Genomic DNA, 72,089 nt, shown 5'->3' on the forward strand with positions numbered 1-72,089 from the left:
CTGGCAATCATTTCCGGATCCCACTAATAGTGAGACTGTGATGAAGGATCAAATTGTGGTTCCGGTTCTGGCTCCTCGGCTGGTGCAGGGTTCCGGTAGGCGTGAATAGCCGTCAACGGAACAAGGTACGTGCCTACAGTGAAATCAAACAAAGAAGGAGCAGGCAAGGTAATAGTCTCAGGATGATGTTTATTAAAGAACAATTGATATTTAAGCTCTCCTGCCCTATTCTTAACAATAAAAGCATGTGCTACCATACTTTTATAATCTAGATAAACACAGGACAGCACTTTCTCTTCCTTCTCAGCATGCCTAATAGGTATGTTAAAATGTGCAGCTAGGAGTGTAGCATAGATGCCTCCAAAGATGGGACCCTTAGTACGGTTCATACTTAACCGTCTAGCAATAATGCCGCCCATACTAAAAGAGTTATCACCGTATAAGCCGTGGTGCAAAATAATAATATCAGGGATACTCGGGTTTCCACAGTTTCCGCGACCAATTAAGCAACGACTAGCAAATAATGCAAAGTAGCATAAAACAGGAAAATGTATGCTAGTGATTCGTGCATCGGAAACCTTCCTTGTTTCCCCTACAGTGATAGTGTCAATAAATCCCTCCACATCATCACGATGTGGTTCTTCTGTCTTGCCCCCAAAAGGGACTAAACAAATCCGACAGAAATCTTAAAGTGACATCTCCTTATGCTCATCATATAAATGAAATTCCACCGTAGGTGGTGAGTTTTTAGAATGAAAATGAAACTTTTGCACAAAGGTATTTGTGAGCAAGAGATACTGATCACATTGGTCATGGAGGAAAGCGGTAAGGCTTGCAGTCTGAGCCAACTCATGAAAATCTTCATAAATCCCGGCTGCTCTTAAGAAATCCTCGGAAGGCCATTCACACGCCCGAACCTCCGCGGTGCGCGGCAAATTATACTTAGGCTTCGGTGCCTTTTCCTTCGAGCTTTGGCTCGATGAGCCCCTCAATAATCTCCTCATCATTTTCTGAGAAATTCCGAAATTTTTAGTAACTTCAAAATAAAAGTAAACCAAACTCAATAATATTGATAGCAACTACTCCTACAAGTGCCTAGGGCCTATATCATGCATCAAAACTACTTTTGACCATATAAATTTGACATGCAAGCTCAAGAACAGGGTCACCTAAGCAGCAAAAATTTGCAATGAATAAAGCACTAGAACAAAAACTAATTGGACCAATGGAGGAGTCACATACCAAGGAACAATCTCCCCAAGCAGTTTTGTGAGAGGTGCTTTGAGCAAGGAGATCGAAAATTACAGCAATAAGGGCTGGAACTCGTGCTTGAGTTGGTTTTTCGTGTTTGTGGGAGGAAGAAGAAAAGGATGGGTGCAGGAATAAGTGGAGGAGGGCCACCATGGGCCCACGAGGTAGGGGGCGCGCCCTCAACCCTCGTGGCAAGGTGGTTGGCCCCCTGGTGTGTTCTTTGTTCCATAAATCCTCAAATATTCTAGAAAAAATCATATTTAATTTTTAGGGCATTTGGAGAACTTCTATTTTCGAGGTATTTTTATATTGCACGGATAATCAGATAACAGACAGAAAAATACTATTTTTACTTTATTTCAACTAAATAACAGAAAGTATAGAGAGGGTACAGAAGGTTGTGCTTCTAGTTTCATCCATCTAATGCTCATCAAAAGGAATCCACTAACAAGGTTGATCAAGTCTTGTTAACAAACTCATTTCGATTAACATGAAACCAGAGAAATTTCGAATAACACTAGGTTACCTCAATGGGGATATGCACATCCCCAATAATAAGTATATCATATTTCTTCTTGCCAGTAGGAAGAGGAAATTCAAAACCTCCAAATATAATCGATGGAATTTTTCCTATAGAATTGATACTATGAACTTGAGGTTGTTTCCTCGGAAAGTGTACCATATGCTCATTACCATTAACATGAAAAGTGACATTGCCTTTGTTGCAATCAATAACAGCCCCTGCAGTATTAAGAAAAGGTCTTCCAAGAATAATAGACATACTATCGTCCTCGGGAATATCAAGAATAACAAAGTCCGTTAAAATAGTAACGTTTGCAACCACAACAGGCACATCCTCACAAATACCGACAGGTATAGCAGTTGATTTATCAGCCATTTGCAAAGATATTTCAGTAGGTGTCAACTTATTCAAGTCAAGTCTACGATATAAAGAGAGAGGCATAACACTAACACCGGCTCCAAGATCACATAAAGCAGTTTTAATATAATTTCTTTTAATGGAGCAAGGTATAGTAGGTACTCCGGGATCTCCAAGTTTCTTTGGTATTCCACCCTTAAAAGTATAATTACCAAGCATGGTGGAAATCTCAGCTTCCGGTATCTTTCTTTTATTAGTAATGATATCCTTCATATATTTAGCATAATGATTTGTTTTGAGCACATCAGTTAATCGCATATGCAAAAAGATAGGCCTAATCATGTCAGCAAAGCGCTCAAAATCCTCATCATCCTTTTTCTTGGATGGTTTTGGAGGAAATGGCATGGGTTTCTGAACCCAAGGTTCCCTTTCTTTACCATGTTTCCTAGCAACAAAGTCTCTTTTATCATAACGTTGATTCTTTGATTGTGGGTTATCAAGATCAACAGCAGGTTCAATTTCTACATCATTATCATTACTAGGTTGATGTTCATTGCCAGATTGTGTTTCGGCATCAGACATAGATATACCATTGGATTATCAGGTGGTTCAGCAATAGGTTCACTAGAAGTTTGCACAGTTCTATCATTTTTCTTTTTCTTCCTTTTAGAAGAACTAGGTGCATCAATATTATTTCTTTGAGAATCTTGCTCAATTCTCTTAGGGTGGCCTTCAGGATACAAAGGTTCCTGAGTCATTCTACCAGTTCTAGTAGCCACTTTAACAGCATAATCATTTTTCTTACTATTCATCTCATTGAGCAATTCCTTTTGAGCTTTAAGCACTTGTTCTACTTGAGTGGTAACCATAGAAACATGTTTGCTAACAAGTTTAAGTTCACCTCTAATATTAGCCATATAATCACCCAAATATTTCATCATATCGGCATATTGTTTTAATTGTCTACCAAAATAAGCATTGAAGTCTTCTTGCTTAAACATAAAATTATCAAACTCATCCAAGCATTGACTAGCAATTTTAGCAGGAGGGATTCCAGCTTTATCATATCTATAGAGAGAATTTACCTTTACTACCTGTGTCGGGTTATCGAGGTCTGGAGGTTCTTCAATAAATAAAGGATTAAGATCATATGTTTCTTCAATAGGCGGTAAATTAAGACCATGTATTTCTTTAATAGGAGGTAAATACTTAACATCTTCAGCTTTAATACCTTTTTCTTTCATAGATTTCTTTGCCTCTTGCATATCTTAGGGACTGAGAAATAGAACACCTCTCTTCTTCGAAGTTGGTTTAGGAATAGGATCATTAATTGGAGCAGGAGCTGGCTCCGGAGCTGGCTGAGGAGGTGCCCAATTATTTTCATTTATCAACATATTATTCAATAAGATTTCAGCTTCATCCGGTGTTCTTTCCCTGAAAAGAGAACCAGCACAACTATCCAGGTAATCTCTGAAAGCATCGGTTAGTCCATTATAAAAGATATCAAGTATTTCATTTTTCTTAAGAGGATGATCAGGAAAAGCATTAAGTAAATTGAGAAGCCTCCCCCAAGCTTGTGGGAGACTCTCTTCTCTAATTTGCACAAAGTTGTGTATTTCCTTTAAAGCAGCTTGTTTCTTATGAGCAGGGAAATATTTAGCAGAGACATAGTAAATCATATCCTGGGGACTACGCACACAACCAGGATCAAGAGAATTAAACCATATCTTAGCATCACCCTTTAATGAGAATGGAAATATTTTAAGGATATAAAAGTAGCGAGATCTCTCATCATTAGTGAACAGGGTGGCTATATCATTTAATTTAGTAAGATGTGCCACAACAGTTTCAGATTCATAGCCATAAAAAGGATCAGATTCAACTAAAGTAATTATATCAGGATCAACAGAGAATTCATAATCCTTATCAGTAACACGGATAGGTGAAGTAGCAAAAGCAGGGTCAGGTTTCATCCTAGCATTTAGAGATTGCTTATTCCATTTAGCTAATAACCTTTGGAGTTCATATCTATCTTTGCAAGCTAAAATAGCTAAAGAAGCTTCTTGATCAAATAAATAACCCTCGGGAATAACAAGTGATTCTTCATCATCACTTTCATCATCTTAATCAGATTCAATATTTTCAATCTCTCTAGCCCTAGCAAGTCGTACCTCGAGAAAATCACCAAGCGGCACAGTAGTATCAAGCATAGAAGTAGTTTCATCATAAGTATCATGTATAGCAGAAGTAGCATCATCAATAACATGCGACATATCAGAACGAATAGCAGAAGCAGGTTTAGGTCTCGCAAGCTTACTCATAACAGAAGGTGAATCAAGTGCAGAGCTAGATGACAGTTCCTCACCTCCCCTCGTAGTTCAGGGATAAATTGTTGTCTTAGTGTCTTTCAAATTCTTCATAGTGTCCAGCAGATATAAATCCCAAGTGACTCAAAGAATAGAGCTATGCTCCCCGGCAACGGCGCCAGAAATTAGTTTTGATGACCCACAAGTATAGGGGATCGCAACAGCTTTCGAGGGTAGAGTATTCAACCCAAATTAATTGATTGGACACAAGGGGAGCCAAAGAATATTCTCAAGTATTAGCAGTTGAGTTGTCAATTCAACCACACCTGGAAACTTAGTATCTGCAGCAAAGTGTTTAGTAGCAAAGTAATATGATAGTGATGGTAACGGTAACGAAAGAGTAACGAAAGCAAAGTAATGTTTTTGGTATTTTGTAGTGATTGTAACAATAGCAACGGGAAAGTAAATAAGCGTAAACCAGTATATGGAAAGCTCATAGGCATCGGATCAATGATGGATAATTATGCCGGATGCGGTTCATCATGTAACAGTCATAACATAGGGTGACACAGAACTAGCTCCAATTCATCAATGTAATGTAGGCATGTACTCTGAATATAGTCATACGTGCTTATGGAAAAGAACTTGCATGACATCTTTTGTCCTACCCTCCCGTGGCAGCGGGGTCCTAATGGAAACTAAGGGATATTAAGGCCTCCTTTTAATAGAGAACCGGAACAAAGCATTAGCACATAGTGAATACATGAACTCCTCAAACTACGGTCATCACCGGTAAGTATCCCGATTATTTACAATTCAGGGTTAACGGATCATAACACATAATAGGTGACTATAGACTTGCAAGATAGGATCAAGAACTCTCATATATTGATGAAAACATAATAGGTTCGGATCTGAAATCATGGCACTCGGGCCCTAGTGACAAGCATTCAGCATAGCAAAGTCATAGCAATATCAATCTCAGAACATAGTGGATACTAGGGATCAAACCCTAACAAAACTAACTCGATTACATGATAAATCTCATCCAACCCATCACCGTCCAGCAAGCCTACGATGGAATTTCTCACACATGGCGATGAGCATCATGAAATTGGTGATGGAGGATGGTTGATGATGACGACGGTGACGAATCCCCCTCTCCGGAGCCCGAACGGACTCCAGGTCAGCCCTCCCGATGGGTTTTAGGGCTTGGCGGCGGCTCCGTATCGTAAACGCGTTGAAATCTTCTCTCTTGTTTTTTTTTCTCCCCGAAAGCAGATATATAGAGTTGGAGCTGGAGTCGGGAGGTCTCCAGGGGGCCCACGAGGTAGGGGGCACCCCCCACCCTCGTGGAAAGGGTGTGGGCCCCCTGGTCTTCATCTTTGGCGAGGATTTTTTATTATTTATTGTAAGACATTTCGTGGAGTTTCAGGACATTCCGAGAACTTTTGTTTTCTGCACATAAAAAAACATCATGGCAATTCTGCTGAAAACAGCGTCAGTCCGGGTTAGTTCCATTCAAATCATACAAGTTAGAGTCCAAAACAAGCGCAAAAGTGTTTGGAAAAGTAGATATGACGGAGACGTATCATTGAGCTACTGTTATGATATATAATGACACTAGAAAAGGTGATTGAAATTACCATTGATCAAACTTGTGCAGCTGCTAGCATTCACACTTCATAAATTCTTTCGTTTATCATTTACCAACTCGAGGACGAGCAGGAATTAGGCTTGGGGATGCTGATACGTCTCCAACATATCTATAATTTATGAAGTATTCATGCTATTATATTATCTGTTTTGGATGTTTATGGGCTTTACTAAACACTTTTATATTGTTTTGGGACTAACCTATTAACTGGAGGCCCAGCCCAAATTGTTGTTTTCTTGCCTATTTCAGTGTTTCGAATAAAAGGAATATCAAACGGAGTCCAAACGGAATGAAACCTTCGGGAGAGTTATTTTTGGAACGGAAGCGATCCAGGAGACTTGGAGTAGACGTCAGGAAAGCTTCGAGGAAGCCACGAGGCAGGGAGGCGCGCCCCTCACCCTCATGGGCCCCTCGTGGCTCCCTTGACCGACTTCTTTCGCCTATATATGTCCATATACCCTAAAACATCGAGGAACAGAATAGATCGGGAGTTCCGCCGCCAGAAGCCTCCGTAGCCACCGAAAACCAATCTAGACCCATTCTGGCACCCTGTCGGAGGGGGGAATATCTCTCCGGTGGCCATCTTCATCATCCCGATGCTCTCCATGATGAGGAGGGAGTGGTCCACCCTCGAGGCTGAGGGTATGTACCAGTAGCTATGTGTTTGATCTCTCTCTCTCTCTTGTGTTCTTGAGATGGTACGATCTTGATGTATCGCGAGCTTTGCTATTATAGTTGGATCTTATGATGTTTCTCCCCCTCTACTCTCTTGTAATGGATTGAGTTTTCCCTTTGAAGTTATCTTATCGGATTGAGTCTTTAAGGATTTGAGAACACTTGATGTATGTCTTGCATGTGCTTATCTGTGGTGACAATGGGATATCACGTGATCCACTTGATGTATGTTTTGGTGATCAACTTGCGAGTTCCGTGAACTTATGCATAGGGGTTGGCACACGTTTTTGTCCTGACTCTCCGGTAGAAACTTTGGGGCACTCTTTGAAGTTCTTTGTGTTGGTTGAATAGATGAATCCGAGATTGTGTGATGCATATCGTATAATCATACCCACGAATACTTGAGGTGACATTGGAGTATCTAGGTGACATTAGGGTTTTGGTTGATTTGTGTCTTAAGGTGTTATTCTAGTACGAACTCTGTGATAGATTGAACAGAAAGAATAGCTTTGTGTTATTTTACTACGGACTCTTGAATAGATCGATCAGAAAGAATAACTTTGAGGTGGTTTCGTACCCTACCATAATATCTTTGTTTGTTCTCCACTATTAGTGACTTTGGAGCGACTCTTTGTTGCATATTGAGGGATAGTTATATGATCCAATTATGTTATTATTGTTGAGAGAACTTGCACTAGTGAAAGTATGAACCATAGGCCTTGTTTCCTAGCATTGCAATACCATTTGTGCTCACTTTTACCACTTGTTACCTTGCTGTTTTTATATTTTCAGATTACAAAATCCTTTATCTACCATCCATATTGCACTTTTATTGCCATCTCTTCGCCGAACAAGTGCACCTATACAATTTACCATTGTATTGGGTGTGTTCGGGACACAAGAGACTCTTTGCTATTTGGTTGCAGGGTTGTTTGAGAGAGACCATCTTCATCCTACGCCTCCCACGGATTGATAAACCTTAGGTCATCCACTTGAGGGAAATTTGCTACTGTCCTACAAACCTCTGCACTTGGAGGCCCAACAACATCTACAAGAAGAAGGTTGTGTAGTAGACATCAATAATTAGAGGGGTATTAATATGCATAATGGATCTAAACATATGATCTTCCACCAAGTAAACCAACTAGCATCAACTACAAGGAGTAATCAACACTACTAGCAACCCATAGGTACCAATCTGAGGCTTTGGGACAATGATTGGATACAAGAGATGAACTAGGGTTTGAGATGAGATGGTGCCGGTGAAGATGTTGATGGAGATTAACCCCCTCTTGATGAGAGGATCATTGGTGGTGACGATAGTGATGATTTCCCCCTCCCGGAGGGAAGTTTACCCGGCAGAACAGCTCCGCCGGAGCCCTGGATTGGTTCCGCCAAGGTTCCGCCTCGTGGCGGTGGAGTTTCGTCCCGTTAGCTTGCTTATGATTTTTCCTCGATGAAAGACTCCATATAGCCAAAGATGGGCATCAGAGGGCTGCCAGGGGGCCCATGAGGCAGGGGGCGCGCCCAGGCGGGTAGGGCGCGCCCCCCATCCTCGTGGATGGTGGGTGGCCCCCCTCTGGTACTTCTTTCGCCCAATATTTTTTATATCTTCTGAAACGTGCTCCCGTGAAGTTTCAGGGCTTTTGGAGATGTGCAGAATAGGTCTCTAATATTTGCTCCTTTTCCAGCCCAGAATTCCAGCTGCCGGCATCCCCCCTCTTCATGTAAACCTTGTAGAATAAGAGACAATAGGCATAAGTATTGTGACATAATGTGTAATAACAGCCCATAATGCAATAAATATCGATGTAAAAGCATGATGCATAATGGACGTATCAGTGCAAACTTCGCCAGTGCATCCAAACCCCGTGATATGATACGCTCTATCACACATAAGCCTCCTTATATCTTCCTCAAAACAGCCACCATACCTACCTATCATGGCGTTTCCATAGCCATTCCGAGATATATTGCCATGCAACTTCCATCATCTTCATATACATGAGTTGAGCATCATTGTCATATTGCTTTGCATGATCGTAAGATAGCTAGCATGATGTTTTCATGGCTTGTCCATTTTTTGATGCCATTGCTACGCTAGGTCATTGCACATCCCGGTACACCACCGGAGGCATTCATATAGAGTCATATCTTTGTTCTAGTATGAAGTTGTAATATTGAGTTGTAAGTAAATAAAAGTGTGATGATCATCATTATTAGAACTTTGTCCCATGTGAGGTTATCAAAATAAAAGTGGCCAAAGAAGCCCCCCCCCAAAAAAAAAGAGAGGCCAAAGAAGCCTACAAAAAAGAGAAAAAAGAGAAATTTTTTAAAATAATGAGAGAAAAGAGAGAAGGGACAATGTTACTATCCTTCTACCACACTTGTGCTTCAGAGTAGCACCATGTTCTTCATATAGAGTCTCTTGAGTTATCACTTTCATATACTAGTGGGAATTTTCATTATAGAACTTGGATTGTATATTCCAACGATGGGCTTCCTCAAATGCCCTAGGTCTTCATGAGAAAGCAAGTTGGATGCACACCCACTTAGTTTCAGTTTGAGCTTTCATACACTTATAGCTCTCAGTGCATCCGTTGCATGGCAATCCCTACTCCTCGCATTGACATCAATTGATGGGCATCTCCATAGCCCGTTGATTAGCCGCGTCGATGTGACACTTTCTCCCTTTTTTCTCTTCTCCACACAACCTCCATCATCATATTGTATTCCACCTATAATGCTATATCCATGGCTCACGCTCATGTATTGCGTGAAAGTTGAAAAGGTTTGAGAACATCAAAAGTATAAAACGATTGCTTGGCTTGTCATCGGGGTTGTGCATGATTTGAATATTTTGTGTGGTGAAGATGGAGCATAGCCAGACCATATGATTTTGTAGGGATAACTTTCTTTGGCCATGTTATTTTGAAAAGACATGATTGCTTTATTAGTATGCTTGAAGTATTATTGTCTTAATGTCAAATGATAGACTATTGCTTTGAATCACTCGTGTCTTAATATTCATGCCATGATTAGATTACATGATCAAGATTGTGCTAGGTAGCATTCCACATCAAAAAATATCTTTTTTATCATTTACCTACTCGAGGACGAGCAGGAATTAAGCTTGGGGATGCTGATACATCTCTGTCCTATCTATAATTTTTGATTGTTCCATGCCAATATTATACAACTTTCATATACTTTTGGCAACTTTTTATACTATTTTTGGGACTAACATATTGATCCAATGCCCGGTGCCAATTCTTGTTTGTTGCATGTTTTTTATTTCGCAGAAAATCCATATCAAACGGAGTCCAAACGGGATAAAAACTGAAGGAGATTTTTTTGGAATATATGTGATTTTTGGGAAGAAGAATCAACGCGAGACTATGCCCGAGGGGGCCACGAGGCAGGGGCGCGCCCTGGGCCCTCGTGGGGCGGTTGGTGCCCTTCTTTCACCGCAAGAAAGCCAATATCCGGATAGAAACTGTGTTAAAACTTCAGCCCAATTGGAGTTACGGATCTCCGGGAATATAAGAAACGGTGAAAGGCCAGAATCTGAAACGCAGAAACAAAGAGAGACAGATCCAATCTCAGAGGGGCTCTCGCCCCTCCGCCGCCATGGAGGCCATGGACCAGAGGGGAAACCCTTCTCCCATCTAGGGAGAAGGTCAAGGAAGAAGAAGACTAAGAAGAAGAAGGGGGGCTCTCTCCCCCCCTCTCCCGGTGGCGCAGGAATGCCGCCGGGGCCATTATCGTGTGACGACGATCTACACCAACACCTCTATCATCTTCACCAACATATCCATCACCTTCCCCCATCTATCTACAGTGGTCCACTCTCCCGCAACCTGCTGTACCCTCTAATTGAACATGGTGCTTTATGCTTCATATTATTATCCAATGATGTGTTGCCATCCTATGATGTCTGAGTAGATTTTCGTTGTCCTATCGGTAATTGGTGAATTGCTATGATTGGTTTAATTTGCTTGTGGTTATGTTGTTGTCCTTTGGTTCCCATCATATGAGCGTGCGCGTGGATCACACCATAGGGTTAGTTGTATGTTGATAGGACTATGTATTGGAGGGCAAGAGTGACAGAAACTTCAACCTAGCATAGAAATTGATGCATACAGGATTGAAGGGGGACCAATATATCTTAATGCTAGGGTTGGCTTTTACCTTAATGAACGTTAGTAGTTGCGGATGCTTGCTAATAGTTTCAATCATAAGTGCATAGAATTCCAAGTCAGGGATGACATGCTAACAGTGGCCTCTCCCACATAAAACTTGCTATCGGTCTAGTAATGTAGTCAATTTCTTAGGGACAATTTCGCAACTCCTACCACCACTTTTCCACACTTGCTATACTAACTTTATTGCTTCTTTACCTAAAACAGCGCCTAGCTTTTATTTGCGTGCTCTTTATATTCTTGCAAACCTATCCTGTTACACCTACAAAGTACTTGTAGTTTCATACTTGTTCTAGGTAAAGCGAAAGTTAAGCATGCGTAGAGTTGTATCGGTGGTCGATAAAACTTGGGGGAATATTTGTTCTACCTTTAGCTCCTCGTTGGGTTCAACACTCTTACTTATCAAAAGAGGCTACAATTGATCCCCTATACTTGTGGGTTATCACGCGCAAGGACGGCTATCTAGCTGGGCATGACAGCCATAACCATGCCCGGGCCAAAAACCGCAGATGGACTCCATCCGAGCTACTTCATGACGTGGCCCACTATAGAGGTGCTGCACACCCCCTCTGCTTCACTGACGAAGTAATGGAAGATGAATTCCCGAAAGGGTTTAAACTCGTGAACATCGAATCATATGATGGAACAACGGATCCCGCAGTATGGATTGAGGACTTTCTCCTCCATATTCATATGGCCCGCGGTGATGATGTTCACGCCATCAACTACCTCCCGCTAAATCTAAAGGGGCCAGCTCGGCACTCATTAAACAGCCTGCCAGAAAACTCCATTGGCAGCTGGGAGGACCTCGAAGACGCCTTCCGTGACAACTTCTAGGGTACATACGTCCGACCTCCGGACGCCGATGACTTAAGTCACATAGTCCAACAGCCCAGAGAGTCGGCCAAGAAATTCTGGACTAGGTTCCTAATTAAAAAGAACCAGATCGTCGACCGTCCGGATGCCGAAGCCCTATTGGCCTTTAAGCACAACATTCGCGACGAATGGCCCGCCTGGCACCTTGGCCAAGAAAAACCGAAGTCCATGGCAGCCCTCACGGCAGTTATGACCCGCTTTTGCGCGGGCGAAGATAGTTGGCTACCCTGTAGCAGCAATAATGCAAGCGAACCTGTAACATCCCAAATTTTCAATTTGGAATGTTATACATAGATCATTCATGCATATCATATTTTGTTGCATTTCGTCTCGCGATCCTCGAAATCCTAAGCAACTCAAGGACCCTCGGAGAGAGTTGGGGATTTCTCGGTTTTCATATTTGAGTTTTATCAAATATTGAAACGAGGATTTTTGGTTTTTAATTATTTTTCTCTCCGAAAAATATTTCATATTAAAATATATGAGAGGAGATAATATGACTTCTCCAAAATAAATGAAATATTGGAGGAAAAATATTAAAATCAAATATTTGATTTTATTCAGAGTTTATTGCTATTTTATTTAAATTACAAAAGTTGCACATTTTTCAAAGTTGCATTTTAGGGCCAAGAAAATGTTCATCTTGTTCTAAATATTTTATTTAGACGGTGAAAATTTGTTTTGGCATTTTTAGATTTTTACTTAATTTTCTAGGATTTATTTAAGTTCCGGCGAAATTATTTATTTAAAAAAAAGGTCTCAGCGCCCGACTAGGCCGAAGCCCAGCCGAGCCGGCCCGCTAGCCCCGCGCCGCCGTCTCCTTCCAGGAGACCGGGAGGCCACCACCGCCCGCGACGCCGAGTCCGGCCAGGACTCTGCCGCGCCCCCCTTGCCCCCTCCCCAAGCATGCACCCCCCTCCTTTTATACCCCTCCCCCGGAGCCCCCACCACCACCAACCCCGCCGCCTGCCTCGCCCCGCCCCGCAGCGCCACACGCCGCCGCCTAGCCACACCGCGCCGCCGCCCTTTGCCGCGCGCCGCTGCTCGCCGTTGCCGCCTGTCGCCGCCCCGCGCTGCCAACCGCCGCAGCCCCACCTCGCCGGAGGTAAAGCCGTCGTTGCCGCCGCCGTTTTTTTAGAAAAGACTGATCCGTTTTTTAAAAAAAAAACCCTAGGTTTGTTTTTTTAGAATAGATCGGTTTATTTTTTTCCCCGGTTTAGTTTAATTAGCGGACGTTCGTCCGTACGTTCGTTTTAACGAACGGTGTTCACCCGTTAGCCGCAGACAGCGAACTATCGCCGTTAGCCTGTTCGTCAGTTTTCTTTTTCTTGGATCATCCGCGATTATTTTCGATCGCGATTTCTGATCCGATTTTCGTTTTAGTTTATCTTTTCGCTCGTTTGTTGGAATCAGGCGATTCAAGCGCCTAGATCTTTTTCTCGAAACCCTTTTTCTGTTTAACCAACTTGAACAAGATTTTGGTACTGTAAAATTTGACTTAGGTCCAGATTAGTAATCGGATCTTGTTTCTTTCCCAGTTTGAGTTTTGTTGCTCCGTTTGATTTGATTTTTTGCAAACCGGAGTTCTTAAGTTGAACTTTCTGGTTAGATCTTCTTATTTGAGATTTACCCGTGCTTCTTGCCTGATTGCTTATGCATGCTATTGTTTGTTTGCAATAGAACACCCGGAGTGTGAAGCGTGCTACTACGAGTCTCTAGGTTTTGTGGATCATCAGCAAAGCAAGTAACACTTTGATCATACCTCTTTATCACCCAGTTTTTATGCATTAGCTCCAATCCTCAAACATTGCATGATTAGGATGTGATTAACATGTGGGTTGGGAAGTAGTTGATGAGGTAGAACCTATTGCCTTGTTATTATCAAACCCTTGGGAGTTACTTCTACGTATTGATTATATTTCTATGCTATGCTCGTAGACGTGGTTTGGGCGAGTGAATCCATGACAGATGTGAGATTATTAATTAATGGTTCAACTTAAGGTGGCAACTTAAATACACATCTGGGTGGATTGTTTGTTGGGCACCTAGGGAATCCAGTGTTGTCTTAGGATATCCCGGAGTACCCGTGTGATAATCCTAAGGTCCGCCACCCAGGCTAAAGGGAACTGAGATATTTCATGCTAGAAACTTCCATGTGCAGCCAGATGCTATTATGGGCTCTAGCATAGTTGAGTAAGTTGCGTGAAGCTCTTGAAGAGGTGGATCAGCAGGTAGAGGGATGTAGGTTGGTATGGTCTGCCCGGAGTAAGGGGTTAATGCTTCTGAAAGACTGTGTCTCGGTCATCCGTTTCTCAAACACCCTGTAGTGCAAGAAATCCAACAGAGGAGATCGAGTCTTGTGGGGAAAAGTGCACAAACCTCTGTAGAGTGTATAAACTAATCATGGTTAACCGTGTCCCCGGTTATGGACAAATCTTGAGTATCTAGTACTTGGATTATCATATGTATCTCATCACTCTAAATTAATATTGTTGGGTTGATAATTACTTTTAATTGGGATTGAGTTGGAGGAACCTTCTCAATGATGTTTCAACTACCATGATAGTTAAATAAAATATATTCCTTTGTCGTAGGGAAAAATTGGCTTTTTCGCAAAAAACTATAACCATAGAGTTGTCCACTAGCCAAATATGCATGTAGTGATAACATTATTCTGTTCTTGCTCTACTGTGTTACATTGCCAGCATATTGCATGTGCTGACCCGTTTTCGGGCTGCAACATATTATGTTGTAGACTTTTCAGACGAGGAGTAAGGTTCGTTAGGTCGTTGCCGTGCAGCTCAGCTATGCCGTTGGAGTTGATGGACTCACTTTATCTTCCAAGCCTTCCGCTGTTATCGTATTAGATGGCCTTAAGCCATATTTATTGTAATAAGTTCTCTGTTGAGACATTCGATGTAATAAGTGTGTGATTGCTACTCTATTATAAATCCACGAGTACCGTGTGTGTCAGCATTACCGATCCAGGGATGACATGGAAGCACAAAGACTTGACCGTTTGAGGTCGGGTCGCTTCAAGATGGTATCAGAGCACACGTTGAGTGTAGGACACGAACACTAAGGTAAAGCCCTAGATCACTATTCTCTTCTCCTTTCTGACTCCTCTCCATTTTCTATTCTTTAGGATGGCAGATGCAAGGAACAAGTTTGCACAACCGGATGAAGACGCACCCTTTGGACGACACTTGAAGGAAGTCACTAGGTACCTGAACATTGGAATACCAAGCTTCACCGGGACTTACAATGCCACTTTACCAGAAGAGGAGCGATGGATGATTCAAGTTCCAGGAAGGACATTCACACCAGTCACTAAGCCCATAGAATTTTCCTTCGATGCACCAACCTGGAGTCTAGGAAAAAGTATGGCAGCTCACATCACCATGGGACGCATTGGAGAAGTTTACAATAAGGAGCTTAAGGATACTATCTACCAGATTGTTGGGCGCCGAGATGAGCAATGGGTGATGATCAGCACCAGGAAGGATAGATCAATTGCAGCTTTCATCCAGGAGTTAAACCAACACATTCGTCGCCAGGAGAACCAGATGTGCGCAGGCATGATAGATCTGAAGAAGGCGATGACTAGGATCACGGAACTGGAGGAAGAACTCAAGGCTACATGCGAAGATTATGAGGAGGAAATCATCGTACTAGTGGAGAATAATGACGATTTGGAAAGGAAGCTAGGAGTATTCATGGGAGACCCCGCACCAGGAGGAGAAGACGAAGAACCCAAGGAGATTCGTTCTGAGGACTACATCATCATCGACGACACCGACTTGGACCCCGACGATAGCGATGATGACTATGAAGACGAAGCTGGAGCAGACATCATGGAGTCTTCGACCAATCAATATTTTTAGTAGACCACCACATCAGTAGTAGTATTCCACCATGTATATAGTATAGTCCGAGCACTTTTGTAACGATAGTTAGATCGATTGTATGCCCTTGCTTGATTGATTGAGTGAAATGATTGTGTTTGTCTCATGTGCATATGGGTAGTGTTTTTCTCATTAGACCTCATTCTATTCTATTCTCTTCTCTCTAAACCCATCAGATGCCTCCGAGACGTGACCCCGGATTTACTTTCCCACCGGAGCTCACTCAGTTGATCCAGCAGCAGAATACCCTGATGCAGTTGTTAGTTCAGAACCAAGGCAACAACAACAACCCACCGCCACTACCACCAGTTGACAACTTAGCACGCTTTCTGAGGTTGCAGCCGCCGGTGTTTTCCAGTAGCACAGAGCCCATAGTAGCAGATGATTGGCTCCACAAGATTGGAAGGGAGTTAACCACTGCAGGATGTACCGATGCTGAGAAGGTGCATTTTGCCGCACATCAGTTGGATGGACCAGCAGCCTCATGGTGGGAGAATTACACTATCACCTACCCTATAGCCATTGTTACATGGGACCAGTTTCAGCAAGCTTTCCGTACAACCCATGTCTCAACTGGAGCTATGAGTATGAAGAAGCGTGAGTTTCGCAACTTACGCCAAGGGAACCGTACTGTGGCTCAGTACGCAGATGAGTTTAGCAAGTTATCTCGCTATGCCCCTGACGATGTGGCCACAGATGCCGCAAAGCAGGAGAAGTTTATGGAAGGGATGAATGATGAGAAGAGCATGCAGTTGATGGTGGCAACATTCAACAACTACCAGGAGTTGGTAGATAAGGCTCTTATGATTGAAGGGAAGCAGCAACAGATTGAGAGCCGTAAGAGTAAGTATGGACAAGGAAGGTATAATTCAGGAGCTCAGCAGAAGCCTCGCCTAACCCCGAACTCAGGAGGACTTGTTCATAACCATGGAGGCCACAACCACAATGGAGGAAGTACCCATAATCATACTGGCCCAAGGAATGGGAATGGGAATGGAGCAAGCAACAATCAGAACCATTCCAATCTAGCCACACCCGCCAAGAGAGACCTAAGCCACGTTACTTGCTTCAAGTGCGGGAAGACTGGACACTATGCCACGGAGTGCCCTGAAGCGAAGAATGGAAACGGTAATGGGAGCGCTGGGAAGAAGCCCAATCCATTCAACAAAGGACAAGTGAACCACGTTAATGTGGAGGAGGTTGAAGAGCAGCCAGACGCGGTCATTGGTAAGTTCTTAGTTAAGTCTTTTACCGCCCTTTTTCTTTTTGATATTGGTGCATCGCATTCATACATCTCAAGGGGATTCGTGGATAAGTTTAAACTGCCAGCCCAAACCCTTAGGACCCCTCTGTTAGTAAGTTCACCTGGAGCAGAGTATATGGCTAGTCGATGGTGCGGCCAGATACCCTTAACCATTTGTAGCCATGTTTTCCCGTCTGACCTAATAATTTTGGAGTCACAAGGATTGGATGTGATATTAGGCATGGAATGGATGTCAAAGTATGGAGGAAGCATTGACTGTGTTAGTAAGTCAATTTGTCTCACCACCCCTAAGGGAAAAAGGATTAAGTATGTTTCTAGGCATGCGCCTAGGAGTAGCCAAGTAAATACCCTCACGGGAATTGTTCAGGAGGAAGTGCCTGTAGTGAAGGATTACCCGGATGTTTTTCCAGAGGAGTTACCAGGCATGCCACCGGATCGAGACATCGATTTTTTGATAGAGCTATTGCCAGGCACCGGGCCTATATCAAAGAGACCCTACCGAATGCCCGCGAATGATATGGAAGAGATTAAGAAGCAGATCAAGGAGTTATTGGAGAAATGTTACATTCGACGGAGTTCATCTCCATGGGGAGCCCCAGTGCTTTTGGTTGAGAAGAAGGATAAGTCTCTAAGAATGGTTGTTGATTATCGCATGTTAAATGAGGTGACGATCAAGAATAAATACCCACTGTCGATGATCAATGATTTGTTTGACCAGCTGCAAGGAGCTAAGGTGTTTTCAAAGATCGATCTGCGATCTGGATATCACCAGCTCAAGATTCGAGAGAAGGATATACCAAAGACAGCATTTACCACAAGGTACGGGTTGTATGAGTACGGTCATGTCATTTGGACTGACTAACGCCCCTGCCTATTTCATGAGCATGATGAACAAGGTGTTCATGGAATATTTGGATAAGTTTGTTGTGGTGTTCATTGATGATATAATGGTATACTCGAAGAATGAGGAGGAGCACGAAGAGCATTTGCGTTTAGTTCTCGAGAAACTCAGGGAACATCAGTTGTATGCCAAGTTCAGCAAATGTGAGTTTTGGTTGAAGGAAGTCGGATTCCTTGGACATGTTATATCAGGAGAAGGTGTAGCAGTAGACCCCACCAAGGTTCAATCAGTCACTGAATGGTTGGCACCCACTTCAGTTAGCGAGATCCGCAGTTTTCTTGGACTCACAAGATACTATCAGAGATTCATTGAGAATTTTTCCAAGATTGCGAAGCCAATGACGGAGTTATTGAAGAAGGATACCAAATTTAAATGGATGGAAGAATGTGAGGCAAGTTTTCAGGAGTTAAAGAAACATTTGACTACAACCCTAGTGTTGATTCTGCCGGATATACGTAAGGAGTTCCAAGTGTATTGCGATGCCTCTTGCCTAGGACTTGGAAGTGTGCTTATGCAGGACGGAAGAGTTGTTTCGTATGCCTCACGCCAACTAAAACCGCATGAATTGAATTATGCCACGCATGATTTGGAGTTAGCAGCAGTAGTGCATGCGTTGAAGACTTGGAGACATTACCTTATTGGAAACCATTGTGATGTGTACACGGATCATAAGAGTTTGAAATACATTTTCACACAGAAGGAGTTGAACCTTAGGCAGAGGAGATGGTTGGAGCTTATAAAGGATTATGACATGAAGCTTCACTATCATCCAGGCAAGGCCAATGTCGTAGCAGACTCTTTGAGCCGGAAGAGTTATGCTAATACCCTAGTGAGCACGGGATTGCCAAAGGAGTTAGCAGATGATCTCAGGGAACTTCGATTGGAGATTGTTCCTAGAGGTTTTGTTGCAAAAATGTAAGTTCAGTTGACATTGTTAGGAAAGATTCGAGAAGCTCAGAAGGATGACAAAGAGATTGCTGAGATAAAGGAGAGAATGGGCAAAGGAAAGGCCAAAGGTTTTCGTGAGGATGAGCACGACACCTTATGGTTTGAGGATTGTATTTATGTGCCCAATAACACAGAGATCAGGAAGTTAATACTTCAGGAGGCTCATGACTCACCATACTCGATACACCCCGGAAACACCAAGATGTATTTGGATTTGAAGGAACGTTTCTGGTGGACTGGTATGAAGAAGGATATTGCCGAGTATGTAGCCGTATGTGATGTATGTCAGAGAGTGAAGGCTGAGCATCAAAAGCCAGCAGGATTGTTACAGCCTATGCCGATACCCGAATGGAAGTGGGATAAACTTGGCATGGACTTCATCACTGGATTACCCAGGACCAAATCAGGATATGATTCTATATGGGTAGTAGTAGATCTCTTGACCAAAGTGGCTCACTTTATCCCAGTGAAAACCACCTATACAAGTGCGAAGTTGGCCAAGATATATATGACCAAGATTGTATGTCTGCATGGAGTTCCGAGAACAATTGTATCAAATAGAGGAACACAGTTTAGCTCAAAGTTTTGGCATCAGCTGCACCAGACTTTGGGAACGAGATTGGAGTTCAGTACAGCATTCCACCCGTAGACGGATGGACAGACTGAGAGAGTCAACTAGAATCTGGAGGATATGTTGAGAGCTTGTGCGCTAGATTATGGATCTAGCTGGGATGACAATTTGCCCTATGCGGAGTTCTCATACAACAATAGCTATCAAGCCAGTTTGAAGATGGCACCGTTCGAAGCCCTGTATGGACGAAGGTGCAGAACACCGTTTTTATGGGATGAAGTTGGAGACCGTCCGTTGTTTGGACCAGATTTGATCAAGGAGTCCGAAGAAAAGGTTAAGTTGATTCGAGATAGACTGAAGGTAGCTCAGTCCAGGCAGAAGAGTTATGCAGATTCGAAACGCAAGGAAATAACCTATGAAATTGGAGACAGAGCATATTTGCGAGTATCACCTCTGCGAGGAATGAAACGTTTTGGAGTTAAGGGAAAGTTAGCCCCGAGATTTGTAGGACCGTACCGAATTTTGGAGCATATGGGAGAAGTTGCCTACAAGTTGGAGTTACCTGAAGGACTGTCAGGAGTTCATGATGTGTTTCATGTTTCCCAGTTGAAAAAGTGTCATGCGCAGATGAACAATATACCGCTAAGAGATACAGTGCCATTGGAGGCGATTCAGTTGGACAGTGATCTGACCTATGAGGAGAAGCCAGTCAGGATTCTTGAATTTTCCAGCCGAGTCACCCGCAGCAAGGTTATCAAGTTTTGCAAAGTTTAGTGGAGCCATCATACCGAGGATGAAGCCACCTGGGAACGAGAGGATGATCTTCGCAAAGACCACCCACACCTATTCTCTAGCCAACCTGAATCTCGAGGGCGAGATTCATCTTAACGGGGGTAGGTTTGTAACATCCCAAATTTTCAATTTGGAATGTTATACATAGATCATTCATGCATATCATATTTTGTTGCATTTCGTCTCGCGATCCTCAAAATCCTAAGCAACTCAAGGACCCTCGGAGAGAGTTGGGGATTTCTTAGTTTTCATATTTGAGTTTTATCAAATATTGAAACGAGGATTTTTGGTCTTAATTATTTTTCTCTCCAAAAAATATTTCATATTAAAATATATGAGAGGAGATAATATGAATTCTCCAAAATAAATGAAATATTGGAGGAAAAATATTAAAATCAAATATTTGATTTTATTCGGAGTTTATTGCTATTTTATTTGAATTAGAAAAATTGCACGTTTTTCAAAGTTGCATTTTAGGACCAAGAAAATGTTCATCTTGTTCTAAATATTTTATTTAGACGGTGAAAATTTGTTTTGGCATCTTTAGATTATTTTTTTATTTTCTAGGATTTATTTAAGTTCCGGCGAAATTATTTATTAAAAAAAAGGTCTCAGCGCCCAACTGGGCCGAAGCCCAGCCGAGCCGGGCCGCTAGCCCCGCGCGGCCGTCTCCTTCCATGAGACCGAGAGGCCGTCGCCGCCCGCGACGTCGAGTCCGGCCAGGACTATGCCGCGCCCCCTTGCCCCCTCCCCAAGCAAGCACCCCCCCCTCATTTTATACCCCGCCCCCGGAGCCCCCACCACCACCTACCCCGCCGCCTGCCTCGCCCCGCCCCGCAGCACCGCACGCCGCCGCCCTTTGCCGCGCGCCGCCGCTCGCCGTTGTCGCATGTCGCCGCCCCGCGCTGCCCACCGCCGGAGCCGCAGCCCCACCTCGCCGGACCTCGCCGGAGGTAAAGCCGCCGTTGCTGCTGCCGGTTTTTTTAGAAAAGACCGATCCGATTTTTTTGAAAAAAAAACCCTAGGTTCGTTTTTTTAGAATAGATCGGCTTTTTCCCCGGTTTAGTTTAATTAGCGGACGTTCGTCCGTATGTTCGTCTTAACGAATGGTGTTCACCCATTAGCCGCAGACAGAGAATGATTGTTCGTTAGCCTGTTCGTCAGTTTTCTTTTTTCAGATTATCCGCGATTATTTTCGATCGCGATTTCTGAGCCGGTTTTCGTTTTAGTTTATCTTTTCGCTCATTTGTCGGAATCAGGCGATTCAAGCGCCTAGATCTTCGTCTCAAAACCCTCTTTATGTTTAACCAACTTGAACAAGATTTGGGTACTGTAAAATTTGACTTAGGTCCAGATTAGTAATCGGATATTGTTTCTTTCGCAGTTTGAGTTTCTTTGCTCCGTTTGATTTGATTTTTTTGCAAACCGGAGTTCTTAAGTTGAACTTTCTAGTTAGGTCTTCTTATTTGAGATTTACCCATGCTTCTTGCTTGATTGCTTATGCATGCTATTGTTTGTTTGCGACAGAACACCCGGAGTGTGAAGCATGCTACTACGAGTCTCTAGGTTTTGCAGATCATCAGCAAGGCAAGTAACACTTTGATCATACCTCTTTATCACCCAGTTTTTATGCATTAGCTCCAATCCTCAAACAATGCATGATTAGGATGTGATTAACATGTGGGTTGGGAAGTAGTTGATGAGGTAGAACCTATTGCCTTGTTATTATCAAACCCTTGGGAGTTACTTCTACGTATTGCTTATATTGCTATGCTATGCTCGTAGACGTGGTTTGGGCGAGTGAATCCATGGCAGATGTGAGATTATTAATTAATGGTTCAACTTAAGGTGGCAACTTAAATACACATCTGGGTGGATTGTTTGTTGGGCACCTGGGGAATCCAGTGTTGTCCTAGGATATCCCGGAGTACACGTGTGATAATCCTAAGGTCCGCCACCCGGGCTCAAAGGGAACTGAGATATTTCATGCTAGAAACTTCCGTGTGTAGCCACATGATATTATGGGCTCTAGCATAGTTGAGTAAGTTGCGTGAATCTCTTGAAGAGGTGGATCAGCAGGTAGAGGGATGTAGGTTGGTATGGTCTGCCCAGAGTAAGGAGTTAATGCTTCTGAAAGACTGTTTCTCGGTCATCCGTTTCTCAAACACCCTGTAGTGCGAGAAATCCAACGGAGGAGATCGAGTCTTGTGGGGAAAAGTGCACAAACCTCTGCAGAGTGTATAAACTAATCATGGTTAGCCGTTTCCCCGGTTATGGACAAATCTTGAGTATCTAGTACTTGGATTATCATATGTATCTCATCACTCTAAATTAATATTGTTGGGTTGATAATTACTTTTAATTGGGATTGAGTTGGAGGAACCTTCTCAATGATGTTTCAACTACCATGATAGTTAAATAAAATCTATTCCTTTGTCGTAGGGAAAAATTGGCTTTTCGCAAAAACTATAATCATAGAGCTTTCCACCAGCCAAATATGCATGTAGTGATAGCATTATTCTGTTCTTGCTCTACTGTGTTACATTGCCAGCATATTCCATGTGCTGACCCGTTTTCGGGCTGCAAGGTATTATGTTGCAGACTTTTCAGATGAGGAGTAAGGTTCGTTAGGTCATTGCCGTGCAGCTCAGCTATGCTGTTGGAGTTGATGGACTCACTTTATCTTCCAAGCCTTCCGATGTTATCGTATTAGATGGCCTTAAGCCATATTTATTGTAATAAGTTCTCTGTTGAGACATTCGATGTAATAAGTGTGTGATTGCTACTCTATTATAAATCCACGAGTACTATGTGTGTCAGCATTACCGATCCAGGGATGACACGGAAGCACAAAGACTTGACCGTTTGAGGTCGGGTCGCTACAGAACCTGGCACTTATGAAGCCAGAAATAGCAATGGCAAGCCCTGACGCAATAGGCACAAGCGTCGGAACAACAGTGATAATATCAATGACACGGCGTTAAAGCCGGATTCAGCGGCTCCAAGCCCGGTCAGCGGAAGAATCCATTTAAAAGAAACAATTCGGGCTCATCCAGCTTGGACCGAATCCTCGATCGACCATGTCTGATCCACGGCACCCCCGATAAACCTGCCAATCATACCAACAGAAGCTGTTGGGTCTTTAAAAAGGCCGGTAAGTTACATACCGAGGACAAAGAGAAGGGGTCGAAATCCCCCCCCCCCACACAATTCAAAATGGTGAACATGATATATGTTACTCATATCCCCAAGAGGGAGCACAAACGCGCACTCAAGGACGCCTATGCGATAGAGCCAGTCGCCCCAAAATTCAATCCATGGTCATCTTGCCTGATCACTTTTGATCGCAGGGACCCTCCGACCAGTATTTGTCACGGTGGCTCAGCTGCACTGGTCATCGACCCAATCATTGATGGATTCCACCTCACGCGGGTCCTCATGGACGGTGGCAGCAGCCTTAACCTGCTCTATCAGGACACAGTCCGCAAGATGGGCATCGATCCATCAAGGATCAAGCCCATCAAAACTACCTCTAAAGGAGTAATACCAGGTGTAGAGGCCCGTTGCACGGGCTCAATCACATTGGAAGTCGTCTTCGGATCACCGAACAACTTCCGAAGCGAAGACTTGATCTTCGACATCGTCCCCTTCCGCAGTGGCTATCATGCAATGCTCGGACGAACAGCATTTGCTCGCTTCTATGCGGTTCCACACTATGCCTATCTCAAACTTAAGATGCTCGGGCCACGCGGTGTCATAGCAGTCAACGGAAACATGGAACGCTCCCTCCGTACCGAGGAGCACACCGCGGCCCTGGCAACGGAAGTACAGGGCGGCCTTATAAAGCAGAACATCAATTCGACGGCCAAACCCCCGGACACTATTAAACGAGTCCGGATTACTCCGCAGCATGACAGCCCGGCTCGTCGGGAGTCGGATTAGCAATCCGGCCTCCGTCTCAGTCCCAACCGAACTACGGCGCACGTACCACGCGTACATAACTACGCACTAAAAATACCATGGGAAAAGACGGAGGCATAACTCGATCATGGTCCACAATACGGCTCGACCGAATTCGGGCACTCATACTTTCCCTTTTTCTTTGTATCCCTTTTTCAGGTTTCTTTTCCACAGACCCCTCACGACGGCCTCATCATCTATCCTTTCGAAGGATAAACACACCAAGAAGGCAAGCAGCATAGGTGTGTGGCAGAAACATCTAGATGATCTTGTTGATGATCACTTTGCCTGTTTGAAGGTCCCGCACGCAGCTTCCCCTTGGCCTCGGCATGTTAAATAGCCCAGTTGCTTATTGCATTATTTGTACAAATACTCTTTGATGTATCAATAAGATTACAACGGAAGCAGTTTGCGGCCCAACATATGTGGCATTTTCTTACTCCTTTATTATACTTAAACTATTTTTATCAATTGCACCCGTACACTTTGGTACGACTTAACCCTCCAGGGGCTCCTTTGCGCTCCATATGTTGGCAACAAGTCCGAACACTTTTTACAGTACAATTCAGCGCCCCCAATATTGCATTATATGCATCGGCTCTGAATCATGTCTTTGGTCAATAGTTGGGTTGCCAGGCTCCTGTGCTTGCTACCTTACGTTCCATTTTACCGGCTAGGATAGTAAAGGGAGAACTACTGCGATTGTGTTTCTGGTTCATCTGGATAAACACCTCAGTAGAGAAAGCCGAAAACTGACTAGCATGATGTGGCGAGAGCTGGTCAGCTATTCGGTGGCTAAAATCTCTTGCGATTTTTCCGCATTACGCGAAGGATCAGCTTCCACCTGATCAGGTGTTCACAACCCCTAGTCTGGATAAACAAACTAGGGGTTGCGCCTATACTCCTATTTTGTCAAACTCCTATGGCTAAGTGAGGGTGATAAAGCCACATAGTCCGATTTCCTGGTTCGATGCACTAAAGACCTCCTTCAAGGACCAAACTCCTGGGTCAAGTGTGTTTAGGTTCCAATCCAAACACCCCCGTACTATCTACGTGGGGGCTGAAGCCGACGACTGGCCAACTCTCAGATTTAAATAAACGGTCGCACATGAGGAAATATTTTTGAAAAACAATAAGCAATATATTACATATAGGCTTTGTTCCATAAACACAAATACATTTCATTCAAAGATAATGTCCTTCGCACACTGGCCCGCTACAATACAGGATCCTTCTAGGACGACATCAAAATAGCGCTCGGGCGTGCGGTGATCCTTGCCCTCAGGCGGCCCCTCGGTCGCAAGCTTGACGGCGTTCATCTTCGCCCACTGCACCTTGACGCGGGCGAAGGCCATCCGCGTACCTTCGATGCATACCGATCGCTTTATGGCATCAAGCCGAGGGCAGGCATCGACCGGCCGCTTCACGAGCCCGAAGTGGCTGCTGGGCACGGCTTCGGCAGGCCATAGTCGGATTATTAAATCATTCATGGCCAATCCGGCCACTCTATGCAGTTCAGACAGCTGTTTCAGCTGATCGCTGAGGGCCACCAGATGCTCTGGCGGAAGGCATGCTACCTCTTGAGCACTGCGTTGGTTTTCCTTTGAAGAGGAAAGGGTGATGCAGCAAAGTAGCGTAAGTATTTCCCTCAGTTTTTGAGAACCAAGGTATCAATCCAGTAGGAGGCCACATGCAAGTCCCTCGTACCTACACAAACAAATAAGAACCTCGCAACCAACACGATAAAGGGGTTGTCAATCCCTTCACAGTCACTTACGAGAGTGATATCTGATAGAGATGATAAGATAATATTTTTGGTATTTTTATGATAAAGATTAAAAGTAAAGATTACAAAGTAAAAGGTAATAGAAATAGCTTGTTGACGGAAGATTAATATAATGGAGAATAGACCTGGGGGCCATAGGTTTCACTAATGGCTTCTCTCAAGATAGTATAAGTATTATGGTGGGTGAACAAATTACTGTCGAGAAATTGATAGAAAAGTGAATAATTATGAGAATATCTAGGCATGATCATGTACATAGGCATCACGTCCGTGACAAGTAGACCGACTCTTGCCTGCATCTACTACTATTACTCCACACATCGACCGCTATCCAGCATGCATCTAGAGTATTAAGTTCATAAGAACAGAGTAACGCATTAGGTAAGATGACATGATGTAGAGGGATAAACTCAAGCAATATGATATAAACCCCATCTTTTTATCCTCGATGGCAACAATACAATACGTGTCGTTTCCCTTTCTGTCACTGGGATCGAGCACCGCAAGATTGAACCCAAAGCTAAGCACTTCTCCCATTGCAAGAAAGATCAGGCCAAACCAAACTGATAATTCGAAGAGACTTACAAAGATAACCAATCATACATAAAAGATTTCAGAGAAGAATCAAATATTGTTCATAGATAGACTTGATCATAAACCCACAATTCATTGGATCTCGACAAACACACCGCAAAAAGAGTTACATCGAATAGATCTCCAAGAAGATTGAGGAGAACTTTGTATTGAGATTCAAAGAGAGAGAAGAAGCCATCTAGCTAATAACTATGGACCCGAAGGTCTGAAGTAAACTACTCACACATCATAGGAGGGGCCATGGAGTTGATGTAGAGGCCCTCCGTGATCGATGCCCCCTCCGGCGGAGCTCCGGAAAAGGCCCCAAGATGGGATCTCTTGGGTACAGAAGGTTGCGACAGTGGAAATAGGGTTTCGTGGTGCTCTCGGTTGTTTTCAGGGTAAATGAGTATATATATAAGAGGAAGAAGTAGGTCGGTTGAGCCACGAGGGGCCCACGAGGGGGGATGGCGCGCCCAGGGGGGTAGGCGCCCCCCTACCTCGTGGACTCGTTTGTTTCTTGACATCCACTCCAAGTCCTCTGAATCACGTTTGTTCCAAAAAATCACGTTCCCAAAGGTTTCATTCCGTTTGGACTCTGTTTGATATTCCTTTTCTGCGAAACACTGAAATAGGCAAAAAAAACAGCAATTTGCACGGGGCCTTGGGTTAATAGGTTAGTCCCAAAAATAATATAAAAGTGTAAAATAAAGCACATTAAACATCCAAAACAGAATATATAATAGCATGGAACAATCAAAAATTATAAATACGTTGGAGACGTATCAAGGTACTATGACCAGAACAGCTTCTCCGATGAGCTCCCCTCTTTGGCTTGGAAGAACTCCGCAACATCGGCCACACTGCGAGGCAGATCCGCAAATGCTCTTGGAGAACTCCAAATCCAGTTCAGTAAGAGGTACCTTTTCTTCACAAATTTGCTCTACATAATAAAGGTCTTACCCGCCGCAGTTTGCTTGGCCTCCTGGACTTCCCGGAGGGTGCCCTGGGCTTCAACCCGGGCCTCTTGTGCGCTTTGGCAGACCTTAGCAAGTTCGGACTCTCGGTCCGCAACCTTGCGCTCCAAGGACTCGCACTTCTTTACGGTGTCCTCGAGCTCCTGCTGAACCTCCCCGGCCCTTGACTCGTGTTTCTTGCGGGCGGCTTGTTCCTTCTCCGCCTTCTTCTGGGCTTCGCTCAGAGCCTTCTGGAGGGACTCCACCTCGGCCGCAGCTCCTATGGAGCATCATAATTAACGTGATCAACACAAATAATTCTTATCATTCTAATGATCTGAATAGGTCATTATGTACCTTGCTTGTCCTCAAGCTGTTTTTGACGCGGCCGAGCTCTTCATCAGCCTACTCCAGCCTCTACTTCAGTTCAGCTACTTCGGCAGAATGGGAGGTCGCAGCCAGCACCGACACCTGCTTATTCACATAGACATATATGATTAGTCTCCTGCGAAATTTATTCGATCCTCTGTCCGGCATTTCTTTTCGAACACCGAACAGAGTCTCAGGGGCTACTGTCTGTACTACGTCGTTCTTTTTGCATAATTGCGTCATGTACCTCAAATCCTGTTAGAAGGTTGGCGCGCTTCGGTTAGTCCGCTCCTAGCGGACTGAACCCTCTCAACCACACTACCCATAAGGATACGGTGTTCCTCTACAATGGAAGCACCTTGAAGCGCTTCCAGTAGAGTATCTGATGCCTCTGGATGGACAGAGGTCACCGGCGGAATAGGTGCACCTCCTCCTTTCGAAGGAGGCTGCTTACCTGATTCCGGAGCCGTACGGGCCTCCGGAATAGTATTCGGTTGGGGGCCGAATTGTGTATGGCCCCCGTCGCCAGTCTCCAGGGGGGTCTGCTCCCCCATGTGTCCGGCGGCCGAGGTTTCACCCTCTGGCACCACCTCGGTGGCCTCCTGTACCTCTCCCTGGCCTGGGTGGGTCCTTCATGACAACACTTCGGCGTCGTCTGTAGTCTTGGGGAGGAGGCCGGCGGAAGCGACCTGCTGTCCATCACCTTTTGATCCAGCGAATTCCCCAAAGATGGGGATCGCTGGAGGTGAGCGAGAGCCGGACTACAGCACATGATTCAACATATTAAAACCATGAAGTAAAAAGCTGGATATATGTATATATATGTGTGTGTGTGTGTAAGTGACTTTGAGTACTTACGATCCGGCCAGGGGCTTCTTCCTGGGACGCCACTCAGGGCTGCTGTCGGTGTCCGATTCGGAATCATCCGCAGGGGAGACCCTCCCTTTCTTGGACGCCTCTGCCTCCAGATCTGTGGAGGCCGCCCTTTTCTTCCTTCCCCCCTCGAGGGGGATTGCTTTCCTCCTCCTCGTCGTCGTTCTCGGCAAGGGAGGAGTGGGTTTCAGCATCTTCGGATGTTGCGTCCGAAGTGCCTCTATGGCGGAGGCCGCTTCTTGTCTCCTGGCCCTTTTTCTTGGCCTTCTTCTCCGGTGCCTGGTAGGGCGCCAGAACCAGCATCTTCGTCAGGAGTGGGATGGCTAGGTTTCCGGGCAACGGAGCCGGACACTGGATCCGCTCCGCTTTCTTTATCCAGCTCTGAAAAGACAAATGGAGAAACTTAGACATCTTCCTCGAATGCGCAGGAAGAGATACACCTTGAAGTATGAAGAACTTAATGGACTGGCTAGATGGGTCAGGTCGTATCCATGGTCCTCGGACATATGCGGCCACGTCTGATTGGCCTTGAAAAGCACCTTCCAGATATCTTCGTGTGTGGAGCCGAAGAACTGTCGCAAGGTTTGGTGCTTGGTTGGATCGAACTCCCATAGATGGCAAGTCCGGCTTTGGCAGGGAAGGATCCGGCGAAAAAGCATCACCTGGATCACATTGATGAGCTCGATGTTCTTGTCCACCATGCTCTTGACGCGCGCCTGCAGCGCCGATATCTCGTCTGACGACGACCAGTCCAGGCCCTTTTTTAGCCAGGAGGTAAGCCGCATTGGGGGCTCGGACTTGAATTCGGGAGACGCGGCCTAGGTGGTGTCGCGGGGCTCAGTGACATAGAACCACTACTTCTGCCACCCCTTGACGGTTTCCACAAAGGTGCCAATGGGCCATGTGACATTGGATAGTTTGCTCATCATGGCACCTCCGCACTCCGCGTGTTGACCATCCACCACTTTCGGCTTCACATTGAAGATCTCCAGCCATAATTCGAAGTGGGATGGGATGCGGAGAAAATCCTCACACACGACAATGAATGCCGAGATGTTGAGGAAAGAATTCGGGGCTAGATCATGGAAATCTAGCCCGTAGTAGAACATGAGTCCACAGACGAAGGGGTGGAGGGGAAATCCTAACCCGCGGATGAAGTGGGAGATGAATACCACCCTCTCGTTGGGCTTCGGGGTGGGGATGATCTGCCCCTTGGCCGAAAGCCGGTGGGCGATTCCTTGAGCCAAGTACCCCGCTTCCCCGGAGCTCCGTGATGTTCCCCTCCGTGACGGAGGAGCCATCCACTTGCCCTGCATTCCGGATCCGGACATGGTCGGAGTGCTTTTCGGAGGCGGAAAGGATGGAAGCTTGGGCACTGGAGCTCGAGAACGGATGGGCAAAGAGGAAGAAGGCATGGGTGAAACAAATGGATCTTTATCCTCTTATAAAGGCAGCGAATGTCAAGTGCCTCCCCACTCGCCTTAAAACTCGCCTATTCCCCAAGGGTCGTGCGGACGGCGCGGTTGGATTACCCACGCCCGTATTGATGAGAATCCGGCGATAAGGGGACACGATCTCTGCTTCGATAAGACGTGCCAATGAAAGCCGCACCTTGAAATATGGAGCGGGAAGCTAAAAACGGTTCGAAATAATGACCGGGCATGGACGTAACGTCTCGCTACAAAAAGTTGTCAGTAGATGGGACTTGTGAAATAGTATACTCTTTGCGGCTATATGTGGTGCCTGTCTTGCAGAGCTGGACACATTTTCTGTGTTCAAGGACTACTTTGAAGTATTCGGATGAGGAACCCGCCTTGCAATGCCGAAAACAATCTGTGTGCCGGACGCATCGTCATTAAAGCCTGGTTCAGGAGCTACTGAGAGAGTCCTGGATTAAGGGGTCCTCGGGCGTCCGGACTATATGACATGGGCCGGACTAATGGGCCGTGAAGATACAAGACAGAAGACTTCCTCCCGTGTCCGGATGACTCTCCTTTGCGTGGAAGGCAAGCTTAGCGTGCGGATATGAATATTCCTTTCTCTGTAAACCGACTCTGTACAACCCTAGCCCCCTCCGATGTCTATATAAACCGGAGGGTTTAGTCCCTAACAGCAATTATAATCATACAACCTAGACAATTAGGGTTTTAGCCATGACGATCTCGTGGTAGATCAACTCTTCCCCTATACTCATCAAAGTCAATCAAGCAGGATATAGGGTATTACCTTCATCAAAAGGGCCCGAACCTGGGTAAAACATTGTGTCCCTTGTCTCCTGTTACCATTGAGAAGACCGTGTGAGGCAGCCCGTGATAGTAGTACTCGAATGGTGGTAAATTTAGCCACAGGTGAGTAAGTATCAAAGAAATGCCTGCTTTTGCTGCTATGCGGATGGAGGACTTTTGGGCCTGGCATTACGAGAAATCGGGACAGTTCTCTGTTCAATCCTTAGACACACAGTTCGGGACCCCCACCCAAAATCTATCGGTTTTGACATCGACGGCTGGGTGGCTGGCATGCGGACCCATCCACAAGTTTGGATAAAATGAGGCCGGTGGGAGGCGGTTGGCCGGCTAACACGTGAGTCTGAGGGCAGACAACGAGAGGACACGCACGACCATCTGGATGCAAATCGGGTCCAAATTTGCGTTGGTAATGGGTCCAGAGGGACACAAAGTGGACTGAATTTGCACCCGAAGCTATGCATTGAGCCATGAAATTTGTCCAGTCCAACCCAAATGGATACGAACAGACCAAATACGTCCCTGCGTTAGAGTTGACCTAACGTAGACCACCGATGAGGAGGAAACGCGGGACCTGTGGCCGAGGCGTGGGCGGTGGGGCCGCTGCTCCAGTGAACGTCGCGGCGCGGCGGGGCCAGGGTGTGATCCGACGGTGCGGAAGGTACTACGCGAGCGTTTCGGCGCTTCAATTCGATGGTGGGTGGAAGGGAACCGTCCTGGCTGGCTGTGCCGGGCTGGGGCCGCGTTCCCGGGTGCACAGGGTCTGTCTCGCAACCAGCTCGGCATATTAAATAGCCTCCTCTCTCGTGCCACGTTCCATCTTCGAACGATTCTCAATCTCTCCTGCTGTTTTTCCGCTTCATGCAGCAGTACGTCTCGTAACTCCTGTCGCGTCCGTGCCGCGAAATGGCGGAGACGTGAAGGTGCACTCGCTAAGCACGAGCCATCAATGTAAACAAAACATTATCAGTAGGCGTAAAATAGCTTTAGGATCGACAACAAGATTCAGCCGTCTCACCAAGTGCAATAGAGATGGTCTCAAAAAAAAAGGTGCAATAGAGATGCTCCGCACCGAAAAGCGAGTGACACCTGTCCCCGTCAAGTGTGTACAGGGATGCAGGTGCACATCACAAGTCCGACAGCGAGGAAAAACGCGCTTCAACTTCATTACGAAGCGGACATGTGGGTTTATCCGGCATGGGCCTAGAGTGTGGACCCATTGCAAAACTTCCAAGCCATTGATGAGCTAGATGGACCGTTCGATAGCGAAGGCTGGCGACAGATGTGTCACTGGACAAGCGACGAGCCTGAGTCGGATAACGGTTTTCCGGCGTGCCACTCTTGTTTGCGGAGAACTGGTGACGTGTTCATCGCCATAGCATTTCCAGCCTTCAGCCCGAAGGTGCGAAACTGTGGTTTAATAGTTAAGAGGGAAGTGGCATTCTAGGCGCACCAGGGTACGAGTTCTAAGCTTGTACCAATGCTTTAATTTTTTTGGATTATTTTAGGCCTTCTGATGATCTAAATTAAGTGTGAGAAGACGTTAATATCAAGTGCGAAGGCGTTTGTGATGATTTCGTCAATTTTAAAATGATATGTCGGCTCGGTCTTTCGTATGTGTTCATAAAAATAAGGTATGCGTGCATGCGTTCATAAAAATTAATGTATACGCGTAGATATAAACGTCAGTCTGTACCATGTTAAGAAAAAAGAAAACCTTCGGCCCATAGTTGGGTTGCGATATGACTACTATTGTCGTTGTTCGTTGGTGTCCGGATATCACAATGAAGCAAGAATGGGCGCTCAACAGGAGAGGCAATAAGGCTCCGCGGATTTTAGCGGGATCCCGAATGTATACATGTAGTCTTTACTCATCAAATAGACGATGACAACTAAAGTTGGTACAGTACGACTTAGCATCATGATGCAGGCCACGCAAACTTGTGACATCGCCATCTCTTTGGTCTCAACTTTTAAGGGGATTACGGATCCATGCTTAAGTTGGTTTTCTTTTCTCAAATAAAGGAGTTTCCCCCAATTTGATATCTCAACAAAATGAATAACACATACTCAGGTTAGTACATTACGCATTAGAGCGTCTCCAGCGCTGACCCACAAAATTACTTCCACATCCGTCCGTGGACGGCGGGACCAATCCATGGACACGGATACAGGAGCCGGCCATCCAATGCTTACCCATATACATCCGGCCCTAATTTTTTTAAAGCTTGCACGCTTAAATACTCACTCCTTCCCATGGTGTTCTTTTTCAAGATGAAGTAGTCATCAAAGAACCGGATGCCATGGTAGAGATGATTGAAGACATTTTTGCGCATCCAAGAGCGCCGGCGAAAATTGGCAGTGAAGAGGGCATCAGGGCAAAGCAATTGTCCATCAGCCGCGCGCCTTGTTGCGGTTGAGCACTTGATGACCCTTTATCGATCCCTTGAAATTGTGAACATGCTCTTCCGCACGCTTCGCATATGCAAGTACCGTCTGCATCATTGTCGTCTCATCCGTGTAGTCCTCCTTGTCGGATGAGTTGTTGGACAACTAAATACAGTACTCGTATATGTACTCCATATCCGAACAAAGAAGAAGGGACACATATTTAGCGCGGGCATTTCACCGAACAGTTACCGGGCAAGGTGAGTATTGTACAAGCTGATGGTACCTGCGCGGCTATCGGAGGAGACATGTGCAACGGCGCCGGAGGAGAAGAGGTTTGGAGCCCGGATGTTTCGTTGGAGGTGTCAGACTCGTCGAGTTCCGACAGGGGTGGTGGAGCGGCGACAAAGGCAAGAGAGAAAAATGGGAGGTGAAAAATGGGAGGATGGAGGTGTGGGGTCCGGAAGGGATTTTGGGAGGGGAGGGGGGATTGGGTGAGCCGGAGGTGTCGCAGTCCTACGTGTTTGCTGTCCGGACTTCAGCAAAGTATCCCCTGTTTGTCTCGGATTTGCTGTAAAAAATGAGTTCGGACCGCTCGGCGAACCGATACAAAATCATGTTAGATGATTAAATACGTCCTGGCCATGCAGTCGGACGGTTGTGGGTGGTTCAAGGCTCCACTTTGGAGATACCGTGTCGAAACAAAGATGGGCCCATAACCATAACCAGCTGTTCTAACTTTCGAGTCCCCTTGCAAACCGTTTCTCCATTTCTTTACACAGGAGCAGTAGGACAGTCCGAGCCATTTGACGTCACTTTATCACCTTCGTTTTAGTTTTTTCTTTGAGATAAATCACCTTCATTTTAGTGTTTTGTCAGTCCACTAACTAACAGTAAAAGAGTTTATTTTGGAAGAAAACAGTAGCCTTTTAGGGACGCTCAGTTTTGAGTGCTCAGCCCATCATCCTTTCAGAATAAAGACCGAGTAGGCCGGAAGCTACCGGTTTTGGGCATAAAAGTACTAGCCCAAGTCGCCCTGAATAATCACGGCCCATGAGCTCGTCGAAAGCCGAACCAGCAAGCGCCCAGCAGAATGGCCGTCCCCGCCGCAAACCAACTCGAATTGTTCTTCTGCCATGGAAGCACGAGGATGCCGTGAAGTGAATCTCGACGCAGCCAGTAAGGTCAGTCTTTCGATTAGCACTGCATGGATACACAAGTACTCCTAGATTTCTCTTGTTTGATTTCGGAGAGATGCATCGCACATTCGATCTTTATTGCGAACTTGTTGCCGCCAATTTCCTTCCCCTAGCCGCGGACGCGCGCGCCTCTGGTGCAGCACCATGGCCAACGGGAGTGCGCCTCGTGTGTCAGGAGAGTTGGCTAGTTTTAGGCGTTTTGGAAGGGAGAAATCCGTGTACCCAGGCCCAACAGTGGGAAATTTCAACGGAGAAACCATGGAGCACCTGGTCAGATTCTAATTATGTATTCTCTTCGTCCCAAATTAACTGAAGTTCTAATTTTGTTCTAAGTTTTTAAAAATATCTAATTTGACCAATTTTACAATATCAAATTAATATCATTATATTCATCATGAATTATATTTCCGTACCATATAAATTTGATGTGCTATATATTAGCGTATTTTTCTATGTAGTTGATCGGACTTAAATAAGTTTGACTTATGACAAAGCTATAACTTCAATTAATTTGGAATGGAAGGAGTGCTTAATAGATGCCAAAAGTGAGAACCAAACATAGCTTAGTTCGTTGATGGAGTAGTTGTATCTCAGCACCAGATAGGTTTGATGTTACCTCTGTCTCACCTTGAGGGATTATTAAATGATGTACTCCCCCTGTTCACTTTTATAAGACCTTATAGCCAATTCAGATATCACCCAAAACAGTTCAATGTGAGCTGTCTGAAACGTCTTATAAAAGTGAACGGAGGGAGTATCTGTTAACTCAGTTGTGGTTTCATCAACCTTGACCTTTTTCACTTGTGTGAGTGTTTCATGTTGTAGCAAATATGCCTACGTTGTATCCTTTTTCTTTTCATTACGTCACTATTCATAATAGTGCGGAAAGAAAGTACGAAGAGTCCCCTCCCCAAACCCCATTGTTTTGTTTCGTTTTCTATTATTTTAGAAATTTCCTTTTTATTGTTTTGTCAATAATATTTTATCTGTCAATGAATATTCTAATAACAATGAAATTCAATGATAATAAAAAAAAAAACTAGACCAGAAGGGGGAGAAGCCCCTACTAATTTATAATAAAGGTCAAGGTCATCAACCTTGACCTTTTTCACTTGTGTGAGTGTTTCATGTTGTGGCAAATATGCCTACGTTGTATCTTTTTTCTTTTCATTACTTCACTATATATAATAGTGCGGAAAGAAAGTACGAAGAAGAGTCCCCCCCCCCCCCAAACCCCATTGTTTCGTTTCGTTTTCTATTATTTTAGAAATTTCCTTTTTATTGTTTTGTCAACAATATTTTATCTGTCAATGAATATTCTAATAACAATGGAATTCAATGATAATAAAAAAAAACTAGACCAGAAGGGGGAGAAGCCCCTATTTATTTTTAATAAAGAGGAGAATGTGAGACAACAATGTCTGAGCCAAGGCTCGAACCTGCATCGGCCAGGTTACACCACCGCTCCCTGTCCACTGGGCTAGGAGCCCATCCCCACATATAGCCAATTCAGATATCACCCAAAACAGTTCAATGTGAGCTGTCTGAAACGTCTTATAAAAGTGAACGGAGGGAGTATCTGTTAACTCAGTTGTGGTTTCATCAACCTTGACCTTTTTCACTTGTGTGAGTGTTTCATGTTGTGGCAAATATGCCTACGTTGTATCCTTTTTCTTTTCATTACGTCACTATTCATAATAGTGCGGAAAGAAAGTACGAAGAGTCCCCTCCCCAAACCCCATTGTTTTGTTTCGTTTTCTATTATTTTAGAAATTTCCTTTTTATTGTTTTGTCAATAATATTTTATCTGTCAATGAATATTCTAATAACAATGGAATTCAATGATAATAAAAAAAAAACTAGACCAGAAGGGGGAGAAGCCCCTACTAATTTATAATAAAGGTCAAGGTCATCAACCTTGACCTTTTTCACTTGTGTGAGTGTTTCATGTTGTGGCAAATATGCCTACGTTGTATCCTTTTTCTTTTCATTACTTCACTATATATAATAGTGCGGAAAGAAAGTACGAAGAAGAGTCCCCCCCCCAAACCCCATTGCTTCGTTTCGTTTTCTATTATTTTAGAAATTTCCTTTTTATTGTTTTGTCAACAATATTTTATCTGTCAATGAATATTCTAATAACAATGGAATTCAATGATAATAAAAAAAAACTAGACCAGAAGGGGGAGAAGCCCCTATTTATTTTTAATAAAGAGGAGAATGTGAGACAACAATGTCTGAGCCAAGGCTCGAACCTGCATCGGCCAGGTTACACCACCGCTCCCTGTCCACTGGGCTAGGAGCCCATCCACACATATAGCCAATTCAGATATCACCCAAAACAGTTCAATGTGAGCTGTCTGAAACGTCTTATAAAAGTGAACGGAGGGAGTATCTGTTAACTCAGTTGTGGTTTCATCAACCTTGACCTTTTTCACTTGTGTGAGTGTTTCATGTTGTGGCAAATATGCCTACGTTGTATCCTTTTTCTTTTCATTACGTCACTATTCATAATAGTGCGGAAAGAAAGTACGAAGAGTCCCCTCCCCAAACCCCATTGTTTTGTTTCGTTTTCTATTATTTTAGAAATTTCCTTTTTATTGTTTTGTCAATAATATTTTATCTGTCAATGAATATTCTAATAACAATGGAATTCAATGATAATAAAAAAAAACTAGACCAGAAGGGGGAGAAGCCCCTACTAATTTATAATAAAGGTCAAGGTCATCAACCTTGACCTTTTTCACTTGTGTGAGTGTTTCATGTTGTGGCAAATATGCCTACGTTGTATCCTTTTTCTTTTCATTACTTCACTATATATAATAGTGCGGAAAGAAAGTACGAAGAAGAGTCCCCCCCCCCCCCCCCCAAACCCCATTGCTTCGTTTCGTTTTCTATTATTTTAGAAATTTCCTTTTTATTGTTTTGTCAACAATATTTTATCTGTCAATGAATATTCTAATAACAATGGAATTCAATGATAATAAAAAAAAACTAGACCAGAAGGGGGAGAAGCCCCTATTTATTTTTAATAAAGAGGAGAATGTGAGACAACAATGTCTGAGCCAAGGCTCGAACCTGCATCGGCCAGGTTACACCACCGCTCCCTGTCCACTGGGCTAGGAGCCCATCCCCCCACACACACACAACAAAATGAAACGTCGTATTCAGCGTTTTCTAAAAAAAATAGCAGATGCTGAGAATCATGTACAAGTACAAACCCAAACACATAACTATTCACTTTCATTTGCAATAATGGTGCAAATATAAGAGATACACAACATATGAGTAGACTCGTACATCATGTGCACGACTAATTACCATCATGGGAAACAATCAACAGTTACCTTTTGCTTGGGTTGTGTGGTGGAGTGTTGCAAGGGATAGCGCCGAACTGCGTTTTGGAATGGAACTGGCCTTGTGTGATTGTAACAATGACAATGTTACCTAATTCATACACAACCCCTTAAAAAACAATTACCTTTTGCTTGGACTAGAGGACTAATATTTCTGTGGTGTGACTACAATACTACTACCAGAGTAACAATGAGCCAAAAAGGTGCCCTAAAACGACCTCAAGGAGTGCTTTACAATCTACATATACCACATTTACATAGTTATTTCTTGACTTTTTGCTGCGAACAGGCAGACTGAGCCGACAAACATGTGATGTCAGTTCTTAGGGAAGAGCTGAATGTGAAAGCCATCTGGGAAGCTCAGTCCTGGGGTACGCATTATGTTACCTCCTTTTACCGTCTTCCATCTGAAATGACGAAACTCAAGGTTAGAAAAGGCCGATTTCACCCTCACAGTTCTTTCAGTGAAACAGTGTCCATATGTGACCATGTGTACAAGGGACTAACTGCACCTGTATTTTGTCACCAGGCAGTGGATGAAGGTCGCCATCAGGACCTTGCTGAGGTCGGTTCCGACGCAGAACCGGAGACCCCCGCCGAACGCCATGAAATGCTTTGTTCCACCGGTGATTTCCATCTTATCCTGCAGCCCAAGTAAAACCCGGAAGTGTTATTTCTTCAGACAGATAGGTGAGTCAAGACTCTAGACCCAAAAGTAAACACAACACATGACTTTCATATGCACTCTCGCTCACGAAGGCCATGCGTGCATGGACGCTTCTGTAAGCAGATATATATATATATATATATATATATATATATATATATATATATATATATATATATATATATATATATATATATTAATCTAGCTTCCATTTGCTTCTACCGCTGTGAGACACTAGCATGGCCGCATCCTTTTCTTTATTCCTACCTGTTCCTTATCAACAGAACAGCGAGGGTTAAGTATCATTTGACGGTATGCTGCTCTAGAAGCTGATTTGCCCGCGCGCAAGTGGACTAATCACGTAGCACAATACAGAGGACTGAACGCTTCTTCTTACCAAACTTTCAGGTTCATCCCCTGTATACACTAACAGAAACTCGACTTCTGTATTTGCTTCACAAATAAGCAGGTATTGAAATAGCACAACTTGCCACATTGATGAATTGCGAATTGGAGTCGTAGAACCCAGACCTGCTTAGAGTACATTACTAGCTAGTCATGATCCCATGCAAATACAGTAAAAATTCTACACTATATATGATTTTGGTACGTTTTTCCGATGTCTCGTGCGGTTCTCTGGCAACCCTATTGCTGGCTAATTAGATAACCACTACACCAAGCGCACTTTTGCTTCCTCTTCTAATATATCCTTCCAAGTTACTAAACTCTATTTAACGTTTCAAGTTGGTAATAAGTCGGGAGAAACTCAGAGACTCAAGCAGTGCATGGAGTCACTGACTGAGTGGCCTGACTGAGTGACTGTTGCTATTGGCTTTAATAAAAAAAATGATACGGAGTAGCTTATTTTGATTAGATGTATGACTCCACAAACTTATGGTATGATTTATAGCTGTAGTTGTTTGGATGGCACTGGGAACCTTGGAAGTTCAAGCAAACAAAACCCTGAAGCTACCACTCGCTGCCCACAGAGACACTCCGTCGATGATGGGCCATCCGCCCATGCCGGAAGTTAGATTCAGCTTGTGCGCCGCAACCCAACGTTGAGTTCGCTTCCAAAATGAAATGAGCTGGTTTCAGTTTGCATAAATAAAGATGAACGAGCACAAACCTGCCACCTCCATGGGTTAAACGCCAATGGGTCCTCATAAATTTCGGGATTTAGATGCACTGCTGGAGGGCACACCATGACTGCCCACCCTGCTGGAATAGTGTAGCCTGCACCCAAAGGAGGAGAATGCAAAAGGCATTAGATTTCTTAATCTCACGCCATGAACCAAAAAGTGTCTTTATTCAAACATGGCATGGAATCCACCACTCACTCAATGTACCTTTGAATTCAATGTCTTGCAAGGCCTTACGAAAAATCCCGGGCACGATGTTGGCTATCCTTGCTATCTCCAACGTGACCTTCATGAACAAAGGATGCACAGAGGTGGGGGTGTCAGTTTCATCAGTCCTTCAGAGGTTCTAAGTAGTCTAGTGTCGTTAATTTCTTCCTCAGATCTCGTTTCTTTTACTTTTGTTATTAAGATGATAACTAGTACGTTATATCTTCTCTCTCATGGACTATGCATTTGGTCACCCAGGTAGGGAACACAAAGCAAGCTACTTGCACAATCGCATTTGGTCTGTCAGGGTTATCAACTTTGCCACTATCGTTTTTTGAAGATATTTTGCCACTATCGTAGTGCAGCCCTAACTGCCATTCATTAGTCACTGTTACATCGAGTCAATTAATTTCTTAACCGTGCAATTTGCATCATAGCTTAGCTAGGTAGGTAGTCCCGGTTAGGCTCACCTGAGAGGTGAAGGTCATGGACTTGTACTCTGCCCACGTGAGGCCGGCATCCAGGTCCTTCCTGTCCCTAACAATCGCCTCATGCTCCTCCTGACCACACAAAGAGCATTATATCGTCAATTGTTATTTTGCACAAGTAGCTCGCCTAGCTAGTTCTTGCCGCTGCACACAACATCGATCGAGATCGATAGACGTAAAGTCGCATGCAGTTTATACTACAAGTACTAACCGTTAACGCTTCGAGCACCTTCGGGTTCTCGGTAATGAGCCTGATGCCTAGCGTGAGGGCCAAGGCAGTAGTCTCGAAGCTCGCGAAGAGGAGCACGAACATGAGGTCCAGGGCCACGGTCTCGGTAAGGACGGGCTTCTCCCTCCTCAGCTCCTCGATCATCACGTCGAGGAAGTCCTCGGGCTGCCTCCCCTCGTCCGCCATCCTCTCCCTCATCATCCTCTTGAGCACAGTCATGGCGTTCCTTCTCCCCTGCACAGACATGCAATTGCAGCTCCGTCAAGCGTTCCAGGAAGAGAATAGAGAAGCTTAACGGAGTGGGCTCCGTGAGAGCCGCCGTTTGACTGGTCGTATCTTGACTTGACACGCATGTGCAGTTTTGTGCACTACGTAGGCCGGTCAAGAAGCATTTGTGGCTTTGTTCGCATGCGCATGTGCGTACCTTCATGCACTCATGATACGCTGTGCCGGGGATGTTCACCGGGAAGGAGATAAGCCCCCGGATGAAGGCCACGAAGTTCTTCCTCAGGCTCTCGGACGACTTGGTTGGCTCGTAACCGATCAGCTTCTTCGCGGTTATGTCGAAGATCATCTAGGACAAGTAACAAACAGGAGATGCACATCAGCAATGGTCTCTAATCTGATGATGTTAAACGCATGCAGTACCAGGTACTCCATGCACAGAGCATGCATGGTCTTACGGTGGAGAGGCCGTCCTTGAGCTCGACGCTCGGCTGGCTAGCCCAGGAGGCGAGGGTGGCGCGGCAGGCAGTGTCCGTGTCGGCGAAGAGCACCGCCCGGAGGTTCTCCTGGCCGTACAGGCGGAGCACGAGGGTCTTGAGGTACTTGTACATGAACCCGTGCAGGGAGCCGACGTTGTCGCGGCCAAAGATCTCGGTGAAGGTGGCCGGGTACCAGCTCTCGAACAGCTTACCCTCCTGCTGGAACACGTAGTGGTTAAGGTCCGGGTCTGCCGACACCACCATCGCCCGGCCGACGACGCTGGTCTTGAAGACGGTACCGTACCTATGCACACACACCCAATCAATGTCAGAGCAAGCTCAGTCTCATGCATACTTACTCCAGTAGTCCAATGTGATCATGAACTGATTGGGTTTGGATGCTGGTACCGTGGTGCATAATATAACAGTGCTCTGCGTGGTTAGCTAATTGCCCTACCTGTTCACCCTGTCCTTGACAAAGGGGGAGACATCGCAGGTAGGATTAGGAGCGAAGAACTGCATGGTCTCGCCGAGGAGAGGGAGGCCGAGGGAGCCCGGGGGCAGCCGCCCGTTCGCCTTGGGGTGGCTCCATCTGTACGTCCACAGGATGAATGCTACGGCCATGGCCAAGGCAACAACCCATAGTGCTTCCATCGACTGCAAGTTGTGACTAGAAGACTGTCAGCTAGTACTACTGTATCGATCGATCGTATTAGATCAAGTCTAGGGCAATGGCGGTGCACGCCGAGGGAAGAGAGAAGAGAAGCTAGCGCAAGATATGGCTGCAACAAGCACGGGGAGCTAAGTTGGGAGATTGCATCTCTTTATATAGCGGTCTCGTCGGAAATGCCGCGGGAGGCTGCCAGGCAGGAACTTAAACAATTGGGAGGAGGAGAATTATTGCCGCAGAATCCTTCCAAGTGTGTATCTTTTTGACGGAAAAACCCTTTCCTCAAGCTTGCGCAAGATCTGCTCTCGTTTGCCGTGGTGTTATGTTCCGACGACTGTGCTACACGCCACAGGGGGTAAGCTGTTGTGTTCTGAACTTTTCAGAGTGGTTAACACTTTCAGTCTGACCGACCATTGTCCGTGAGCATCATTCAGGATAAAAGCATGTACAGCTAGCAATGTATTTGCCGGCTGTTCCCCAGACCATGAGTTGTTCTCTTGGCATCTGTTAGGTGATTAGGCGAAACACTGAGTTATGCACTTAGGTTTAAAAGAAATGGTCCGTGCGTGGCCGTGTCTTCCCATTTTGCCTTTTTGGTTGGACAGTAGTTATAGGTTCAATGTAGATGGCAATTAGTTCGACGGGATCAAACAGTTCGGTTCGGTGGGAATGCGAAGGTCTGTTGTATTAGGAAGAAATCATACTCGTACTTGTGAAGTGTCAAGACTAGCTAGGCTGTCGATCCCATGTAAACTCTGTGGATAAGAAACTAAGAACACCTGGCGGGGTACACAGTAGAACAGTAGAAGAAAAGGGTAGAATATTCACCGGCACACCAGAATTGTCAAATGCCGATCGACAGCGAGTCAACACTTTGTTTTTGTTATCGATCGCTTTTGGCCTGTTGCTGTGAGCATCAGAGCATGCATCGATCTAGTAAGACGTCGCGATCACAAGTGCGGTAGACCCACAGCCCCCAGCTAGGTGTACGTACTGTACCAGCAGAGTGTAGGTACATGTTCTTTCCTTCCAGACTATCTTATGCAAATAATCTACTTGTGCTAGCCCTGAATCAAGCACAGCAGCTGGCATACATGCATACGCATGCATTGCAGATCGACATGGATCGCGGAATCTTCCATGAACGTCATACGCACTGTCGTTCGGACGACTGATTGATCGATCACGCGTGAACTTGTCACGTCAGGTTTAAGTGTGCGTGTGTGTGTGTGTTCGTGACAAGTGGTTCCACGCACGTACGGGCACGTACGTACGTGCTCGTCCCTTAAGATCCATGCCGCCATTTTCGTCTGCATGTTTGTCGGTCGACACGGTCGTCGTGTCGATCTGGCCGGCCGGGTCGCCTTCCTCCAGATGTTCATGCATGCACCTTTAGCTTCCTTACGTACGTACGTGCATGCATATTGCATACACGTGTGCTCGTTCGCGGAGGAGTATTGCACCGTCCTATCAATTCTCATTGATTATTTTTTGAAACGAGACAAAATATTTGTCATTTTTATTGATTAAGAAGAAGAGAATTGTTCGGTTAATTAACGGAAAACTGAGCTAAAACCGATACAACCCAACCCACATGACATGGGCACCACCGGCCATCTTGGCCACCGACATGGGACACAACCCCGACGGCAATGCCACCAAATGGCCACACGCGCAAGCAACCGACAGCTCTGACTTTGACGGCGAGCCTCACAAGGAAGATATGCAGGACTTGCGCCGACCGTGCCCTCCGCAAACCGGAAGAGCACCTCGGACACGCCGGGAAGAACCGACTACTGAAGTCCAAGCCGCGACCCGAGCTCCTCTCGACGCCATCATCGTTGCCAATCAGAAACCAGCGCCCCGCCTCAGCAAACCACGCGGCGAAGATGCCACCATCCACGGCGAAGATGCCGCAATCCACTAGTCTCTCGGTCGTAGCCCGCTCCGAGACGATGCCCCCAATGAGGAGAAAGACGCGAAGACGCCTCCATCGCCTGATCCAGCGGATCTGAGGTTTTCCTTCGGAGCCAAAGCCGTGGGGAGGAGCACCTCCACGGCGACGCTTCCAAGAAAGATCACGACACCCGCGGGCGCCGCCGTCGCCGGCTCCGATGAAGACCGGAGCAAGAATTTCTCCCGGAGAGCACCACCCCCACCGACCGCCGCCCACCAATCACCACCCCTGCTAAGGCTGACCTCACCCTAGCCACGGGATCCCACGATCCACCGCGCCCAGGCACGCACCACCCCCTGGCCGTAGCCGCCGTCCACCAACGCAACACCATAGTGACCACCACCACCGCAGCAACCATCGCATCGTAAGGAGCAGCAGCAAGATCAGAACCATCAAGGCCAGATCCAGATTGGAGCAGCTCCAACGAAGCAGCATGGTAGACGAGCAGGCCCTGCACCGCAGCACACCTCGAGCTCCGGAGATGCCATGCCCGTCGCGCCCCACCAGCCACCGCGCCCGCCGCGCGCAGTCACCGTCGCGCCCGGCCAAGGATCTGCGCCCCGCGCTCACATCCAGAGCCGAGAGCCGGCCCAACCAGGCGCGCCGTCCACTCCCAGGTCACGGCCGGAGCCCGGACCGAGGCCGCCGCCCCGACGCCCCAACCTCTGGCTGCAGCCGACGCCAAGCCGAACGCCGGCCGCCCGTCCGCGCCAGCCGCCGCCCGCGAGGTCCTAGATCGGGACCGTCCAAGCGCGAATGACCGCGACCGCGGCCGCGGCCGCGCGCCCACCGCCACGATCAAACACCTCATCATGCGCCGAAGACCACCTCCGTCACGCGCCAGGACGTCGCCCCGAGGCCGAGCGCCGGACAGCTGCCTATCGCCCGCGAGATCCCCTTCTCCCGAGCGACAGCAGTCAGAGAGCGCGCCCCGCCGCCGCCGGCTTCGCACAGGCTTTGCCTGCCGGAGGCCACCGGCGACGGCGAGGAAGAGAGAGCCGGGGAGAGGGGGAGGCTGCGGGGGACGGGGGGCCGCCCCCCGTGTCGCCCCGGGGAAGGAGCGGCGCGGGGGCCGGGATGCGCTAGTTTTCGGCAACTCTCCCATTGATTATGATTAATGAATTGATCAGCTCCGCACGACCGGACTGCAAGTATGAACCCGTGACACGGCCGGCACCGGCACGACCGAAGAGCGAAGATCGGTCTTGGAGTGGTGTAGTTGAGCAGCTAACCGAGTGAGATTGGCACGTATCTAGCTAGTATCTCTGTGAAAGTTGGCACTAGTGAAAACAAGTCTCGCTCCTGCTCCCGTAGTGGAGTACATATCTGCATAGCTCCATCGACGCCGTTCTTTAAATGCATCGTTTTTCGCGTGGCTGGTTGGCTAACTCGAGCCGGAGAAGCGTAGTCCACGAGTTATATTCGTGTAGATCGCCATGAGGCGATCGGTCGGTCGGGGGAAAAGGCTGATCGCGTCATTGCTTCCCAACGACCATACGCAGTCTGAGGATGACAACAGATCAATCCAAGAGCGAAGAGATCTGGACATCTAGCTAGAGAATTTGTCAACTAGAGTAGATAGATCGATGCCAAGCGCAAGCAATTCTTAGATTACATCCACACCTGTATAGCCGTAATCTTGTCATTATTCTGCACCTTATTCTTGTTCCGTGGATTCCCTTCCTCTGACCAGTTACCCATGGATTAGTTTAAGATCTCACAAAGATCTTCTACTGGTTGGTATAAGGTCACGAGGGCAAGGTGGGCGTGTATAACTTACACGCGGGAATCATCCGGGCTTATGCCCAAATCTTGGAGATATTCGATGTACCGGAACTCCAACCTCTATCCTTGCCCCGGGAATAAGATGCCTCAACAAAAGTACCAAGGGCATCTCCAAAACCCCAAACCGGACACCGAATCCGTTCGCCTACTGGCCGGAGAACCATGACTTTGGCATCGTACGGTGAGCGGAGAGATGAAGATGTCTGGTGAGTGAAGACAGAGAGCATCGGAGATGTCAGGATGTGCGGTGAGTGGAGACGAAGAGGCGATGAGAGAGTGAGCAGAGAGGAGTGGTGCTGTGTGGTGCGGACGGCGCCGGAGCCGTGCTCAAATAGGCGCGGCCAAGCGAACAGATGGGCAACCGGCTTCAATGCGGCGCACCGACGAAAGTAGACTTCTTGGTCGCCGTGTCGGTATTGAAACGGTGTCGCCCACTCGTCTAGTCGCAGGCCCTGTGGAGTCGGTCCACTCTGGAGTGGCCTGACCGACATGAATATGCAGCGACCGCTTCACGCGAAAAGCGTTTTGGAATTAGTGGTCATGGTCGTGGTGTCCGTTTGGATGCCCGTAAAGCTCCCCTAATTTGCGGCGCCCGAATCACGAAATTTCGCAGAACCAGGCGCTTCCGTGGATCTATATGGTACCGTGTAGCGTCTCCGAATGTTTACGGGCGTTTCGGGAGTGCGTGTTGGACATGCGAGATATCTAAGGAAGGTGTTACTCTGAAAAAAGACGATTATCAAATAGACGACCATTTCGATTAATTACATCAATGCACAAGCTGCGTTCTTGTTCTCGGGTGTCACTGGATACGCCATCCGTTTGCTTAGCCGCGTCGATAGGTGTCCATCCAAGCGGTCAAAGTCAGACCTCTCTAGCCTCGATCGGTTACGGACCGGTCAAAGTACCAAGTTAAACGCCTCAGCCGATGAGCTTTTTTCCCTTTTCTTTTGAGAACCACCATACCAGGATGCGTATATCTGCCTGCACTTCACGGCACCACACAAATGCCATCTTCATACGAACGTATGCGTCCACGTGCATGCATGCATGCATGCCTCAACACTGTATCCGAAGGCTTATCAAAATGAGACCAACCAAGGGTTAAGGGCATCTTCAACGTAGACCTGTAAATTTCTCGTACGAGTTTGTTTTTATATCCGGACGTGGTTTCGTGGACATAATACGGGTGAGAGCAATCCAACGCTAATTGCAGCTATGAGGAAAAAAAGTAGATGGAGACCATGCATATGGTGGAATATTTGTGGGTTGAGAGGACAGAGAAGAGGGGGACCATATATGTGCCGATGGGAGGAGAGAGAGAAGAGAGAGACCATGCATATGATTGGTCAATTGCATGTCTGAACTATGGCAAATCTCCCTCACATTTGTCTCCAAATACCGGAATTTAGACGTCCGGATAGTTTCGCGGACTGATACAGATCTCCATTGGATTGCCAAAGTGAAGAAATGTGTCCGGTCGGACATATACCGGCGTTTTACAGGTCTTCCTTGGAGATGCCCTAAGAGCATTTACAACTGGACTTGGCAAATCAGACCCCTCACGCGGACGTGAGCGGACGCATCCGCGGACAGTGACCAGTCATGTCTTAAATATTTGATTCACAACCGGATACCTCAAATTAGAAATCTCAAATCCATATTATTACTTGCTATGTAAACAAATCTTTGAGCGGGCGGTTCTGTCGTGCCCATGTCCGGCGACTGGCTACGCTCCACAGAGTGTTGGTCCGGTCGTCGGCAAGGTAGAGTAGTGCATGGGACACGAGCTGGCTCATGGGACTCAAGGCGTCGCCGTCTTTCATGCCCTACTCTTCATCGTCAGAGCCTGGAACCTGAATGGTGCCGGTGGATGTCAGATCGATGATGGATCCATCCTGGGACGAGCCGGCGACATGCAGCATGACGCAGTTGCGGCGCCCGAACTCGTGCACCATACGGGGCACTAGAGAATGCAACTCCGCCTCGCCGACGTCCACCGCCGCGAGGGTTGCTGCCGCCTCCCGCGTCCGCTGCCTCGCACGGCATGCCGTGCCATGTTTGCGTCAGACGATGCCTATAGTGGCGCCCATGACCTTGGCGCGCCAATGAAGGGGTTGCACATCCGCCACCGTGTTCGGACGCCAGACGGACGGCACCGCCTCCGGTGAGGCATCGATGGCTCGCCTAGCGTTGGATCCTTGCGTCATTTGAACAGACTCAATAGATTCCCGACAGAGGAGTCCGAACGCTGCCTCACACGGACCTCCTTCCGAAAGCGGCGGAGCGCAAACCAGACGGCCATCTCCTCCTCTGGGTCGCATGGGATGAGCATGTTATCGAAGGATCTGGAGGTGAAGGCAGGCCCGACCGTGAGGGAGTGCGAACGGGGCGGCCGCCCCGGGCCCCCCGTTTGGAGGGGCCCCTAGGTATGTGTTCTGCTTTTCTAGAAGCCTAGCGCCCATGTATCATCTACTGCCAAATTCAGAAAAAGAAGGGTGTCATCTACTCCCTCCGTTCCATAAAGAGTGTGTATTTGACTTTAAAATGTATCCACAAAAAAGTGTACTCCTATCTTTCAATGCACTTTAAAGTAGAAAAAAAATATTTTTCTCTCTTATCATACGGTAATCAAGACCAATAACATTGTACACATGATTTTCTTAATTTCTACATGCACTTAGCTTATTGAGAGTTGAGTAATTAAAGAGAAGAAAGATGGTAGCTTGCCTTTTCAATACATTTTTTGCTCCACTTTATATTTTTTCTTAAAATTTCTATATGTATTTTTCACCGGAGGGAGTGAGTACTCGCTAGTTTGCAAATGAGCGCCCGTCATTTTCCCTGATTTCCTTCTGCTAGCCGCTACTCCCATATCCATGTGTTGACATCAACATGGATGATAACAACATCGCTATACATTGTTTGGGTTATGAATTTTGAGTTTGGCGACCTACTGATATTTGCTAATCTCAGTCGATAAGACGACGGCTATACATGTGTTGACATCAACATGAATGATAACAACATGACTATGATTATGAGTATTTAAATCATTTGTTAGTCCTGATGAGGTATTTGTTTTTACTACGACGCTTCACACAACTAAATACTAACACACTTTACTTCTGTACTATGGAACATATTCGTAAAGAATATAGTAATATATAAAAAATAGTGTATTTCATTTAGCTGACAATTCAACATATTTCATACAATTTTTTTATGTGTATGTTAAGGGCATTTGAGTCTAGCTTTCGCTCTAGACCCCCGAAATCTCAGGACCGGCCCTGGGTGAAAGATTCGGATCCGCTGCCCACTGTGCTGGAGACGGCCGGGATCGCTGAACGGGAGCTTGGGTGGCGGAGGGGAGTGGAGCGGAGTGGAGTGAAGTGGCTCGGGTTTGGTTCGGCAAGCGGATGGGGAGGAATATATGTGGGGTCGGGTGGGCCAGTGTGGGCCGGGTCTGACATGGCGGACGCGTCCGAGCACCCCCATATCCATTCCATATTTGGGTTGGATATGAGGGATACCGATCAGCCTGGCATTTGAGACCCGTTTGAGGCGCCCATCTGGACCGATTTTTTGTGACCAGTCAGTGATCGGATCATCCGCATAGACGTTTGAGGTGGATTTGGGGCATCCGGCTGTAAATGCTCTAACTCTTGCTGGCTTTTTTTTGTAGATACTCCGCGAGCGCCGCGCGCTAGAGCTGAGGCTCGAACCCTGGCGGGCTGGCAGCTACCGCAGCTGCTCAGCCAATGGGTCGATGCCCCGTTCTCTACCCGAAGGCTTATCACGCGTGCAACATCTCAGCTTAGAAACTGGGTATACATAAAAATGAGATCCATAGGCACTAGCACCAAGTGCATATTTTTACATAAGAAGCCCATTCAGATGAAGCACAAGAAATTCGGTCCTGACAGGATTCAAACCATAAGCACAGGATACACCGGCACGGGATGCCTAGTTTTCATAACCAGACATACATACACCGCACACCGATAAATTATTTTCCTTTTTTGCCTATGGTGCTGCGTTGTGGCTAACTGTTGACTGAGCTTACGTAGCATAAACCTAAAAGTTAACCCACTCACAGAGATCACTAAGATCATCGGTCAGTCTGATATAAGCTTCTTAGAGAAGGTTATATGTTACTCAACGTGCAGTAAACAATTGGCATGTTGCTCAGGGTATGAGAATAAAATTGGAAGGGACAAATGGTGGTAAAGGTGAAATAAAGATAGGTAGGTACACGTGAAACTGCGCCTATGTCCTGTTATTTCTTGAAAAGCACTTCTCTGTTCTTTTGCTTGGCGAACACAACACATTTCAGACATAGATCTTTTGACTGTCTTATTGGATTCTTTGAAGTGGTTATATCGTTTTGACCATAAAGTCCAGATGATTTCACGGAAGCGCCCGCGTTAGGTTTTCATAAATACGAGTGCAATGGTTTTTCCTACAAAAATTAGTTGCATTTTTACTGCCTAGCTACGATCGAGTGACAATAGTTTACCCCTTAGTTGTGACACTGTGATAATTTCTACCATTTTGTTACTTTACCGAACTAAGAAGCTACTAGATCCATTTGGGCGGAAAATTCCAACGCGTATTCGTTAGAGGCAATACAAAATTCCCCGCGAAAAATAGGCAATATAAAATGATGTCAAACTTGATCATATTCAGTCAAACCCGAATGAAACTGTTGCCGTTCAGGTATAACTAGCTCACCACATTGCTCATGTGTCATACTGAGACTGAGTTGTCCAGCTAGTCGTTCGACCCATCATCATTGACACATGGGTCCACCCTGTCAGCTTGGGTAAAATAGTAAAATTAAGTACAACCCCGTCACAGAGTCACTACTTAATTGACAAAATTCTTAGACATGATAGGCGTTGCAGCAAGATCACAACTAAGGGGGGAAAAGGCAGAATTTACTCAAAAGAAATGTTGATGTTGCTAACCAAACGCAAGACAAGACTGACGTTGTGTTAGTGTAGTAAATACTACTGTATCACTTACCATTCCTAGCAACTAAATTGTTCTTTGCCCTTGCATACATCGATGAAGTTACAATTGTCCATATGCCAGTCCGCGCTGAACTCACATGAATATGACAGACCATGTTATACTGTCTGAATGTCCGTAACTGTCGAGTTGGCAGTTTGGAGAGATTATGCTGATTGCTAGTTACCGTAGAATCCTAGAACATACACTACTTGGTTTGCATGAGTTGTCACCTATGACTCCTAGCACAGACATGCAGACAGCGCTCGTGCCTATGAACCGCCAAAAAGTTGATATTTCAGGGATTTCGGGCTAATTTTCTTATTCTGTTTGATTGGCTGGCATCGCTCGCAGGTAGCAGCAGCCAGCGGCCCATCTCGTTCCCTTTCTGAAAGGGCAACCGAGGTGCAAGTTGAGAGGTGCCATGTTTCCAAAGGCAATGACCTGACAAGAATTGCAGTTGGGTTTTGTCGATAGACTGGTCAAGGCAAACCTCGGATACATGCGAATGCATGGACACTAGCTTGAAGCAACAAGAAAATGTCTCAACTTGCTGGTGGTTCATATGCTATGCTCCTCTTAGACCCAAAGACTTTCGCCTGGTGTTTCATATAAAGCCACAAAATCTTGTAACAGACGCCACACCCACTGAAAACCTCAGTTTGCAATTACAGTCGAAAACCGGGCAGAAATGCAAGGCAAATCGGCAGGCCGCCGCACCGCGTACGCAGCTCTCTGAGCCAACAAAGTCTTAGGCCCTGTTCAAAGTCATTCCAGCTCCTAAAATTACGAGGAGCTGCGGAGCATTGTTTCCCAGCTCCGTGTTTTTTAACTCCAGCTTTGGAAACGGAATGGTGGAGTGGCAGGTCTCCGAACAGGGTCTTAATTAACGAGTGAAGAGCCTTGATCGCCTTCAGCACGCCCCCGCAGTGCTTGCCAGCCACTGAGTCATTGTGCAGGTGGAATTTTTTTATGCAAATACTTTTACTCTTGCCGCTACAGAACAAAAAAAGAATCCCCACCTGCGCATCATCCGGTTTTCAAAATGTGAAGTTTTTCACATTCAAAATGGGCCGAATCGGGAGGTCAGGCTTACAACATGCCAGCCTACTCAACAAGGATCCACGGGCCCAAGAAAAGCAGCCCAGGATAATAAAATTTCAATCACTCGTTTCAAAAAAAAAATTTCAATCACCAGGCAGTAAAAGCAGTCCAAATCAGGACTGAACAAATTAACCTGTTCATGTACCGCGAAACTGTTGGCCTTGCTGTTACAACTGTTAGCTGCGAGTGTTTGGACACTCCTCCGTACTGTCCAAAATATGTGGGCATGCAGTATGGGCCAATGGGAAAGTTTCAGATCAGACTCTTTAGACTTTAGAGAGGCCTCCTGCCCTGTCAATATGTCTGTATCAATTCAATTCATGACCCCATTATCCCCCCTAGCGCTTCTGAGACGGTCCCCATTTTGTCGCCGGTCGGGCATCCTAAGCATGTAGCCTCATACAGTTGCGAGATCTGAAGAAGAAAAAAGGCATATAGCCTCACACAGTTGCGAGATCTGAAAGCCTAAGTTGGCTATGAATAAATCCTGAATCCAGTGTTGCTCATCAGTTAACTTTTCTGAAGACATAGCCAAGCTGGATTTTAAATACTCCCCCGTATCAAAATATAAGACGTTTTTTAACAGTCATAGTATCAAGAAACATCTTATATCTTGATACAGAGGGAGTAACTCGCAAACAGTACTTCTATTAATCACTTGATGCAATTTAGCGATCAAGTGACACATACAAATTATGCCGTGTTTTACAGCTTACTTGGAGACGAATTTCCTATATAAAGACATAAATAAAGAGCATAAAATAGGCAGTTCATGGAGCTACAACAAATGGCGATCCAACTTTGAGATCTTCCGAGCAATGTGCTTATGAGCAATACTATATAGATGCTATACTCCACTGGTGCTATTGGTTCTTGGCAGTCCAATACGTCTTGGCAACCAGGAGGATCTTCTCCCGGACGAGCGGGCCGTCTTCGTGGTCGACGATCTGGCTGTCCCACCTCATCCGGTCGGCGACGCTCTTGACCTTCACCAGCATGTCCACGTCGTCTCTGATGATCACCGTGCCCTCGGGCCTCAGGACCCTGTCCATCTCCAGCAGAATGGTGTCCATCTCACACCTTGCAGAGTGGCAAGCCGGCCCGTCGTCAGAGAGGGTGAACACTGACGCAAGTTCATTACAGGGGAGTTTTGATGCAGATTATGTATGTATGTTACCTGCTCTTGTACAGAGTGAAGACCGAGTCGGCGTGGATGAGATCGTAGGTCCGCGGATAGGTGGACGTGCCCTCGCACCTGCAGTGAATTAATGGATGCAACGAGATCAGAAACCGTACGTTGCGAGACCACGACGCCGACACCGACACCGGCGCACCGCTGGTGATCACTGTGGTAGGGGCCATGCAGTGGTACGACTGGTGTGCCCGGTGGTAGAGGACTAACCAGTCCTGGTAGCTTCCGATGAGGCCGCGCTCGTAGACCACCCCGAGTGCGCTGGAATTGGCCACGGCCGGGACCATGTTCATGACCCACAGCGGGTAGCTCGCCAGCGCCGCCGCGAAGCCGCCGAGGCGGGCGTTCATGTCGAGCACGTTGCGGTACCGTCCTTTCTGCTCGAACTGGTTGATCACCGCCTTGTAGTGGCGGACCCGCTTCTTCCACAGCTCCGTGTCCTGCTGGAACGCCTTGGCCGTCACGCCCTTGACCGTGCCCCGGGAGACCCTGGGCGGCACGGCCGTGAGCCTGTGCGGCCACTTCTTCACCGCGCCGCCGGCCACCTCGCTCGCGTCCGAGACCTCCGGCAGTGGCGTCACGCAGGCCTCCATCTTGTCGTACCTACCATGAGAGCTCAATTACAGCAACGAAACTGGTAAGTTAATGTTAATGACTCGATGTGGTCCTGTGATAATTACCACGCTGCGTCGGCATTTTTCTTGGAGCAGAACGGCGGCGACTTGGCGGCCTTGCGGGAGGCCTTGCAGCCGGCGTGGTTGGCGGGTTTCTGCCAGACGGCGATGTCGCCGGCCTCCTTGATCTTCTTCCAGCAGAGGCTCCGGGCGACCGCCTCGATCGCCTCCTGCTCGGCGTTGAGGTCCTCCTTGCTCCTCTCCCACCCCTTCCAGTACTTCTTCCAGTTGATGGGCGGCCCGGACAGGATCCAGTACCCGCCGGGGCGCAGGACACGGTCCAACTCGATCAGGTACAATCCATCTGCACGTTTTTTCACAGCGCATGCCTGAGCTGAGTGACCAGGGGTGGAATGGAATTGCGTTTCGGTGAAGAGATGACGGTGGGCGTACCGTAGAGGTGCCAGGGGATGAGGCAGCGGGAGCAGTGCGCCATGTCGAAGGCGCGGGCCGGGTAGGTGAGGCGGTTGGAAGCGAGGACGCCGATCATGGCGGGGACGCCGCGCTCCAGCGCGAACTGCACCTGCGCCTCGTGCGAGTCCCGCGGCGCGAAGGACATGGCCAGGATGTCCCGGGACAGCAGGTACGCGCCCCAGCTCGCCACCTGCACAGCCCGCTCACCACGCATCAGACATCGGAGAGGAATGCTACCACTACACTACTACTACTACGTGCCATTTCCGCCATTCCCATGCTACGTACTACCACCACGGTTGGCTTGTTCTGAGGTCCAAAGTGGAAAGTTTCTTCCTACGGAATTACTTCAGGGTTCAGATAGCAGGTCGGCATTCGTGCAGGCAAGTGGTACTAAAATCCAGCCCTATGCGGATCAGCGAATGCACGTGAACGCAGTACATTTGATCGCAAAAAAAGGTTACCCTGCAAACGTTACTGAAAAGATAGACGACACTTGAACGGTGTCACAGGTGCAGGCTGGCAGTACCCATAATTGTGCTACTGTGCATTCGTTGAAAAAAGGCCACGATATTTTTGTCAATAATTTTGTGGCACCGGCTGAAAAGTGACAAGTCAAGCTTTTTTAATGAGTGACAGCTGAGTTCTGACCAGTCAAGTGAATAGCAGATTTTACAGTCCACTCGTGCTGTTTCAATTCTACTAGTTGTAGTTCATAGTTGCATAATTCACAGTTAGGTGAGAATTTCACCAATTCAAATGATGAAAAATATAACAAATGTGTTATTACTAATTAATTCACCCCATGTAATATGTTTTCAACATTCTGCAGTTTGTTCTCTCTAGTACTGCTACTATCTGAGAGTATCTGACAGACCTGTTTTGACCTCGGTTGAGCAAGAAATGTTCGCGTTTCCATTTCTCACTAAGATGCAGTAATACTACCACAAGAACTAAGCCGGTTTCGAGCAAGCAATCCATCCTAAACCTAGTTAAGCAATTAGAGATAATTAAGATTAAGAAGCTTGGTAACTTACCCCGCAGCCGGTGTCGAGCGCGGTGCGGATGGAGCCATCGTGGAGCGGGATGAGCTTCCCAATGTCGTCGATGTAGGCGTCGGCGCCGTGCGGGAACATGGTCCCGCCGCCGGGGAACCGGAGCTTGTCCCCGTCCACGCGGATCCAGTTCTGCACCGCCTTCTCCACGGTGAGCTCCTTGTGCGGCACGTTGGCGAACCACGCGACGTCGCGGCTGGCCGGCCACGGGAACGGGTTGCGGTACCCGGCGGGCGCCGGCACCAGGCACCGCAGCCGCTCGCGCCCCGAGGGGCAGTGCCGCTCCCGGTACACCAGCCGGTCCCGCGGGTAGCGCAGCGACCGCTTCACGTCCTCGCACGGCGTGTACTCCGAGTACTCGGCCGGGCACGCCGGGTACCTCCGCGGCGCCGAGGACGCGGAGGACGCGGCCCTGGACGCCACGGCGTCGACCGCCGCCGCGTGGTGCGCGGAGAAGTCGAGGGACTGAGCGGCGGCGGCGGTGGTGGTGGAGGGGGTGAGGGTGGTGGTGGTGCAGGAGATGTCGGTGGCAATGGTGACGGAGCGGGAGGGGGAGGAAGGGGAGAAGCCGCCGCCGTGGTGCCAGGCGCCCAGGAGGTAGGAGGCGGAGCAGAGGAGGGCGACGGCGGCGAGCGGCAGGAAGAAGGAGCGCCGGGCGGCGGAGTGGGCGGGGGGGATGTGCAGCTTCGTGGCCGCCGACCGGACCCCCATTGCTCCTTCCTCGCTCTGCTTCGGCAAGCAAGCAAGCACCCGCCCTGTGCTCACTGCTCAGTGCCCACTTCACTCTGGCTTGGTCAGTGTGGTCACTCACTGAGCTGGTAGCCCTGCCCGTTAGGTAGCCAGGCGGGGACACGGGTGTGAATAGCGCGTTTGTTTGGGACGCGGCTAATCTGCACCCGAGCTCATATGCTCCCGCATGAACAGTAAAATCGAAAAAAAATCAAATTTTTTTTAAAAATTCTAAATTTTTTTTAGAGAAACATTGACAAAAGTTCTAAGTGCCTGCAAAAATTCGTCATGAAATCACATTCCTAGAAGGCGTGGCAAAAAAAACAAAAATAGTACTCTGAAAAAGCTACTTTCAAATGCATTTTGAAGCGCTGAATTTGTTTTTTTTGCCACGCCTCACAGGAATGTGATTTCATGATGAATTTTTGCAGGCACTTAGAACTTTTGTCAATGTTTCTCTCAAAAAAATTTTGGAATTTTTTGAATTTTTTTCGATTTTTTTCGATTTTACTGTTCATGCGGGAGCATATGAGCTCGGGTGCAGAATGAACTTTTCGGTTTGATTTGATCTACTGTGCGCGGATTAGGTGGTGATTACGAGTAAAAGTCACCCGTAAACAGCTTTTGACCGCGCATCGGTCTGTAATTCTGTGTTCTTATCAAGAATGTTCAGCTCGTGAGGCCACTGGATCTCGATGCTCATGTGATTTGCTCACTGCACACCATCCTAACCTTTTGTTGTTTGTCTTTACTGCTCATGGCCGGTGGCTCTAGCACGTGTTGGAAACATTCGCTGAGCTCAAGTATAAACAAATATCAACAGTTTTATTAGGGCATCTCTAACGTTAACTCGCCAATTTGCTTCGTGTCCGCAAACAAAGGACCAGTTCACCGATACTGATGTCTGAGACCGTCATTCAACGCGGTTGGCATACATTTCAAAACCTAATTGAATTAACGGGATGAAATTCATGCAAACATGGCGAATTTCAATAAACTGGACAACATTCATGCAAACACGATAAATTTTCATTACATTTCAAACATTAGAAAGGAAAAAAACGTTCTGGCCCTAAACCTATACTAAGGCGGCGGCCGGCGTCCAAGCCCTTGCCGTCCTCCATCTGCCGTCTCTATGAGCACCAATGATAAGACCGATGAAGTGAAGTTGCGGTCTTCGGCGAGGAAGTGTAGAACATGGGAGACGGACTGGCACACATGACACACAAGGCCTTGCCGCCTCCCATGCGCTACTCATCCTCGTAGAAGTCCGCGCCTTGCCCGTCGCCGGTGAACATGAGGTCCAAGATGGAAATGTTGGTGCCGCCCTGTCGTCGTCCCACTCCCACCGGACCGCATGAAAGTTTGTCAGCGGCGTGTAGGAGGCGCAACTGATGTTGTTCTCGTCCGCGATCATCTGCAACTGCGCCTCCGTGGCGATCGCTTCCTGGCGAGCGGCGGCTTGAGCATGGGCAGTAGATGGCACACTGCTCTGTGACAAAGTTGTGGTTCGTCCGGCCATGCCTGCCACGACTGCCTCGCTCGCGCGTTCGCTGTCGATTTCTAGGAGGAATAGGTTGTACCGTTGTTCTTCCTACGCCTGCTGAAACACCGACATAGGCTGCTCCTCCGCCATGGCAGCGATGAGATGCACTAACAATTTGCTAGTTAAATATGTGATCAAATTTAACCACGATAAGACTAAGAAACATACACGGAGGGTAGTGCCATCAACGGCCTAGCATACTTGCTTTGGCGGGAATATTGTTGATGGTGTGTAAGAGCATCTACAAACCTGATCACATAATTTGGGACCCTATATACCTGCGCGTCCGCTCGGGGTAACCGGGCAAACCGCATTTCTCCCAGTCCATATCCACACACACCTCATATGTCCTATCTCAAATTCATAGAAAACCATGCAAATTACGTACCCTACATAGATCAACATATAAACATAGCAATCAGGCATACTAGCTCTGTCTCGGTGAATAAGTCATTCGCGTAGTTTTAGATCGACGATTTAACTATCTAAATATGTATTATATGTGACAAATATATATATATATATATATATATATATTTAAAAACTATATCCGTGTAGAAATCTAGTGATATACTTTTTATAACATATAACACATTTAATTTCTCAAATCGATGATCTAGAACTACGCGAATGATTTATTCACCTAGACGGAGGTGGTAGATAACATATAAGCATAACAATCCAACATAGATATGACATTAAAAATTTAACACAATCTAATACAAATGGGCATGTCGGAATTCATCACTTAACTAACTTAGATACTTATTAAAACTCAGAGATAGGGCGGCCGGATTTCACCTCTTCCTCGCGGAACGCTTCCCCTTGGGGTCTCGGGAGCGGCGACTGTCCATGTCGCGGGCGTCGGTAGCGGGGGGCGCATCGCCTTCTGTTGTGTCACTGTCCGACGGGGAAGAGGAGGAGGACAAGATGATGATCCTCGCCATGCGCCGGGTGGCGTGATTCTGCTCCGCCGCGAGTCGTACAACTCTCTTCATCACCACCCTCTGCATCGTCAATTGTCGGGACTGTTGGGGTACGTAGTAATTTCAAAAAATTCCTACGCACACGACAGATCATGGTGATGCATAGCAACGAGAGGGGAGAGTGTGTCCACGTACCCTCGTAGACGGAAAGCGGAAGCGTTAGCACAACGCGGTTGATGTAGTCGTACGTCTTCACGATCCGACCGATCAAGTACCGAACGCACGACACCTCCGAGTTCTGCACACGTTCAACTCGATGACGTCCCTAGAACTCCGATCCAGCCGAGCTTTGAGGGAGAGTTCCGTCAGCACGACGGCTGGTGACGATGATGATGTTCTACCGATGCAGGGCTTCGCCTAAGCACCGCTACGATATTATCGAGGTGGATTATGGTGGAGGGGGGCACCGCACACGGCTAAGAGATTCAAGAGATCAATTGTTGTGTCTCCAAGGGGTGCCTCCCTCCCAGTATATAAAGGAGTGGATGAGAGGGAGGGGGGCGGCCACCCTAGGCGCGCCCCATGAGGAGTCCTACTCCCACTGGGAGTAGGACTCGCCCCTTCCATGTGGGAGTAGGAGAGGAGAGGGAAGGAGAGAGAGGGGGAAAGGAAAGGGGGGTGCCCCCTCCTTGTCCAATTCAGACTGGGGGGGGGAGGGAAGGGGGCACGCGGCTGCCCTTAGCCGCCCCTCCTCTTCTCTACTAGGGCCCAATAGGCCCATTAGCCTCCCCGGGGGGTTCCGGTAACCCCCGGGTACTCCGGTATATGCCCGAAACTCCCCGAAACCATTCCGGTGTCCGAACATAGTCGTCCAATATATCGATCTTTATGTCTCGACCATTTCGAGACTCCTCGTCATGTCCGCGATCCCATCCGGGACTCCGAACTACCTTCGGTACATCAAAACCATAAACTCATAATATAACCGCCATCGAACTTTAAGCGTGGGGACCCTACGGGTTCGAGAACTATGTAGACATGACCGAGACACGTCTCTGGTCAATAACCAATAGCGGAACCTGGATGCTCATATTGGCTCCCACATATTATACGGAGATCTTTATCGGTCAAACTGCATAACAACATATGTTCTTCCCTTTGTCATCGGTATGTTACTTGCCCGAGATTCGATCGTCGGTATCTCAATACCTAGTTCAATCTCGTTACCGGCAAGCCTCTTTACTCGTTCTGTAATACATTATCCTGCAACTAACTCATTAGTTGAAATGCTTGTAAGGCTTATAGTGATGTGCATTACCAAGTGGGCCCAGAGATACCTCTCCGACAATCGGAGTGACAAATCCTAATCTCAAAATACGCCAACCCGACAAGTACCTTCGGAGACACCCGTAGAGCACCTTTATAATCACCCAGTTACGTTGTGACGTTTGGTAGCACACAAAGTGTTCCTCCAGTAAACGGGAGTTGCATAATCTCATAGTCATAGGAACTTGTATTAGTCATGAAGAAAGCAATATCAACATACTAAACGATCAAGTGCTAAGCTAACGGAATGGGTCAAGTCAATCACATCATTCTCCTAATGATGTGATCACATTAATCAAATGACAACTCTTTGAATATGGCTAGGAAACATAACCATCTTTGATTAACGAGCTAGTCAAGTAGAGGCATACTAGTGACACTCTGTTTGTCTATGTATTCACACATGTATCATGTTTCCGGTTAATACAATTCTAGCATGAATAATAAACATTTATCATGATATAAGGAAATAAATAATAACTTTATTATTGCCTCTAGGGCATATTTCCTTCAGTCTCCCACTTGCACTAGAGTCAATAATCTAGATTACACAGTAATGGTTCTAACACCCATGGAGCCTTAGTGTTGATCATGTTTTGCTCGTGGAAGAGGCTTAGTCAACGGGTCTGCAACATTCAGATCCGTATGTATCTTGCAAATCTCTATGTCTCCCACTTGGACATGGTCCCGGATGGAATTGAAGCATCTCTTGATGTGCTTGGTCCTCTTGTGAAATCTGGATTCCTTTGCCAAGGCAATTGCACCAGTATTTTCACAAAAGATTTTCATTGGACCCGATGCACTAGGTATGACACCTAGATCGGATATGAACTCCTTCATCCAGACTCCTTCATTTGCTGCTTCCGAAGCAGCTATGTACTCCGCTTCACATGTAGATCCCTCTACGACGCTTTGTTTAGAACTGCACCAACTGACAACTCCACCGTTCAATATAAACACGTATCCGGTTTGCGATTTAGAATCGTCCGGATTAGTGTCAAAGCTTGCATCGACGTAACCATTTACGACAAGCTCTTTGTCACCTCCATAAACGAGAAACATATCCTTAGTCCTTTTCAGGTATTTCAGGATGTTCCTGACCGCTGTCCAGTGATCCACTCCTGGATTACTTTGGTACCTCCCTGCTAAACTAATAGCAAGGCACACATCAGGTCTGGTACACAACATTGCATACATGATAGAGCCTATGGCTGAAGCATAGGGAACATCTTTCATTTTCTCTCTATCTTCTGCAGTGGTCGGGCATTGAGTCTTACTCAACTTCACACCTTGTAACACAGGCAAGAACCTTTTTTTTTTGCTTGATCCATTTTGAACTTCTTCAAAACTTTGTCATGGTATGTGCTTTGTGAAAGTCCAATTAAGCGTCTTGATCTATCTCTATAGATCTTGATGCCCAATATATAAGCAGCTTCACCGAGGTCCTTCATTGAAAAACTCTTATTCAAATATCCTTTTATGCTATCCAGAAATTCTATATCATTTCCAATCAACAATATGTCATCCACATATAATATTAGAAATGCTATAGAGCTCCCACTCACTTTCTTGTAAATACAGGCTTCTCCAAAAATCTGTATAAAATCATATGCTTTGATCACACTATAAAAACGTTTATTCCAACTCCGAGAGGCTTGCACCAGTCCATAAATGGATCGCTGGAGCTTGCACACTTTGTTAGCTCCCTTTGTATCGACAAAACCTTCCGGTTGCATCATATACAACTCTTCTTCTAGAAATCCATTCAGGAATGCAGTTTTGACATCCATTTGCCAAATTTCATAATCATAAAATGCGACAATTGCTAACATGATTCGGACAGACTTAAGCATTGCTACGGGTGAGAAGGACTCATCGTAGTCAATCCCTTGAACTTGTCGAAAATCTTTTGCAAAAAGTCGAGCTTTATAGACAGTAACATTACCTTCAACGTCAGTCTTCTTCTTGAAGATACATTTATTCTCGATGGCATGCCGATCATCGGGCAAGTCAACCAAAGTCCATACTTTGTTCTCATACATGGATCCCATCTCAGATTTCATGGCCTGAAGCCATTTTGCGGAATCTGGGCTCACCATCGCTTCTTCATAGTTCGTAGGTTCGTCATGGTCTAGTAACATAACCTCCAGAACAGGATTACCGTACCACTCTAGTGCGAATCTTACTCTGGTTGACATAAGAGGTTCAGTAACAACTTGATCTGAAGTTTCATGATCATCATCATTAACTTCCTCACTAATTGGTGTAGACATCACAGGAACCGGTTTCTGTGATGAACTACTTTCCAATAAGGGAGTAGATACAGTTACCTCATCAACTTCTACTTTCCTCCCACTCACTTCTTTTGAGAGAAACTCCTCTAGAATGGATCCATTCTTAGCAACGAATGTCTTGCCTTCGGATCTATGATAGAAGGTGTAAACAATTTCCTTTGGGTATCCTATGAAGATACATTTCTCTGATTTGGGTTCGAGCTTACTAGGTTGAAGCTTTTTCACATAAGCATCGCAGCCCCAAACTTTAAGAAAAAACAACTTTGGTTTCTTGCCAAACCACAGTTCATAAGGCGTCGTCTCAACGGATTTCGATGGTGCCCTATTTAACATGAATGCAGCCGTCTCTAAAGCATAACCCCAAAACAATAGCGATAAATCATTAAGAGACATCATAGATCGCACCATATCTAGTAAAGTACGATTACGACATTCGAACACACCATTACGCTGTGGTGTTCCGTGTGGCGTGAGTTGCGAAACTATTCTGCATTGTTTCAAATGTAGACCAAACTCTTAACTCAACTATTCTCCTCCACGATCAGATCGTAGAAACTTTATTTTCTTGTTACGATGATTTTCAACTTAACTCTGAAATTCTTTGAACTTTTCAAAAGTTTTAGACTTATGTTTCATTAAGTAGATATACCCATATCTGCTTAAATGATCTGTGAAGGTGAGAAAATAACGATACCCACCGCGAGCCTCAACATTCATTGGACCACATACATCAGTATGTATGATTTCCAACAAATCAGTTGCTCGCTCCATAGTTCCGGAGAACGGCGTTTTTGTCATCTTGCCCATGAGGCATGGTTCGCAAGTAGCAAGTGATTCCAAAAGTCCATCAGTATGGAGTTTCTTCATGCGCTTTACACCAATATGACCCAAACGGCAGTGCCACAAATAAGTTGCACTATCATTATCAACTCTGCATCTTTTGGCTTCAACATTATGAATATGTGTATCACTACTATCAAGATTCAACAAAAATAGACCACTCTTCAAGGGTGCATGACCATAAAAGATATTACTCATATAAATAGAACAACCATTATTCTCAGATTTAAATGAATAACTGTCTCGCATCAAACAAGATCCAGATATAATGTTCATGCTCAACGCTGGCACCAAATAACAATTATTTAGGTCTAAAACTAATCTCGAAGGTAGATGTAGAGGTAGCGTGCTGACGGCGATCACATCGACTTTGGAACCATTTCCCACGCGCATTGTCACCTCGTCCTTAGCCAATCTTCGCTTAATCCATAGTCCCTGTTTCGAGTTGCAAATATCAGCAACAGAACCAGTATCAAATACCCAGGTGCTACTGCGAGCTCTGGTAAGGTACACATTATTAACATGTATATCACATATACCTTTGTTCACCTTGCCATCCTTCTTATCCGCCAAATACTTGGGGCAGTTCCACTTCCAGTGACCAGTCTGCTTGCAGTAGAAGCACTCAGTCTCAGGCTTAGGTCCAGACTTGGGTTTCTTCTCTTGAGCAGCAACTTGTGTGCTGTTCTTCTTGAAGTTCCCCTTCTTCTTCCCTTTGCCCTTTTTCTTGAAATTGGTGGTCTTATTGACCATCAACACTTGATGCTCCTTCTTGATTTCTACCTCTGCAGCCTTTAGCATTGCGAAGAGCTCGGGAATTGTCTTATCCATCCCTTGCATGTTATAGTTCATCACGAAGCTCTTGTAGCTTGGTGGCAGTGATTGAAGAATTCTGTCAATGACGGTATCATCCAGAAGATTAACTCCCAGTTGCATTAAGTGATTGTTATACCCAGACATTTTGAGTATATGCTCACTGACAAAACTATTCTCCTCCATCTTGCAGCTATAGAACTTATTGGAGACTTCATATCTCTCAATCCGGGCATTTGAAATATTAACTTCAATTCCTGGAACATCTCATATGCTCCATGACGTTCAAAACGTCGTTGAAGTCCCGGTTCTAAGCCGTAAAGCATGGCACACTGAACTATCGAGTAGTCATCAGCTTTTCTCTGCCAGACGTTCATAACATCTGGTGTTGCTCCTGCAGCAGGTTTGGCACCTAGCGGTGCTTCCATGATGTAATTCTTTTGTGCAGCAATGAGGATAATCCTCAAGTTACGAACCCAGTCCGTGTAATTGCTACCATCATCTTTCAACTTTGCTTTCTCAAGGAACGCATTAAAATTCAACGGAATGATAGCATGAGCCATCTATCTACAACAACATAGACATGCAAAATACTATCAGGTACTAAGTTCATGATAAATTTAAGTTCAATTAATCATATTACTAAAGAACTCCCACTTAGATAGACATCCCTCTAATAATCTAAGTGATCACGTGATCCAAATCAACTAAACCATAACCGATCATCACGTGAAAATGGAGTAGTTTTCAATGGTGAACATCACTATGTTGATCATATCTACTATATGATTCACGCTCGACCTTTCGGTCTTAGTGTTCCGAGGCCATATCTGCATATGCTAGGCTCGTCAAGTTTAACCCGAGTATTCTGCGTGTGCAAAACTGGCTTGCACCCGTTGTAGATGGACATAGAGCTTATCACACCCGATCATCACGTGGTGTCTCGGCACGGCGAACTTTGGCAATGGTGCATACTCAGGGAGAACACTTTTATCTTGAAATTTAGTGAGAGATCATCTTATAATGCTACCGTCAATCAAAGCAAAATAAGATGCATAAAAGATAAACATCACATGCAATCAATTTAAGTGATATGATATGGCCATCATCATCTTGTGCTTGTGATCTCCATCTCCGAAGCACCGTCATGATCACCATCGTCATCGGCGCGACACCTTGATCTCCATCGTAGCATCGTTGTCGTCTCGCCAACTATTGCTTCTACGACTATCGCTACCGCTTAGTGATAAAGTAAAGCATTACAGGGCGATTGCATTGCATACAATAAAGCGACAACCATATGGCTCATGCCAGTTGCCGATAACCCGGTTACAAAACATGATCATCTCATACAATAAAATATAGCATCATGTCTTGACCATATCACATCACAACATGCCCTGCAAAAACAAGTTAGACGTCCTCTACTTTGTTGTTGCAAGTTTTACGTGGCTGCTACGGGCTGAGCAAGAACCGTTCTTACCTACGCATCAAAACCACAACGATAGTTCGTCAATTTAGTGTTGTTTTAACCTTCTCAAGGACCGAGCGTAGCCACACTCGGTTCAACTAAAGTTGGAGAAACTGACAGCCGCCGGCCACCTGTGTGCAAAGCACGTCGGTAGAACCAGTCTCGCGTAAGCGTACGCGTAATGTCGGTCCGGGCCGCTCCATCCAACAATACCGCCAAACCAAAGTGTGACATGATGGTAAGCAGTATGACTTGTATCACCCACAACTCACTTGTGTTCTACTCGTGCATATAAGATCAACGAATAAAACCAGGCTCGGATGCCACTGTTGGGGAACATAGTAATTTCAAAAAAATTCCTACGCACACGCAAGATCATGGTGATGCATAGCAACGAGAGGGGAGAGTGTATCCACGTACCCTCATAGACTGAAAGCGGAAGCGTTAGCACAACGCGGTTGATGTAGTCATACGTCTTCACGATCCGACCGATCAAGTACCGAACACATGGCACCTCCGAGTTCTGCACACGTTCAACTCGATGACGTCCCTCGAACTCTGATCCAACCGAGCTTTGAGGGAGAGTTCCGTCAGCACGACGGCGTGGTGACGATGATGATGTTCTACCGATGCAGGGCTTCGCCTAAGCACCACTACGATATTATCGAGGTGGATTATGGTGGAGGGGAGCACCGCACATGGCTAAGAGATCCAAGAGATCAATTCTTGTGTCTCCAAGGGGTGCCTCCCTCCCCGTATATAAAGGCGTGGAGGAGGGGGAGGGGGCGGCCACCCTAGGCGTGCCCCATGAGGAGTCCTACTCCCACTGGGAGTAGGACTCCCCCCCCCATGTGGGAGTAGGAGAGGAGAGGGAAGGAGAGAGAGGGGGAAAGGAAAGGGGGGTGCCCTCCTCCTTGTCCAATTCGGACTGGGGGGAAGGGGGCGCGCGGCTGCCCTTGGCCGCCCCTCCTCTTCTCCACTAGGGCCCAATAGGCCCATTAGTCTCCCCGGGGGGTTCCGGTAACCCCCAAGTACTCCGGTATATGCCCGAAACTCCCCGAAACCATTCCGGTGTCTGAACATAGTCGTCCAATATATCGATCTTTATGTCTCGACCATTTCGAGACTCCTCGTCATGTCCGTGATCACATCCGGGACTCCGAACTACCTTCGGTACATCAAAACACATAAACTCATAATATAACCGTCATCGAACTTTAAGCGTGCAGACCCTACGGGTTCGAGAACTATGTAGACATGACCAAGACACGTCTTCGGTCAATAACCAATAGCGGAACCTGGATGCTCATATTGGCTCCCACATATTCTACGAAGATCTTTATCGGTCAAACTGCATAACAACATATGTTGTTCCCTTTGTCATCGGTATGTTACTTGCCCGAGATTCGATCGTCTGTATCTCAATACCTAGTTCAATCTTGTTACCGACAAGTCTCTTTACTCGTTCCGTAACACATCATCCTGCAACTAACTTATTAGTTGCAATGCTTGCAAGGCTTATAGTGATGTGCATTACCGAGTGGGCCCAGAGATACCTCTCCGACAATCGGAGTGACAAATCCTAATCTCGAAATACGCCAACCCAACAAGTACCTTCAGAGACACCTGTAGAGCACCTTTATAGTCACCCAGTTATGTTGTGATATTTGGTAGCACACAAAGTGTTCCTCCGGTAAACGGGAGTTGCGTAATCTCGTAGTCATAGGAACTTGTATAAGTCATGAAGAAAGCAATAGCAACATACTAAACGATCAAGTGCTAAGCTAACGAAATGGGTCAAGTCAATCACATCATTCTCCTAATGATGTGATCTCGTTAATCAAATGACAACTCTTTGTCTATGTCTATGAAACATAACCATCTTTGATTAACGAGCTAGTCAAGTAGAGGCATACTAGTGACACTCTGTTTGTCTATGTATTCACACATGTATCATGTTTCCGGTTAATACAATTCTAGCATGAATAATAAACATTTATCATGATATAAGGAAATAAATAATAACTTTATTATTGCCTCTAGGGCATATTTCCTTCAGGGACTCCTCAAGCCCCATGTACAGCACCGCCACATTTTTACGGAGATGTTGGCGTGCGTCCGTCTCCGCGGATGTGTTGAAGCGGCGGATGGCATTGCGGACGGCCTCGTCGTCGTTGCTGGGGGAGGTAGCAACTCCGTTGTTAATTTGCGAGACCTGCACTTGGAGCAGTTGGAAGTCGCCTTTGCCACCCGCATCCTCACGCGCTGATAGGCGCGACCCTCGGAAGCCTGCTACCTTGCAGCAGGCACGAGCACCCATCGGCTCCCCGGAGGAGCAGCTCCTAGCAGTCTCGGGCGCCTCTGCTTTCCCTGTCGCTTGACAAGGGATGACAGGGACCGCGTCGGACTGTCGCAGGGTGCCCGAGAGCTATAGCTGCCCACCCGGCTTGCCGACGATGCCGCGAAAGAGGACCTCCAATTCCGGTCCATCCGCGACCAACGGAGGCCAATGCGGAGTGCTACCTCCTCCTCATATGGTGTCGACGAGCTTGAGGACTCCACAATGAGATTCTCCCAGCCGATGGAGTAGGAATCGCTGTCGGCCATGGAGGAGGGGAGGGGATTGGGCGGAAATGGGAGGGGGATGAGACGGACAAGGAACGGATAGGTTGAGCTAGTGAGGTTTTGACTAGGATTTGCTTGTCTGTCTTCAGGTATTTGTGGGGCAGGTCTGGTGGCGGCGTGGGACATAGTGAGGTGGTTCGACATGGCGGACGCGCCCTGACACGTTCGAGTCTCCCCACTACAGGAATTAGGCACTTTGCCGTCTGCCATGGCTGACAACAAAGGCATGCCTGGCGGACGGCAAAGGCCTTTGCCGTCAGCCAGCAGATGGCAACACGTCCGGCTGAACGAGCTACGACAAAGGGCACTTTGATGTCTGCTGGCAGACGACAAAGATGCAAAGGTCTTTGCCGTCTGCCAGGACGGCACATGTGGCAGCTTAAGGCTGTTAAGGGGTTAACGGCGTGCTTTGCCGTTTGCTCGCAGATGGCAAAGACCTTTGCATCTTTGTCGTCTGCCAGCGGACGACAAAGTGCACAAATATGCCAGCCCAGATGCCCCCCAGGTAGCTGCCACATGGTACGCTATGCCGTATGCAAGCAGACGGCAAAGATGCCATGGTCTTCATCTGCCGACAGATGGCAAAGTTGCCAAATAGGCCAGCCCAGTGCACCCCAGGTTGCACAGGTAGCTGCCACGTGGCAACTTTGCCGTCTGCTGGCTGATGGCAAAGCTCTTTGCCATCTGCCAGCAGACGGCAAAGAGCCTGTACAACCCCTATTTTTTCTTAAATTCATTCAATTTTGCAGAATTTCACAGATATATATATACAGATTTGAAAATACTTTCAACAAGCATAACAACACATATACAAACCAAATCATATCCCTGCCATATGGATATGATCATCGGACCACATACATTAGTATGTATGATTTCCAACAAATCTGTTGCTCGCTCCATTGTCCCGGAGAACGGCGTTTTAGTCATCTTGCCCATGAGGCATGGTTCGCAAGTACCAAGTGATTCACAATCAAGTGATTCATAATAAAGTGATTCCAAGTCCATCAGAATGGAGTTTCTTCATGCGCTTTACACCAATATGACCTAAAAGACAGTGCCACAAATAAGTTGCACTATCATTATCAACTCTGCATCTTTTGGCTTCTATATTATGAATATGTGTATCACTACTATCGAGATTCATCAAAAATAGACCACTCTTCAAGGGTGCATGACCATAAAAAATATTACTCATATAAATAGAACAACCATTATTCTCAGATTTAAATGAATAATTGTCTCGCATCAAACAAGATCCAGATATAATGTTCATGCTCAACGCTGGCACCAAATAACAATTATTCAGGTCTAAAAATAATCCCAAAGGTACATGTAGAGGTAGCGTGCCGATCGCGATCACATCGACTTTGGAACCATTTCCCACGCGCATCGTCACCTCATCCTTAGACAATCTTCGCTTAATCCATAGTCCCTGTTTCGAGTTGCAGATATTAGCAACAGAACCAGTATAAAATAACCAGGTGCTACTGCGAGCATTAGTAAGGTACACGTGAATAACCTGTATATCACATATACCTTTGTTCACCTTGCCATCCTTCTTATCCGCCAAATACTTGGGGCAGTTCCGCTTCTAGTGACCAGTCCCTTTGCAGTAGAAGCACTCAGTCTCAGGCTTAGGTCCAGACTTGGGCTTCTTCACTTGAGAAGCAACTTGCTTGCCGTTCTTCTTGAAGTTTCCCTTCTTCCCATTACCCTTTTTCTTGAAACTTGTGGTCTTGTTGACCATCAACACTTGATGCTCCTTCTTGATTTCTACCTTCGTAGCCTTTAGCATCGCGAAGAGCTCGGGAATAGTCTTATCCATCCCTTGCATATTATAGTTCATCACGAAGCTCTTGTAGCTTGGTGGCAGTGATTGAAGAATTCTGTCAATGACACTATCATCCGGAAGATTAACTCCCAGTTGAATCAAGTGATTATTATACCCAGACATTTTTGAGTATATGTTCACTGACAGAACTATTCTCCTCCATCTTGCAGCTATAGAACTTATTGGAGACTTCGTATGAACTTATTGGAGACTTCGTATCTCTCAATCCGGGCATTTGCTTGAAATATTAACTTCAACTCCTGGAACATCTCATATGCTCCATGACATTCAAAACGTCGTTGAAGTCCCGGTTATAAGCCGTAAAGCATGGTACACTGAACTATCGAGTAGTCATCAGCTTTGCTCTGCCAGACGTTCATAACATCTGGCGTTGCTCCTGCAACGGGTTTGGCACCTAGCGGTGCTTGCAGGACGTAATTCTTCTGTGCAGCAATGAGGATAATCCTCAAGTTACGGACCCAGTCCGTGTAATTGCTACCATCATCTTTCAACTTTGCTTTCTCAAGGAACGCATTAAAATTCAACGGAACAACAACACGGGCCATCTATCTACAACAACATAGACATGCAGAAAACTACCAGGTACTAAGTTCATGATAAATTAAAGTTCAATTAATCAAATTACTTAAGAACTCCCACTTAGAGAGACATCCCTCTAATCATCCAAGTGATCATGTGGTCCATGTCAACTAAACCATGTCCGATCATCACGTGAGATGGAGTAGTTTTCAATGGTGAACATCACTATGTTGATCATATGTACTATATGATTCACGCTCGACCTTTCGGTCTCAGTGTTCCGAGGCCATATCTGCATATGCTAGGCTCGCCAAGTTTAACCCGAGTATTCTGCGTGTGCAAAACTGGCTTGCACCCGTTGTATGTGAACGTAGAGCTTATCACACCCGATCATCATGTGGTGTCTTGGCACGACGAACTTTCGCAACGGTGCATACTCAGGGAGAACTCTTATACCTTGAAATTTAGTGAGAGATCATCTTACAATGCTACCGTCAATCTAAGCAAAATAAGAGGCATGAAAGATAAACATCACATGCAATCAATATAAGTGATATGATATGGCCATCATCATCTTGTGCCTTTTATCTCCATCTTCCTCCAATGGTGATTAAACCAAGGCAATGGAGACCAATGCTCTGATACCACTTGTAGGATCTAGAAGTAGATGTGTCTAGAAGGGGGGGGGGATTAGACACTTAATGCTAAAGTTGCAATTTTTAAGCTTTTTCGGCTTAAGTGGAGGTTAGGCACAATTTCAACATACACAATACATATCGAGCAAGCATGCAAAGAGTATATGAGTAGCGGAATGTAAAGCAAGCAACTTGCAAGAATGTAAAGGGAAGGGTTTGGAGAATTCAAACGCAATTGGAGACACGGATGTTTTTCCCGTGGTTCGGATAGGTGGTGCTATCCTACATCCACGTTGATGGAGACTTCAACCCACAAAGGGTAGCGGTTGCGCGAGTCCACAAAGGGCTCCACCCACAAAGGGTAACGGTTGCGCGAGTCCACAAAGGGCTCCACCCACAAAGGGTCCACGAAGAAGCAACCACCCACAAAGGGTCCACGAAGTAGCAACCTTGTCTATCCCACCATGGCCATCGCCCACACAGGACTTGCCTCACTAGCGGTAGATCTTCACGAAGTAGGCGATCTCCTTGCCCTTACAAACTCCTTGGTTCAAATCCACAATCTTGTCGGAGGCTCCCAAGTGACACCTAGCCAATCTAGGAGACACCACTCTCCAAGAAGTAACAAATGGTGTGTAGGTAATGAACTCCTTGCTCTTGTGCTTCAAATGATAGTCTCCCCAACACTCAACTCTCTCTCATAGGATTTGGATTTTGTGGAAAGAAAATTTGAGTGGAAAGCAACTTGGGAAGGCTAGAGATCAAGATTCGTATGGTAGGAATGGAATATCTTGGTCTCAACACATGAGTAGGTGGTTCTCTCTCAGAAATAGGATGCTGGAAGTGTAGGCTCAGTCTGATGGCTCTCTCACGAATGAAGAGGAGGTGGAGGGATATATATAGCCTCCACACAAAATCCAACCGTTACACACAGTTTTCCAATCTCGGTGGGACCGAATCAACAAACTCGGTCAGACCGAAAAGGTAAACCTAGTGACCGTTAGAGATTTCGGTGGGACCGACTGGATCAACTCGGTGGGACCGATGTGCTAGGGTTAGGGTAAATCCAAAACTCGGTTTGACCAATTACTCAAACTCGGTGGGACCGATTTGGGTAATAAGTGAAACTGAGATTTGGCCAAGCAAACTCGGTGGGACCGATTGCATATCTCGGTGGGACCGAGAATATTGCAATGGGTAACAGAGAGTTTGCAAGCCCATCTCGGTGAGACCGAGATCCCATCGGTGAGAGCGAACTGATTAGGGTTTGGCAGTGGC

General features: G+C 46.3%; 2 protein-coding genes across 2 annotated transcripts; both read right to left on the bottom strand.

Moving 5' to 3' along the window:
- Window positions 1–37,715: 37,715 nt before the first annotated feature.
- Window positions 37,716–42,145, bottom strand: LOC125512313 (cytochrome P450 87A3). The gene is made up of 9 exons (XM_048677405.2): window positions 41,826–42,145; window positions 41,348–41,672; window positions 41,089–41,238; window positions 40,647–40,898; window positions 40,418–40,507; window positions 39,948–40,026; window positions 39,728–39,834; window positions 38,444–38,574; window positions 37,716–38,338 (listed from the first exon to the last, which is right to left on the bottom strand). The coding sequence occupies exons 1-9, from the start codon at window positions 42,020–42,022 to the stop codon at window positions 38,248–38,250; spliced, it is 1,422 nt and encodes a 473-aa protein (XP_048533362.1). The 5' UTR covers window positions 42,023–42,145; the 3' UTR covers window positions 37,716–38,247.
- A 10,397-nt stretch (window positions 42,146–52,542) lies between these two features.
- LOC125514092 (putative methyltransferase PMT15) lies at window positions 52,543–56,049 on the bottom strand. The gene is made up of 6 exons (XM_048679349.2): window positions 55,215–56,049; window positions 54,157–54,367; window positions 53,770–54,067; window positions 53,300–53,692; window positions 53,075–53,152; window positions 52,543–52,977 (listed from the first exon to the last, which is right to left on the bottom strand). Exons 1-6 carry the CDS (start codon window positions 55,941–55,943, stop codon window positions 52,761–52,763), a joined length of 1,926 nt encoding a protein of 641 aa, XP_048535306.1. The 5' UTR covers window positions 55,944–56,049; the 3' UTR covers window positions 52,543–52,760.
- Window positions 56,050–72,089: the final 16,040 nt, after the last annotated feature.

The sequence above is a fragment of the Triticum urartu genome, chromosome 6A (genome assembly GCF_056163025.1).
Source record: "Triticum urartu cultivar PI428250 chromosome 6A, HENAU_Tu73, whole genome shotgun sequence".
Classification (NCBI taxonomy): Eukaryota; Viridiplantae; Streptophyta; class Magnoliopsida; order Poales; family Poaceae; genus Triticum; species Triticum urartu.

Coding starts and splice junctions, on each gene's coding strand:
- LOC125512313 (XM_048677405.2), bottom strand. CDS start 42,022: ATGGAAGCACTATGGGTTGTTGCCTTGGCCATGGCCGTAGCATTCATC. Junction 39,835..39,947: donor GCAAGACATTGAATTCAAAG/GTACATTGAGTG, acceptor CTTTGGGTGCAG/GCTACACTATTCCAGCAGGG. Junction 38,575..39,727: donor TTAACCCATGGAGGTGGCAG/GTTTGTGCTCGT, acceptor CTTGGGCTGCAG/GATAAGATGGAAATCACCGG.
- LOC125514092 (XM_048679349.2), bottom strand. CDS start 55,943: ATGGGGGTCCGGTCGGCGGCCACGAAGCTGCACATCCCCCCCGCCCAC. Junction 53,693..53,769: donor AAAAATGCCGACGCAGCGTG/GTAATTATCACA, acceptor CTCTCATGGTAG/GTACGACAAGATGGAGGCCT. Junction 52,978..53,074: donor TTCACTCTGTACAAGAGCAG/GTAACATACATA, acceptor CCACTCTGCAAG/GTGTGAGATGGACACCATTC.